The 50,910-nt window shown below is 43.8% G+C and overlaps 1 long non-coding RNA gene across 1 annotated transcript; it reads right to left on the bottom strand.

Moving 5' to 3' along the window:
* Positions 1 to 17,218: 17,218 nt before the first annotated feature.
* Positions 17,219 to 33,769, bottom strand: LOC108800226. Its single transcript, XR_001942082.1, has 3 exons — positions 33,625 to 33,769; positions 29,560 to 29,562; positions 17,219 to 17,230 (listed from the first exon to the last, which is right to left on the bottom strand). It is a non-coding gene; the product is annotated as an uncharacterized LOC108800226 (long non-coding RNA).
* Positions 33,770 to 50,910: the final 17,141 nt, after the last annotated feature.

The raw sequence follows: 50,910 nt of genomic DNA, 5'->3' as shown, positions 1-50,910 counted from the left end.
GGGTATACAGGGAGAGAGGGGGTATACAGGGAGAGAGGGGGTATACAGGGAGAGAGAGGGTATACAGAGAGGGAGAGAGGATATACAGGGAGAGAGAGGATATACATGGAGAGAGAGGGTGTACAGGGAGAGAGGGTATACAGGGAGAGAGAGGGTATACAGGGAGAGAGGGGGTATACAGGGAGGGAGAGAGGGTATACAGGGAGAGAGAGGGTATACAGGGAGAGATAAAACACCCCCGAAACCTTTAAACTTTCTAGATTAAAAGCTTTGCTAAAAAAATACAAACATTCTGTATAGAAAAAGTACCAAAAATAGTGCAAAATGTAGTGTTTATTGAATGCAAAAATGTAAAAAAAAATCTATGAATTCTAAATCATTATTATTATTTTAAAAAATGACCTCTCTGGTAAAAATGTTGTAAGAAAATGCAAAAATGCTTTTACTCGTTGAAAAAATGAATACATTTTTATACAAATGTTTTACATTAAAAAAAATGGAATAGAACATGCCAAATAAAAAACATTTAAAAATGTAGAAATGATCTATGAAGAGCGACTGGAACATTTGATTTATATCTGAGGATCAGCCACTGTCCTAGTCCATAAAAATGTTTTATGCTCTAGTTATTGTTTTAATGTCAACTTAGTGGACTATTAATTGTTTTGTAACCCCCGAGGGAACACTGTTGTCATAAAACAAAATTAAATTTGGTTATAAAAGCTTTTTTCAATCCCTACCTTTTGTTAGTAATGAGACATTTAAATCCTTCGGGGGATTTTTTTTTGTGGGGAAAAGAAAAAAAAACAAAAACCTTATGGAAAACGCAAATATACTTTTAGCAAGGACACATTCTGAGCAATGTAGTTTTACCTAAAAGTATTTTATGATAAAACTTTCACATTTCTGCTTGCTGTTGTGCATCCGTCGTTGCTGTACGATATAACTTTTGAGATAAAGTAATTTAGCCAGAAAAGTCTCTTGTTTATTAAACCTTCTGGCCAAAAGTTCCTGACCATCAGACCAATAGGAGCTTGTTAGACATCCCATTTCAAATCCATAGGCGTTATTATAGAGGCTGCCCCCCTTTTTTTATTATATTATTATTATACAGGATTTATACAGCGCCAACAGTTTGCGCAACGCTTTACAATATAAGGAAGACATTGCAATCACAATACAATTCAAGACAAGATGGTAAGGAGGGCCCTGCCCCTGAGGGCTTACAATCTAAAAGGGAGGGGCAAGTGATACATGAGGGGGTAGCTGTGTGGGGATGAATTGTTTGAGAAAGTGATGGTTGAGTGGTTAGTTTGAGGTGGGATAGGCTTCCCTGAAGAGATGAGTCTTAAGGGATTGCCTAAAGGCAGTCAGAGTGGGAGATAGTCGGACAGGTTGGGGTAAAGAGTTCCAGAGGATGGGAGAAACTCTAGAGAAGTCCTGCAGGCGAGCATGGGAGGAGTTGACGAGGGAGCTCGAAAGCAGGAGGTCTTTGGAAGAGCGGAGGGGACGGTTAGGGTGATACTTTGAGACGAGGTTGGAGATATAGCTGGGGGCAGAGTTGTGGATGGCGTTGTAAGTCGTTGTTAATATTTTGAACTTTATCCTTTGTGCAAGTGGAAGCCAGTGGAGGGATTGGCAGAGGTGGGTAGGGGATGGAAGCCAGTGCAGGGATTGGCAGAAGGGGGTTGCAGACACTGAGTGGTTGATCAGGTGGATGAGTCTAGCAGCAGCATTCATGATAGGCTGAAGGAGGAATAGCCTGTGTAGAGGTCGGCCAATGAGGAGAGAGTTGCAATAGTCAGGAAGAGAGATAACAAGGGAGTGTATGAGTAAGGCGGCAGGATTTGGATAGTGATTGGATGTGGGGATGAAAGTTGAGGTCCGAGTCAAGGATGACACCTAGCACCTTGGCATGGGGGGAGGGTTTGATAGTTGTGTTATCAATCTCAAGGGAAAAGTTGGGGGAAGGTGCACGGGAGGGAGCAAATATCATGAGCTCAGTTTTTGAAAGGTAAAATTTTAAGAAGTGTTGTGACATCCAGACTGATATGTCAGTTAGTAGATTAGGACAGGGCACTGAGGAGGTGAGTTGTGGAGTAGAAAGATTTTTCAGCTATAACAGCCTCCACTCTTCTGAGAATGCTTCCACAAGATTTTGGAGTGTGTCTCAGTAAGTTGTGCCCATTCAGCCAAAACAGTATTTGTGAGGTCAGGTACCGATGTGGGAGTAGAAGACCAATTCCAATTCATCCCATAGGTGTCCAATAGGGTTGAGGTCAGGGTTCTGCAGACCACTTGAGTTCTTCCACACCAAACTCATCAAGCCATGTCTTTATGGAGCTGGCTTTGTACACAGGGGCACAGTCATGGTGGAACAGAAAAGGATCTTCACCAAACTGTTTTCACAAGGTTGGAAGCACACAGTTATCTAAATTTTCTCTGTATGCTGTGATGTACCCTTCGCTGAAAGCATCTCCACTCAATCATTTGGAGGAATCTCCACATACTTTTAACCATATAGGTAGGTGCATTGGTCAGGTGTCAACAAACCTTTGGCCATACAGTGTAGGTCATAACGAAAGCTCCTTTAAAACAGAGTCTTACAGTACGTTTGGACCTACACTCAAATGTTAAATATTTGCTCATTATGCATACTGGATCTGCTTTCTACTGTGCTTTACATATCTTCCCTTCACAGCTTCTTTTTGGCACTCCAGAGGGAAGAAAATGAAGGGGGAGCATGCTACTCTGTCCCCTTATAGTGTAATGATTTAAGACACATGAATGGATCCAGATGCGTGCTCTTGCAATGATATAATTTATCCCGACGTGACGGAGTCATCCATCTGTTTATCGCCTGGTCAGAGGAAGGATGTATTGGGACGTTAATGCTAAACCTTTACGTGGTTTTCCTATTTATTGCTGATTGCATTAAAAATCGAGCAAAGCCTCCGTCTCTCTCCAGCCTATTTCAGGCAGCAGATGTTAAAGTCAGCTCAGAGTCAAGTCTGCCTGGAAGTGCATTCGTCCTTCTGTGCTGGCTGCCCGCTAACGACGCACGTGGCACGCAAGTCACATTTAGTAATGTGCTGCCGGATGCAATTATACTGGATTAGCAGAAATAAAATGAAGAAAAAAAAGAAGTAAATTAAAACACTGAAACAAAAAATAAATAAATAAAATAAATTAAGGGCGCAGATAAATTTGGCGGGAAACAAAAAGGACAAACCTGCGGCAAACGTTGCAATTAAAAGGAAAACAAAGACTTGTACAATTCACAAAGGGGAGAAACGTGTGTAACGCGAACTGGAAATAACACACGGTTCTGGCATTCATCATGTGCGGCTGGATGTCCTGCTCGCTGGCTACACATGTCTGCCGGTGTCCTCATTTTCACGATAGGCCATGTGAATTCAAACTGGGAATTTTACTGGCCAAGTGCTTCATATCAATCCACCCCCCCGCCCCGTAGCTCCCAGAATGGGATGTTTCACAGCATAGGTTCATGTAACCTGAAGCTGTAGTCATATCCAGAAGACAAGCCTGGCTTTACTGCAAATATATTTAAGCCTAACTGAACTTGTTTAAACCAGCTAAATACATTCCAGCTGCTTTAAAACAAACGTGCAAAGTCTTACAGTTGTTTTTTATCGAAAGCAGCCACAATTTTTAGATTGTAAGCCCTCTCGGGCTGGGCCCTCCTTACCATCTTGTCTTGAATTGTATTGTGATTGTAATGTCTTCCTTGTATTGTAAAGCGCTGCACAAACTGTTGGCGCTATATAAATCCTGTATAATAATAATAACCTGAAAAGCCTGTCCCCTACCAGCAGCTGCAGAAAAGGAACTTTTGTCCTTATGTGGAAGCAGTGTTCTCTCAGCAGAGGTCCAACACCCCCCCTGTTGAGTCAGAGCTAGAGCCCTCCAATCAGCATGCAGAGCCTCATTAGAAGCAGCTCATGAGGATCCCCCCACGTGCCAAAGTACCCCAGCTCGAGAACGACTGTCAAAGATGTTTCTGGACATCATGTTGCCCTAGCCACATCTAAATAATGATGCCCCTTTGTACAACCATTGCATTTATTTCTGTACAGACCACCAAACAAGAGGAAGGAGAGATGCTTTTGTCTTGAAAGTTAATAAGTCTTCTGACTCCTCTAAACATCTCTATAGTTCATCTGCTGAATACAGCCACACATTTTCAGAAGGAAACCAAATAAAGGGGAACTGATCATGAATCGTTCTTTTTATACACTTTTTAACATGAGGACAGAGTATGTTTACTATAACTACAACTATGAATGAACAGGAGGTGATGTAGATCACTTCCCATTCATTCATTATTGAGGATATAGTAACCATACCTTATCCTCAATTATCTACAAACACTCAGCGATCACTGAGTGTTTGCTTTCGATCTACTCTCTGACACGCTGTCAAAGGAGGCTGAGCGAGCAGAGCAGGGAGGAGAGCCCTGCCTCCTGTGACAGCGTGGGCTGTCTCCGTCCCCACACCCAGGGCCGGCCTTAGGGGTGTGCGAGCAGTGCGGCCGCACAGGGCGCCATGGCAACATCTTCCCGCAGAGCTCGGCCGGCTGTCACTTTCTCTCCTCCTCACTGGAACAGAGCAGCGCCCAGCGGGGAGGATAGAAATCACGGCTGCACTGAGAAAACGGCAGGAAAACGGCAGGAAAATGGCACTTTCGGCATTTAGCCAAAAGTGCCATTTTCGCCCGGCATCCCCCCTTCAACTTTACGCCCTGGTTGTTACGCCACTGATATATACATTATGTTGGCATCATAAGTAATGATAAAGCTTATTGACATATTGGCCAAACTAGTGGTGTCCCTAGGGTCTTTGCCTTTTTTGGGGTGCCGGTGGTGGTGCACGCAGTCAGAGCAGCAGGAGGTGGATTGTGTCTACCCACAAGACCCCTAATTACTGTTATATCCCTGGGCAACTGGGTCCGGTGGCTGGATGGAGAGATGTGTAAGGGCCATACACTCTCCCCGCCCAGGTCTTAGCAGCCAGGGACGCTCTGGCCGGCACCCCACCCAGCTTCTGGCAACCAGTGATGTCACTGGTTGCCAGGAGCTGGGCGGGTCGCCGGCCAGAGTGTCCCAGTTTGCTAAAAGCTGTGCACGGAGATATGTATGGTCCGTACACATCTCCTCGCCCAGCTCTTAGCAACCTGGGACTCTCTGGCCAGAAAGGGGGCGGCAGGCACACTGCAAACATTGTGCAGCAGAACGGCCATGTCGCACTGCCTGCCACCACTACATGACCCAAAGAAATGCCGCCTGAGGCAACAATCAGGCTGCCTCATTAAAGGGATGGCCCTGGGCCAACCCATAGGTGAAATGGGAACATTGGCCCATCCATAAAAGATAAACAAATACTAGGCCTGAAGTGGATACGCACATAGGTATGAATGGATCCTGAACGTAAAAGGTACTTCGTTTACCATTCTGAACATGTTTTATGCAGACATCTCAACTCTCCCGGATGTTCCTGAAGTCTCCCTCTATTAGATAGCGGCTCCCGGACACCCGGGAGAGAAACTTTTTCTCCCGGAAAGGTTTACTCTGCTCTATCAAGCAGAGTAAACCTTTCCCTGCTATCTGTTTGTTTGTTTTTTTGACATCAGGGCTGCCGGCAGTCAGAGAAAAAAAAACAGCATAGGAATGAATAGCTAGATTGCTATTGGCTATTATAATTTGCAATAGCCGATAGCAGACTAGTTATTGCACCCGCCCTCTGCTGCTGTCAATCAGCAGAGGAGGACCTGATGGAGAAGTTCAGGTCCACCTCTGCTGATTGACAGCATCAGTGGGCGGGTGAAATAACTAGTCTGCTATCGGCTATTGCAAATTATAATAGCCAATAGCAATCTAGCTATTCCTTCCTATGCAGTTTTTTTTTCTCTGACTGCCGGCGGCCCTGATGTCAGAAAAAAAAACAGATAGCAGGGAAAGGTTTACTCTGCTCGGTAGAGCAGAGTAAACCTTTCCGGGAGAAAAAGTTTCTCTCCCTGGTGTCCGGGAGCCGCTATCTAATAGCGGGAGAATTCGGGAACATCCGGGAGAGTTGAGATGTCTGCATGAAACATGTTCAGAATGCACACACCCCGGCCCTCTGCCTCCCCCATTTACCTAAATCACGGGGTTCTTCTCCCCGCAGGCCTGTTTGAACTCAGCACAGCTGTGTGAGGCTTCACTTTGACAGGATCTGTGATCGGAGAAACTACAAGTTCCGTCTTCACCACAACAGAGTGACTTGTAGCGGAATACAAGTGTGGTGATGTCATGGCCTTTGTGTACTACATTGACCTTTGCTCCCATCCATGTTACTGCATAACCTTATCTCGGTATGGATATGGATAGGAGCAACAGTCTGCAGGAGCCAGAGCATTGCACCCGTGATCTTCTGATGAAGAAGTGTACATTTACTTCATTTTTTTTTGCAAAAAGTGGATTTTCCCTTTAAGCTCGGCTGAGGCGGCAGTCCATGGATTGATTTCATTTTCTGCCCGGAGCTCCTCTTTAAGCATGGCGTTGTCCTCCTAGTAGTAGTATGGCTGGTGTTAATGAGCACATTTATAGATGGAAGTGCCGTCAGTGTGATGTAAATGAAGGCGCTGTTGATCTTGGTGTCGCGGACGACACTTTGATTAAGTACATTAGGTCCGAGGTGAGAGTCACATCGGCACCGGATTCTGCCGGCTGCATATCGATCAGTCGAGCCGCTCTGTTATTGACGGCTTGATTTGTATCTTGCATCAAGAATCATCCTGATTACACGTCGTCTTCTGAGAGCTCTCAATGTGCGCAGCTCACTTTGTCCTTTTTATTGAATTCTTCTGGTAACGAATCACAAACCTGGTAATTAATGAGAAACCCTTCTCTTTGTGTGTTTTGTACTCCTAGACGCTGGAGCAATTTGCAGACACTTTCAAGATCAACTTGGTCTTTCTCAGAGAGGTTAACCTAGGGAGAAGCTTACCAGGCCGATAAAGTAGCTATACAGTGGGTGTGGCTAATTAAAAAAGGGGTGTGGCTAAATTGATTAAAGCGACTCACGCCACTGTATAAATGCAGCAACGCCTGTACAAAGATTTCTCCCATGCAGGCAATTGTAATAACCAACATTTCTGAAGTATTGGGTTTACTGATACTTCTTCCTTTTAAAGGCTCCAGATTCGGACTTTGCCAGCAACTGTATAGAGACACAATCAGTACCAGACTAACACTGCAGAGACGCAATCAGTAACATAGTTATACAGCCAGAAACACATCTACAAACCTTTAGTTCCGTAGTGACAGAGCCAGAAATGCAGATACTGTATACAATGGGGGGGAATTTATCAAAACTGTAGCAGAAGCCTATGACAACCAATCAGCTGCTCTCTTCAATTTGTTCAGTTAAGATTTGAAAATGAAAGAGAGAACCTGATTGGTTGCCGTGCACAGCTGCTCCAGATTCTGCCTGCTCCAGTTTTGATAAATCCCCCTCATTGTGCTTTGAACTAACACAGCTCAAAACGCGTCCACAGAGATGCAATCAGTTCCGCAGTGACACCACCAGAAACATGTCTACAAAGTTACAATCAGTTCCACAGTGACACAGAGATATAATCGATAGATATGTGCGATTAGTTTCATTCCGAATAAAAATGTGGACGAATTTTCAGAAATTCGGACACATCCGAATTTTTGAGTCCCAATGCATTTAAATGTGCCTGAATCCTAATTTTTGTTTCCGAATTTCAGGACCCCATTCGAATTTTGTTCAAAAACTAAACTGAATCGGACATGTGACTTTTCTGGTCAATCAGAGGTATTTTTCGGTTTAATGATACAATGGGTCTGAACACGAATTTTCGTTACGGCAACATGGGAGCCATATACAGTATATACATATAGTACTAAAGCTGGGGCTCCTAGACCCGAATGGTATTCCAGATCCAATTTCCGAATTGCATTCAGGAGCTCTATTCGAATCCGAAACCCCGAACCAAATTGAATTTTCGGATCTGAATCCCGAAATACGAAATATCCGAACCAAACCAAATTTTTCCGCAGCTTACTCATTAAAATATTGAACATGAAGGTTGTATAAATTACATAAACCATAGTCCACCAGACCTCAGACTTCCACACAAGGGACCAGCAAGTGCAGTAGGCAGGTCATGCTGAAACACAGTCAAAGCAATCTATCTATCTATCTATCTATCTATCTATCTATCTATCTATCTATCTATCTATCTATCTATCTATCTATCTATCTATCCCTTTCCTTTCTACTACTATACTTTTTTTTCCACCACATCAGTGGATGATTCAGGATGCATGTACCGTCTTGCTACCATTTGAAGAAGGTGACCGGAATGGCGAGACATGACAAGGCGGGGGGTACGCAACACAATCCCTCTGGTGTTCCTGCTGGAGCACACACTGCATGCGGTAACAGACTTGGCACTTGAGTCACGCCAGCAGGAGGAAGAGGAGGACTTCTTGGTGTCTCTAGGCCTGCAGGATCCTTTACAACTGACTCCATCCGTGTGAGGCATGAGCAGGCAGAGAAGGCACACAATATGAGGATGCTGGTGGTGAGCAGGATGAGGACATGGGGCAGGCTTCTACTGGTATGTTTTAACCCTCCCAAACCCTGGAAGTTGTATGTGGGATAAAATCGTGTTTCTCTGCCGCCAGAAATGTGTGGCAAATAGGCTCATTCATGCTGCGGCACCTGAACAAGGACCCCAGGGTTCAGGCAACACCCTTTTGGATCTCCAATACAAGGGGGAAAAAATCAAACCTCATCCTGCCATATCAGAGGGAGCAAAAAATTAGGCACTTGGAAGAGGTGCTGTGAAGGAACCTCTTATCCACCTTTCCAGAGAGTGACAGCATCCCCTTTCATGGGCTGCAAGCCTCAGATCCTCATGTTGGTGAAAGGAGAAGCAGTGGTGGCAGTGGTTGCTTTAAAGGAGAATTATGAGGCGAGTGATTTTCACTCAGCCTCATCATCTGAGCCGACCTGTGGCAATGAAACTGTCACAGGTCGGCTCAGTAGATCGGGAAGTGAGCGAACACATACCGTCGTTTGCTCACTTCTCGATCTATCCCTGCAGAGAGCCGTGATTGTCACTCATGGCTCCCTGCAGGGATTCCCCCCCTCCCCTGTCCGATCCTCCAGCGCTGACTGGCGAAACGGACATGGGAGGGGGCGGGCACAGCTGGCTCTGCCTCTGGATAGGTAGAGCCAGCTGTCAATCCTGCAGCTGGGTGGATCCAGACAGTATTGTCGGGATCCGTCTCGGCTGCGGCGTCTCAGTATACCGCGAGCTGTAGCTCGCGGTATACTGAGCTATGGGTTACGTGAGAACGCTAGTTTGTGTCCTCCTGTTACCCTTAGGATAACTATGGGGAAAAGCCCTGACCCCATAGTTCTCCTTTAAAGTAATTCTTTAGAATAGATAATTGCACAATTAATTATTGTGTACGGAGTCAGTACATTATTTAGCTGTCTTTTTCTATAAAGTAAATACACTTTATATATTCAATGTAAATAAAGTAGAATTTTTTAAACATTGTTGAATTATCTGTACCATGCAGTCTGTGCAGTATGCCTTTTAACAGGGAAAAAATACTCTTTATGTTCATTTTGTTCATGCTCCAAGCTGCATAAGGTAAGCGTTAATCAAAGGATGCATAGATAGTATTTCAACAATTTCTTGTAGGCCGCATTTTGAAAATGACAGACAACATGCCGTTTTACAATGCAAAAATCTAGATTTAAATGTATTTATTTAACAAAGTTGTTTTTCAGTATTTCAAATGACAGAGGCTTCCCAGATTTTTTTACTTAAATTATGCCTATGCGGTGTGTATTATATTCCTTCCATTTCAATGTGAAAATTATAAACTTTAAATTCTTATTGGTCCTCCAAAGCTAAATGAGGGATGTGGTTTAGCCAATCAGACCTACAGGAAATTGTAGAAGTAATGTCTATGCAGTTCTCTTGGTGTAAAGAATACACTTTATTGTGTATGTTTGGCTTGAACAGTGGCATGCTCTGTGTCAGTTTTAAAATGTGTCCTGCTCCAACTCCTGCAATGCTATGTTTGTAGTCTGTACAATATTTCTTACTTTTTTGTGACATATATATATTTTTGGGATGAAAACTGCTTGCTGTGTGTCCTTTTCAAAATACAGCCTACTCCAACTGGTTCAATACTGACTATAGAGTCTGCACAATATTTCTGGCCTTTGTTTTGGAAATAATACACTCTAAATTATATTTCTTGGAAAAACCTCCCTCATCTCTTCCTTTTACATGGCAGTCTAGTAAAACTCTCTTTTATTTGACAAGTTTTTCAAAATCACAAGTATTGGTATAGAACATGGGGCAGCAATCCCCCAGTTTAAAGGCAGTGGACGCAACCACCTTATAAAAACATAACATAGACATTAAAGGAGAACTATGAGGTGAGTGCTTTTCACTCACCTCATTGTTCTAGCCGACCTGTGACAATGAGACTGTCACAGGTCGGCTCAGTAGATCGGGAGGTGAGCGAACACATAATGGCGTTCTCTCACCTCTCGATCCTGTCACGGCTCTCTGCCGTGACAGGGGAGGGGCTGGATTCCCCCCTCCCTGCTTCGATCCGCCAGCGCTGGGGGAGGGGGCGGATACAGATAGGGAAGGAAAGGTCTCCCGTTTTATCCGTGATGTTTAAGCGGAATATCCTCGTATTTTAGGGGTCCCCCCAGTGGGATATCCGATCCAGATCCACAGATGTTAAACACGTTTGTTTCCTCAAGGTAAGTCCACAGTTCCGTCTTTAATATCCACGCTCGATCACGCTTCAGGGAAGGAAAGGTCTCCCGTTTTAGACCTGCCATCCCTTGAGAACGTCTGTGTGACGAAACGCGTCGGGGGCGGGCCTATTTTCACGTCATTTGATCCAGTCTAACAGGCATCACGCCTAAAGTGACCAGCCGGCCTTTTTTAAATATAGTTTAGCGCGTTTTTTAAACTTGTATGCTGTATTACTATAATAAACCTGGGTTTTACTACGCTATGAGCGTATGTTTTATTTTTATTATATGATCGGATATCCCACTGGGGGGACCCCTAAAATACGAGGATATTCCGCTTAAACATCACGGATAAAACGGGAGACCTTCCCTTCCCTGAAGCGTGATCGAGCGTGGATATTAAAGACGGAACTGTGGACTTACCTTGAGGAAACAAACGTGTTTAACATCTGTGGATCTGGTGAGTGCATTCCCTTGAGGGGACTTTTGCGGCATTTTTTCCACATTTTTTCTACACTTTGCTCTTTATTTTTGTCTTCATTTTTTTCTTTATTTTTTCTTCGTTTTTTTTGGATTTTCGTTGGACACATTATTGCACCGAATTTTCACTCTCGAAGTGTCTTATATTTATGGATTTTTAAAGACTTTTAAAGAAAACTACAAAAGATTTGGACTATTCACACATACATCGGAAAAAGTTTAATTTATTTTATTCAAAGGGTACACATTGTTTGTCCATTCACTATTTATTAACTAGAATCACTTACACATGATACATATATTCACAGTTTATTACATTTTATTAGATAAGTTTATATATTGTTTGTTTTGATGTGTTATGAACTTTATTTGTTCACACAACCGATTCACATTGAATATTTTAAGACACACCCCTTCACTGAATGTTTTATTAATTAATAATAATAATTTTTCAGCACTTGTTAAACCCTGACTTGAACATCGGAGTTCTTATATGCACTTCTGAAGGACGGTTAGCGCTGCACGTTTTTGAAATACAAAATGTGTAGATAGTCTGTGAAATATTTCTGGCTGTTGTCTCTGACATAAGACACTCTTATTTCTATTTCACAATAAAACGTGCCCCATCTCTCTTCCTTACATTGCAGTGAAGTAAAACTGTTTACACAATGTGCATTGAGTCTGTCCAATATTTCTGTCTGCTGTCTCTGAAATAATGCACTCTACATTTTATTCCTGGATAAAAACTGCCTCATCTATCCCTCTTGGATTGCAGCCCATGTATATGTCTTGTCTCTGAAATTTTGGCACTGTAATCTGGAATGTGGGGTTGTGGTTTTGAAGCGTGTTTGTTTGTGTTGACATTTAATCAAACCTAGTAGGCAATACATTGTGGTACTGAGCAGAAAGAATATTACAATCTATGCTATGAAACTGTTTTTCTGCTGTTTGGCAATTGGTATGAAGTTAGGGACTTTTGCTTTATTTTTTTTTCGAAGTGTAAACCTTCGGATAGCTTTTAGATTGGTTATGTCTGCTACTTTCACTACTCAATTCTGGCCTATTACTGCTAGCTAAAAAATCAAGTGCGGCACCACAACCTTTTTTTCCCCCCAAGTTGCAATGAATCAGATTGGAGTGCTTATGTGATGCCAGAATTCCATGTTGCTGATGCTGTCCATGAGCACCGTACTGTTCCATTTCACCGCATACAGCTTCAAGGATTGCTGCATCATTCTTCTTCTCATGTCGCCCTCAAAGTTGCATAAAACAGAGGGCCCTCTTACCACTGAATGGTATTTCTTAAAATTGTTTTATGAACATTAAAGTTTGGAATTTATGATGAGTCCGACAAACAGCCCGTGAATCGAACCAAGGCACATTGGCTCATTACTAGTTTGCATAACATAGCTAATGCAAATTCCTGCTCTTGTGATTGGCTTATTGGTTTTTGCATAGGTTCCATGCGTGCGCTCGCGAAATCGCAAAAAACTACCATACCTAAAATTGGCCATTGGTGACGCTTTAAAAGCTTTTGCCACTAATCAGTTTAGTGTAAACAGTGATTGATGGTCCTAGAATTATTACTCTCACTCCCACGTTCGCAGCGATATGTAACATGTGTGGCATAATAGTTGTTTTCGCACGGAGGCGAACCCGACTCGTATTTACGTTTATAAGTGCATGCACGCGGAGGCAGGGGACTTACTTTTTGGGGGGTGTTTTTAGGTTTGTTTTTTAAGTCAGTGACTATATATTTTTTTAACTTTTTTGTTTTTTACACTAAACTTTATTGCTAAGACATAGGGGGCTAACAATCCCCCTATGCGATTACAAATATACAATGACAGATCCTCTTTATGGAGACATCAGGGGTCTCTTAGAACCCTAATGTCACCTTGGGACCCCCAAAGAAGCTGATGAAGCAGTGATCTCTCTATAGCAGAGAAATGACAACTAAAGGCGGAAGTGATGCAATACACTTCACTTCCGCCTTTAGAGATCGGAGGAGAGATCAGCAAGTTCAGCAAGTAGGAGAATGCTGATCTCTCCTCCATGTACAGCTGAGGCTGAAAAGCCGCTGTGCTGGTCCTAGGCCCGCAGGGGGGGCAGCAGATCCCCGGATAACCGGCAGCAGGAGCAGAGGGGGGCGCGTCAGTAGAGAGAAGGGGCGCACTGTGTGTTGTCATACAAGCGATGGACCGGCCGCTTGTGTGTAACAGCCGGTAATGGGTGTTTACATTCCTGGTGGGAGCACTGATTTCAGATCCAGTGACATCATCACTCTGTCCTTCACTATGCAATTCAGGCAGATCATGGCTGGTGGAAGGGGCTGGCAGGATATTGTGATGTTTTCAGAAAGCCATGTACAGCTGCTCCCCCCCCCCCCCCCCCACCAGCCATGGTCTACCTGCATTGCACAGAGAAGCATAGAGACCCAGTGATGATGCCACTAGATCTGAAACAAGGTATGTGATAAAAACAGAAAGGTTTTTTTATTGTAAATAATATTGGAGAAAATGGAGAAATTAATGCAGCCACCTCATCTAAGGACAGGTAAGCTGCAGTAAATTACATGTTTGTTTTTTGGATGTAGATATGCTTTAAGCATTTCATCCGCGTTTCATTTTTTCACGGCAAGGTTGATGCAATTTTCCATTTGCTATCGGCCCGCCGTGTCCCGTGTGTGGTTTTGATCTCGCTGAAATATGTGAAACGCCTTTTGTATATAGGGCAGAGCTTTATCAGCGGAGAGGCAGAGCCGCCCAGCCGAGCGTTACGCTTTAAATTGTGAATGAACGGCGAGATGGAAAAGCGGTGTCGCCGGAGAACGCTGTGTGAATGAAGCTGAATTATTAACGATGAAATAATCATTATATAACAGAGAGAGCGTTCACCTTGAGAGCGGGAGGGTGATTACGGGGAGCGCGGAGGAGCAGCTGGGTAAATTCAAACAAATAATATTACCACAAATCACCAGGAGAAGAAAGGAGACGACAATGTACAGCTCCCCTGGACCCGGAGGGCCACGCATTATTCTTATTCGCCGAGAACCAATCGGGCCCGTCAGCTGCGCGCCATTCAATGGGAGTCGGGGAAGAAATAAATTCGAATCTCTCTGAAAGCACAAATGGAAATTTCGCAGCTGCTACAAAATCTAGAAGACAAAACGGATTTTCAGCTCTTCGCGTTATTAGCTGGAAATACACAGCTGTCTTCACAAATATAATCGCTTCTTCCTTTTCTTCACATTTTTAAAAGACTAACCTTCTGCATTTTAAAGCTAAAAAATAAAAAGTAGCCAAGTAATAGTAAAACATTTTTTTAATAAAGGGGCTATTGCTGCAATACGCACCTTCAATCCAGTGCTGCACCTCCCCTCCCCCATCCGAACATCTTTGCCACCGCTTGGAGCTTTCCTCTTTGAATAGAGTAGGTGAGAGGTTACAACAGGGGTGGGCAAACTCCAGCCCTCCAGCTGTGGTGCACCTACAAATCCTATCATTCATCTGCCTCTGGGAATCATGCCTGTGGCTGAAAGAATCTGGCAAGAACCTGGCATAAGCCACGACTCATTCTCCCAAAAAAATGTCAGTGCGTCGATAGAGTGTTCGGGTTTCGCTGGAAGAAAAGGCGGCAACCCTAGATGGCACTAGCCACAAAGAGCCTGGAGTGCGGAGCACCCAATTGATATATATATATGCATATACAGCATACCGTAAGAACACATACTGTTGTAAGAACACATACTGTATATACATTTATATTCATGCACAACTGCCTATATGTTAGGAGCTTATGGCAAGGTGGCACAGTAGCCACATTGTGGGCTATGGGCCCCAAAGGCCAGGAAAGCAGGAAGCAACACCATAACACAACGCACAGAGGAAAGCGCCCTACTAACCAGACTAAAAATGCCCTAAAATGTGTTTCTCTGACAAATATAACTTGAAGTGCTAATGAACTGAGCCTTGTAGTACATAGTGCACACACTGTACCCTCCCTATGATGTTACATCATGCATCCTTTTCAAGAAGTTTTAGACCCAGGAGGGGACTGAGAACTTCCCACGATGATCCCATCTCTTCCACACAGAGCGGAAGGCCTGAAAAGGACAGGCATGAATACTTCCACAATCCTATTTAAACCCTCCAGCCTTGAGGATTCCACTTCAATCGAGCAGGAAGATTTGTTCATGCTTTTAAAATTAACAAAGGGAATATAATGTTTTCTACAAACAAGTTTGATTGCACTCTAGAAATGAACTTTGATAGACTAGAATCTATCTATCTATCTATCTATCTATCTATCTATCTATCTATCTATCTATCTATCTATCTATCTATCTATGTTCCTTTTTCTATCTGTCTTTCCTTACTTTCGTCCTTCCTCTTTTTTCTTCATCCCTTCTTTCCATCCTTTGTTTCTCCATATTTTCCTTCCTTTGTTCCATCCTTTCCTCCACTCTCCACCACTCTCCCTTTCTTCCTTCCTCCCTCTCTTCCTTCATTCATGCTTTTCTCCCTCTCTTCCTTCCACCCTCTCTTTCTTCATTCTTCTCTTCCTTCCTTCCATCCCTCCTTCCTCTCTTCCTTCCTTTTTTTCTACCTCCACTCCACTCCTTCCTTCCATCCATTCTTTCTCAGACCTTAGGGGGTTAACTAAAGGTAATATCCCCCTTCCATCTTTCATTTTCATTTTTATTTTTCCACGAGTTGCAATATAAATGAACCCTCTAGATAGTAATTCAGAGTTCCAGCCAGAGAAATGAGAGAAAAAACTGCCGCCTGTTAGCAAATCTCTTATCTCAGCAAGAAACCTTCAGAGTTCTGACGTCTTACTGATCCCAGGAAGACGTCTAACGAGTTGCTAATTACTGATAGAGGCAGCACAAGTGAAATTTAATTATACTTCAGTTTACTTTAGTTTGCCAATAAAATTAATGAATTTCTACTCCAAGTGTAGAAAATGTGTCTTTGAGAAAAATAAAGTGATAAACACATTAATGCGTACAATTTATTATATCATCGTCACATACACATTGCACATTCATATCAGTCCCTGCCCACATGGAGCTGACAATCTAATTTCTCTTATCTCACATGCACACACATACTAGGGCCGGTTTAGACATGAGCTGATTCACCTACCAGCATGAGGAAACCCACACAAGCACAGGGAGAACATGCAAACTCCATGCAGATAGTGCCTAGGTCATCAACCAAACCAAAGACCCCAGTGCTTTACAGCGAATATGCTAACCACTGAGCCACTGGGCAGTTTGGGATTTTTTGGAGGTGGACCAATAATGCATTATAAACACCAATATTTACATTTTTTTGTGTTTTATAAATCTATTCAAATTGCTTTATGTACCGTGTTTCCACGAAAGTAATACACTGTCTTATATTTTTTTTGGCTCAAAAAAACACACTAGGTCTTATTTTCGGGGTAGGTCTTACTTCTTTTTTTTTTTTCATGTACAACAATCCAAAATTAAATAATCCAAAATGGCAAAGTCAAGAATAGGGTGATCAGGGCAATCGGGTGCTGTACCTTTCCAAGAGCAATTTGGTAACCAATCGCTGGCCAGAAAGAGCGAAGTGCGCTTTCACTATGAATTCCTCACAGGCGGAGTGCATTTGGTATCACTCCGCCTGTGACAGGAGCCGGCGCTATAGAGGAAACATCAGTTATGTGGCTCTGCTCTTCAAGTTCCCCCTTATGCCACCACCGGCGCTGGGAATGGCCACAACTAGGCCTTATTTTCGGGGTAGGTCTTATATTTTAGCAATTCCCAAAAATAGTACTAGGTCTTATTTTCAGGGTAGGTCTTATTTTCGGGGGAAACAGCACTTGGGGTTGGTAGTTATATTGCGATTATGCAAGTACACGCAATTTTAAGGCTTGACATGTTTGGTGTCTGTTTACCCGAGTATCACTTGTTCTGCCTGATGAAGGGGACCCTGTGAGACCCCCGATACATTACATTGAGTGTATCACGTTATGCTGCTCATACGTCAATAAATAGATGTATTTGATTTGCTCTTGAAGTGCCGGTATCTATATTTCTACGTGTTTACCCAACTCGACCCCATCTTTTATATTTTACCCAACAATTGGGTAGTAATAAACATTTCCTAGCATATTGTAGTACTACACATATTGCAGCGGTGGACGCCGGCAGTGAGCGGAGGGGACGTTCACCCGGCGTGATGAGGTATGCCACCGGGTCTCCTCCTCTCTCCTGACACTGTCGGGCTCTCGGGCTGTCAGTCATTTTGGTGTCGCCTCTCCAATGGTGTCACCCGGGTGCGGGCCGCACCTCCTTTGTGACGCCACTGTTGGTCTTGTCCCTCCCCCAGCCTTTGTCCTGGGCAGGGCAGGGAAAGAGAAGCAGCAGACTGAGCTGATTCCTCTGTCTCTCTGCATGCCCCCTGACAACACTGCAGCAAAACGTATTGCCTCCTCGTGCTTCTTCTTCCTCTCAGAGTCTGGGCTCTTCTCTACAGCGGATTGCATGAGGCTGATTCAGGTATTTACACTAGATGCGTTTAAACATATACTTAGGGGTCTGTTTACTCGGATGAACCTGAAAATCAACTAAATTCATTTGATTCGGCGATTTGGCCGAATCCGAAATAACAATTTTTTTTATATGCCCGAATATACTAAAACGATATTTGGGCATATAAAAATTAATTATCAGAACGCGTGTTCTGCGCATGCCCGCTGCCATCTTGGAGGCCGGGAGCATAACGTCACAGGATGCCATATCATGTGAAGTTATTCATAGAACGAGTGGCCGCCAAATCGGCTGCCAGCGTGTTCTGCGCATGCACGCTGCCATTTTGGACTATATATTGGTATACATCAAGATGGCGGCGCCCACATATTTGGGTGCCACCATCTTGGTGTATACCAGGATATAGTCCAAAATGCAGTTTCTTTGTGCGGTTTCGGATTCGGAGGCTTGTTGCCTCCGAATCCGTAACAGCATTAAACATTTGTTTCCATTGACGAAACAGAGGAAAAATGTTTTCATGTTTGTCCAAAACAATTTTTTTGGCCCTGCACATGTTTACTGTTTATCATTGTTTTTACCCAAGATGCACATAACTTTCACACATTTTCCTTTAATATTTCAATGGTAAAAAATGGGTGAATTTGGGGTGAATGTTGTGTGAAACTTTTTGAGCAAAAGACCCCTTAACTCTTTCACTGCCTGAGCCGTTTTTGAGTCTTTTTGCACATGATATAATTCAGATTTTAGGCCCTAAAACCACTTAAAACCCCCGAGAGGTATATATTTCCTGAAAGCAGAGACCCTGTAGAATAAAATGGTGGCAGTTGCAAATTTATACGTCGCATGATATTAGTGCGACTCTTTATAAAACCCCAAATATCTGTAAAAAATTTCACTTAACTTAATTTTGGTGTACAAAAAACATTGTAAAAGATGGGATTGCGCCGAGTAAAGAGATACCCAACATGCCAAGCTTAAAAACTATGGCAGAGTGGGCCGCCGCAGCTGTAAATGAGCTTAGAATATTGTTCCCATATATGGTAATCTGGTGGAGGGCCCTGGTGCTTCGCTGATGGTTATCAAGGGGCAACTTGCCCTAATTGGAGACACAACTTAAGGTGCCCATACACCTTACAATTATCGTACGATAATCGTATGCGATCGCGTTTTCGTCTGATAATCCCAAGGTTCATGGGCAGTGTACAACCGCAAATACTGTACAATCGTACAACTTTTGACTTTCAAGCAGGTTTGAAAACTTTGCTCGATCTTACAATTTTACGCAAAGTTGGTGGCGTTTCCGTATGTCAAAAATCGTACGATCTACACTGTTCATGCACAAACGAAAATACGTGCGGCCGATTACAGCAATTCGTCTAGGTGCTTTTCTTTAATTACGGCTAATTGAACCTTGCGATAATCGGGGCGGGATGGGGCCGCTGTACGACAATCGTAATGTGTATGGCCAACTTTACATGAAATTAAAGGAGATTCTGAACCAAGCAACCTATGAAAAGGCATAGCTCTACCAAACTGAAACAAATGTCCATGGACATACAAATAACAAATGACATGTTAAAAAAAAAGTGACACCCCTGCTAGCCGCCCACCACATTTTAGGTCACGTTCTGCTTGTTTTCTCAGCTTCAGAGAAATGTCACTTCGTCTCGCCTCGTTGATTAACTAACTTAGCTTAACATCATTCACTTGACATTTGTCATTTCGTTAACAGCTACGGAAGTCAATGTAACATTTTACTAATTAGCTGCAGAGTTCAGTGTAAGCGGCGCTTCTTCCAAAAATTAGAACCCAATTTCATTGTCACTTAAATTTTGATGAGCAGATTAAAAAAATCATTTACTCGGGAAATGTAATTAAAGTAATAAAAACGATATTTTATTTCCATCTTTATTAACTTACAAAGAATGATATGAATTGTCTGTTTGCGTGCAAACCGAAGTTGCTTTATTATTTTTCGGAGAGGAACGACATTATACAAGTACAACAAGTGCTTCTTTAAAGTGTAGCTAAACCCAAAGTAACAACAAAATGATACATTGCAGCTTACCAGCTATTAGATGTGATGGATGCATTTGTTTTATGGCCCAGTCACACCATATTCAGTGCGTTCCGGCAGGGTCCGAGCCAGGAAAACACAGGATCACATAGATCAGGCCGGGCCACGTTCTGGGGCGGGTGGGGGCCTGGTGGTGCATTCATGTCAATGGCACCGCAGGCACGCTCCCCTCCCACAGTCCGATCGCCCACACCGGAACACGAGGTACAGGAATGCCCACTGTTTCAATTTTTTCCAATCGCACTGCACCGGAACGGAGGGCATTCCTGTCCCTCGTGTTCCGGTTGGGGGGGGGGGCGTGTCTGTGGTGCCATGGACATGAATGGCACCGCCACGCCCCATCCCGCCCCAGAAAGCAGCCTGGCTTGATCTATGCGATCCAGTGCGTTCCGGGCTTGGACCATGCCAGAACGCACTGGATATGGTGTGACTGGGCCCCTAAAGCAGAACTCTGAGAAAATTGTTCTAAACCCTTGCAATGAGGCTACTCCCTCACTGCAATGGTTAAGTCCTCCTTTTTGTCTAGGGTCAAAAATAACAAAATTATACTCACCCGAAGCTCCGAGTGGCTTGCTCTTAGACCGGTCCCTTCTGACTGTCTCCCGCTCCACTGCAGTGATGGTACGTCCCTTGGCGTCCTCGCATCCTATACAACTGTATAGAATGTCATGACTCATGGACCTTAGACTGCTGCAGCCGAGGGGGAGCGAGGGTCCAGGGACCAGTCTAAGAGCAAGCCGGCTCAGAGGATTGGGTGAGTATAACTTTGTTCATTTTGAACCTAGACAAAAATCAGCACTTAACCCTTGCAGTGCAGGGGTAGCCCCAATACAAGGATGAAGAATAATTTTCCCCAGAGTTCTGCTTTAATTTTTCAGTCTTTTATTTTCATCTGATAACCCTGCCAGTAACACACTTCCTGTCCCAGGTGACAACGCTCATTCCTCCACTGTGTCTAAGGAGGGAACTGTGGTTGTCGCCCAGGCTGAACTTCATACGTTTTCATCTTCATTACACAGGGGATGAGGATATTAATGGTTTACAGAAGAAATATAAAGTTCTTTGTGCTTTCAGTTCATCTCACAAAAAGTGACAAGGACACGGCTAGCAGGATCACAGGTATGTTCTGTATTTGCTAAAAATGGTCTAAGCCTGAATAAAGAAAACGAATGCAGCCACCATATTCAAGGAGTGGTAAGCAGTAATATATAGACTTTTTGTACTTGGGTTTAGATAATGTATCCTTTAAAGCCTAACTCCAGTGTGCTTGCTATGATTTCAGAGTACCCCCATTTGCTGTAAACCTTCTAACTTTGCTTTAGATACTTTAAAAACCGCTTATTAGCAATGGTCATATGACTGCTGTCCACCATTTCTGCCTCCTCAGTGTCGGCCGATAGAAAGCGATATGGCATGTCCATGTCATAGAGCAGAGATGTGTGCTGTAGTTCCAGGACTACATTTGCCAAGAAGCAATTCACCTGCCTAAGTGGTAGGGGTGGGGGGTTGTGGTAGCAGCACCAATCAGCATCATTGTGGGCATTACTGGGCGATCTGGTTGGGACTACCTAATGCAGTAATGCGGGCTCATTATGTTGCAGCCCCAGCAAGGCCACAGACCTCTGCTCTATCTTTTATTTAAAAGTCCCATCAAAATGCAGTCCTTGCCCACCCTGTCTCTAATAGTGAACTTTAAAATCAGGAACTTTGGCCAATGATGATGTAAAAAACTCAGGAGCAGATGCTAAAAAATGCTAATAGCCAAGATTTCAGAGTCTCTGTTGTGACATTTGAAGATAAATTTCTCCACAATGCCTATAGCTACAGAGGTGAATGTGTGCTTGTTTCAAAGTTCTTTTTACTTCTTGTACTAAATATATAAATACTTTAGTGTGCATTGGTTCACTTTTTTTTTTTACTTCATGTTTTTTTATGTTATCAGGCTTTATATTATGCATTGTGGCCAGACATAGCTTTTCATAGTGCTTCTGGGTGGGTGTGCAGCTGAAACCTCCCTCACAGAGGACCATGCTTGGAACCTTGGAACACTTATCTTGAATTTTCCAAGGCTACGCTTTGACCAAGATAAAAGCCAGGATGAAAATTAGTCTCAGGTAGTCAGTCTTCTGAGTCAGTTTATATGCTTGACTGTTGGGTACCTCTAAAATCAATTTTATTTTTGCCGATCCAAATAATTGCTGCTTTTACTATGATGGCAATGCTTTTTTTTACCATTACAGCATTGCATTAATCTTCTATCCCTGCCAGTCTCCCGTGTTGTATTCACTAGAATGAGTGCATAGCGTAACACCTGGCTCTCAGCCTTCCATTACCTCTTTCCTACCCTTGTGACTTAGATCAGCCTGATGCATTCATTCTGCTAAATATAAGACTTGATGTTCCGCCAGCATTGTCGCAACCCTGACAGGTAGTTGTAGAACATCAGGATTCCAGAGCCAAAGTCTGATTATGCTAAGAATGTTTGCTTTCAACATCAGCTCAATAAAGACCTAATTCCTGCTAACAATATGCCGGTACACACTCGCATTTCATGAGAGCATGGGAGATCTTGAGCTCCGGCCAAGGCAGATATGAAAAAGAAAAAAAGCATCTGAATGTTGAGATCGCACACAGATGGGAAACTCCAGGCTCTTTCCTCCCAAGGCCTCTCATCCTGACCAGCTGGATTTTAGGCTCTTTTTTTTATACTTACCTTTTCCAGATGTCTTTAGGTTGGTCACATGGTGCGTAGGGCCCTCCTCTACTATGGATGTTCTTTAATGATGCAGAGGGTGGCGCTCATGTATAGACGTCAGAGCTGCTTTCTGCATTGTTTGTGAGTGTAGGTAGCTGAGGTGGTGATGAGCACATGACACTGCACTCACAAGATCTCCTCAGACTTCTGAGTTGAATGACGCTGGGCATCATTCCACCTGGAAGACCAAGGGCATCTAGTGGTGTAAAGGGATTACTACAAAACTCAATGATGGAAAGTATTTTTTTTTTGCTTTAAACACTCCCTGCCTGGGGCATCATCTTTTTTAAATTTTGCCCAAAATCATATTTTAAAAGGACCTTGTCACAAACTCCTCTGACTCAAGTGGTGTCTATTGGTTCCAGAGCAATGGTCTAATGAACAGGTTTTCCCTGGCCCAGAACTAGTATGGGTCACATGAGTCATGAGATGGCTGCTGCCATTAGAGTCTTATCACACAGATGTTTTGCTATGTAAAAGATTTATTTTCAAGGAAAATACGACTTTGTATAAGAACATGCTATAACATATGTAACTCTCTGCTGTATCACTTACATTCAAGTTTTCAGAACTGTATCTGATTGGTGGCTTGTAAAACTTCTCAGTACTAGCACATGAAACCCAACTCCAGGCCAGGTGAATCCCCCTCCATGTGTGTTCTCCACAACACTGGAGCACCCCTAAATCTGTATGCATTTGTTTAGTAGAGGTCCATGGTTTGGTTGCATGACGTCATGCGTTCCCTTTCTCCTCTATCTATGGTAGTGGGCAAGTCCTAAATGTTACAGACTTCCCATGTCTCCAATCTCTGGAGCCTTTGCCCGTGAATCTACTGCAAGTGCATGATGACACGCCCCCAAGGGGCAAGTTCTTGACACCCTGCTCTCCCAGGAAGAGAGTTGATTAACTCTGTGGATGTTCAGCTTTAAGACTGAGAAATACATATGTTTAGAGGCTCGTTTGTTTGTTGCTGAACTGTTTGTTTTTTCCTATAATTCTCCATTAAGAACACATCAAGAATAACACAGCTACATCCATTCTAAGCCAGATATAGCACAAGTTCAGCATTGCGGTTAGTCGGTTAGTCTTAGAGATGACTCATTGGGAGATCTTAATCCTTATTCTCTGACCATGGCATTAGAATTGTTGCCGTCTCTCTCTGCTACCATATCTTGTAAGTGTAAAGAAAAAAAACCTTTTTTGCGTGTTTGCTATTTCCAAAATAAATTCTATCAGCCTTTCAATAAAACTGACTGTCTGCAAACTATAAAGCTTTGAAGTGCAAGAAAGCTTCCATGGAACCCTATCATTTATTGGACCACCCGTGTGGTATACTTTTCATGAACATTGTTGCCAGCCAAGCCGCTGTACAGAATAAAATGAGAAATAAAACATGAGGCTGGATGTACCTTTCCTGCCTTTTGAATTTATAATTCTCTTTATTTCTTAGCTCTAGTGTAAGTCTTATGACTTAAAGCTGAACTCCAGTAAAAAAATATGTGGGGGGGGCTAAAGCACCAGCCAAATAGGTCACCTCTAATGAAGAAACTCCGATGTCCTTATGGCTGCTGGTCACTGTAAAAAATATATGTATTATAGATATATGTAAATATGTATGGAAGAGGTGCTAAATGTTGTTATTTTTGATATCCCAAATTGGGAATAGCTTTTCTCCTTTTCAGAGTTTAAAGGCTCTGATAAGACCGCTGCCACACAGACTGGAATCTCCCAAGCAAGAGGAGGGAGTCTTGAGTGAATTTGATCAAGGACAGACGGGGAGCCACCACAGCTTAGAGAGTCCAAAGTGATTATTTGTTTAAAAAAGGTCAACATTAAAAAAATCCAATGCATTTCCGGGTCCACAAGGTCACGGTAAAAAAACATCCAGTGATGTCGGATACTCTCCACATCTTCCGACTCTGCAGGGATGAGAGATCTGGCTGCAATTGTGAAGAGACTGAGCCGCTCCCCCTCCCCTATCTGTTCTAGCCTCCATTGACAAAACCCCTTTCATATTTTCCAAGAATACAAGGTGTTCTGTGAAGGGTCAGCAGTGATTCTGTCGTTCATCCACTCCTCGTCTATTCACAAGCTCATGGACAAGGGTGATCCTGTCATTCATCCACCCCTCAGCCATTCACAATCCCATGGACAACGGTGATCTTGTCATTCATCCATCACTCGCCCATTCACAAGCCAATGGGTAGAGATGATCCAGTTATTCATCCACCCCTCACCCATTTACAAGCCCATTGTTAAGGGTGATTGGGTCATTCATCCACTCCTCACCCATTCACAACCCCATGGACAAGGGTATAAGGGTGATTCTATAATTCATCCACCCCCTCGATCATTCACTCATTCATAAATTTGTCAGTGGGTGAGGAAAATGGGCCATGGGCTTGTGACTGGGTGAGGAGTGGATGAATGACCCAATCACCCTTGTCCATGGGTTTGTGAAAGGGTGAGGAGTGGATCAATGACAAGATCACCGTTGTCCATGGGCTTGTGAATGGGGGAGGAGTGGATGAATGACAGGATCATCGTTGTCCATGGGCTTGTGAATGGGGGAGGAGTGGATAAATGACAGGATCACCCTTGTCCATTCACAGAACACCTTGTTCTGTATTCTAGAAAAATAATACAAGAAATTTGTCAGTGGGCGAGGAAAAAGGAAGGGGAGGGGCGAACAGCGCAATCCCTTTAAAGTTGCAGATCACCGTTGTCCATGGGCTTGTGAATGGGGAGGAGTGGATGAATGACAGGATCACCGTTGTCCTTGGGCTTGTGAATGGGGGAGGAGTGGATGAATGACAGGACCCTCGTTGTCCATGGGCTTGTGAATAGGGGAGGAGTGGATGAATGACAGGATCACTGTTGTCCATGGGCTTGTGAATGGGGGAGGAGTGGATAAATGACAGGATCACCCTTGTCCATTCACAGAACACCTTGTTCTGTATTCTGGAAAAATAATACAAGAAATTTGTCAGTGGGCAAGGAAAAAGGAAGGGGAGGGGCGAACAGCGCAATCCCTTTAGGCTCCATTCACACTGCGCGATTCGCAAATCGCACGTTTGAGCGCAAATGCTTGCTAGAATCGCGGCAAAATCCGCTCCAAAAAGGGTCCTGCTGTAGCGACGCACGACCCGCGACAGCAGGACCCTTTGCCCCATTGCCAAGCATTGGAGAGCGATATCGCGCGGTAAATAGCCGCGATATCGCGGGAATTACCGCACGATAAATCGCTCAGTGTGAACGGGGCCTTAAAGTTGCAACTGCATCTCTCACCCCTACAGTGCCCGTAGATGTGGAGAGTATACAGCCCCATTAAACTGATGTTTTTATAGTAATTTGCAGCCAGCAGGACATAGGAGATTCTTCAACAGAGGTAATTTATATATGGCTTGGAGTTCAGGGTTAATGTGCAGGTCAGAGCAAAAGAAAGTAAAAATCTATTCTGTATTCATGGTGCCATGTAACAGTCATACTGTTCTCTGTCTGATGGTTTGGAACTTGGACTCTGTTTACAATCAGTTTGCCTGTTACTAATATGACCACCAGTCTGATGGCAGTCAGCTGCTTGCTCTGTCCACCTGTCTGACAACACCGCTCTAGCATCTGCCATTCCTATCTGCCAGCTGTCACTCTTGGTGACACAGTGGGTCCATTGAACGCTGTGCCATGCAACACTTTTGCCAGTGACAGCTGTCTAAGAGGATAATTCTCATAAATTTGGGGAGATCTCTTCTCCCTTCCTGTTGTGTCTTTGGGACAGGAAGTGGTGGGTGAATTTTTTCAAAGGAACACAAACAGATTTGGAGAGATTTCTTCTCACTTCCTACTGTGTTTTTAGGACAGGAAGTGGAGGGTGAATCACCTCAAAGCAACACAACACACACAAAAAAATGACAGAAGTTTTAGACTTTCCTTACTCTACTGATTTATTATTTTTTTGTTTTCTTTGGCTTCAGATAAACTCAGAGATCAGGGGGGTGCGGAGGATGTAACTACTCCTAAGCCCCTAAGCCCTAAACCAAACCAAACAAAACAAAACAAAAAAAACCCGTACGGTCACAATGTTCAATGCTCCCCCTAAATTAACAGTTGTACGTTCCCATTACAATGAGACATCATTTCATTATTCATCACATCCCTTTTCCTTTATGCAAATTCCATGAGTACAGTGAAATTATTATTCACTTTCATCATTTTACATTTTTTTGGCATAAAAGCTTTTTATTTTTTACCTGCGCTTATTGTTTTTTTTTTGTATAATATTTCTTTATTATTTCTGGATATAACAATATAAACATCATGTTAAGACACTGTCATGGGAAGAAAACCAGTCCAAATCAACAATAACATAAAAAACCCAAGAAAAATATTCATAGAACATCCACCATAAATTTTCCATTAGTGTTAAAACCATTCTTCCCCTTAAGGGTCTCAGCAAGAAAGAAGAGAAAAAAATAAATAAAAAAACTAAGAACCCAAATCCCCTCCCGAGCCCTAAACCAAACAAAACCAAACAAAAAAGCCAGTGAGGTCACAAGGTTCAAAGGTCCCCCTAAATTAACAGCTGTACGTTCCCATTACAATGAGACATCATTTCATTATTCATCACATCCCTTTTCCTTATCATGCAAATTCCATGAGTACGGGGAAATTATGATTCACTTTCAGCATTTTAATTTTTTTTTGGCATAAAAGCTTCTTTTTTTTTTTAACCTGCGTTTAAAAGGTTTATTGTTTCTTTTTTTTAAGTTATATTTTTTATAAAGTTTTATTGATCACACTAAATGCTGAATTCCAGGCAGCCGCTAAATGAAGGTGATCAGAATGGCTCATCTATGACTATTGAATTTTATTGAAATCATCCTCATTATCCTGTTTCACCTTAAAGGATAAGCGCCACTTTGTGATAAACATAAAAATGAAATGTTATGTTTATTCACTGTCTTCAGTAACCATAAAAAAAGAGTATTACCTGGGGATCCCCAAACTCTCATTATGCACCAGGGCTCTGTGGGATTTATTGATGCCTCTGATCTCTCTTAATTTGGTCTTCCGAAAATGGACATACAATGAATTTATCAAAACTTGGAGAAGAGAAAATCTGGAGCACATTTGCATTGCAACCAATCAGCTTCTATTTCTTAATTTCATATGTTAACTGAAAGACATGTGCACCGGCAAAAAAATGTTTTAATTTCGTTTTGATTTGGATTTTGCGTTATTTCGTTTTTTGGGATTCGGGTCCGAAAGTCAATTCGTTTCGGGATTCGGAGGAAATTCATTAGCGGTAGTCTGTACGAATTGTCGTTTCCGTTTCGTTCATTTAGTTGCAGCAAAGTGACATTTACATTTTTTTTTTGTCTTTTGTCTAATGTCACTTTACTGCAACGAAAATTTGTCCACAAACGCTAACGGATTTCATCAGAAATGCAGTTTTCTGAAATTCGGATTCGTTTTCATTCGCCATTTCTGTTATTCGGAAATTGAGATACATCCGAATCCCCAAATAACGAAAATGCGTCCGAAAAACAAATTTTTCCCAAATGAATCGCACATGTATTTTAAAGGAGAACTATGAGATGAGTGATTTCCACTCACCTCATAGTTCTAGCCGACCTGTGACAATGAGACTATCACAGGTCGGCTCAGTAGATCGGGAGGTGAGCGAACACATACCAGGTTCGCTCACCTCTCGATCCTGTCACGGCACTCTGTCGTGACAGGGGGAGGGGCTGGTTTCCCCTCTCCGATCTGCCAGCGCTGACTGGCGGAATGGACAGGGGAGAGGGCGGGTACAGCTGGCTCTGCCTCTAGATAGGCAGAGCCAGCTGTCACTCACACAGCTGGGCAGATTCCGTCATCTACGCCGGGATCCGCTCCGGCTGCGGCGTCTCAGTATACCGCGAGCTGTAGCTCGCGGTATACTGAGCTTAGGGTGACGGGAGGACGCTAGTTTGTGTCCTCCCGTTACCCTAAGGAGAACTATGGGGAAAAACACTGACCCCATAGTTCTCCTTTAACTGAGCTAACTGAGGAGAGATGCTGATTGGTTGCCATGGGCAACTGCTCCAGATTTTGTCTGCTTCAGTTTTGATCAATTCCCCCCAGTGTGTTTATATGACTATAGTCTGTGAGCTGCGTTGAGCATAGAATATTAGCTTTGCTTGATAGCATTTTTGCATTCATGATACTCAGCTTGCAGAGCACGATGGTTTTCCCAATACGATGTCACAGTGCTGCTTGCATGCTTGTAGCCAGGCTGTGTATAACCGACTATAACAGACACTCCCATCTTTGCAGGGAGAGAGGGTGGTCCCTCCTCTGAGTCATCCAGCAGCCTGTGTAATCTGGTTGTTCCTGCTGGTCATGTCTATTTCGAAGCACAGCTGTAAAAAAAAATAATAAAAAATGGGCCTGAATTTTAGACGGGCATTCCGATCAGGTCAGGTTTTCAGGCAGAGTTGATCAGAAGCCCAGTGGTGTTAGTTTATGGGCAACCAGATCTAAACGGATGTGCGTCCATTTACATCTGATTACCCAAGACTCCGCCCAGGTCCAGAAAACCAAACGGAATGGAGTTCCATTTTGGTGGACCTCATCATGGGGCATTGGGGGCAATCTGATGTAAACAGACACATGTCCATCTACATCCGACACCCCACAGATCTAACATGGATCCAGTGCGTTCATATTTTTCCTCCATCGCAAAATGGAGATAAAAACTGGATGGACACGAAGGTGACAACGGTGACATCCATGATGAACGGCTCTGGTCAGGACTTACAGGCACCCGTGTGAAAGGGGCCTGAAGGTGGCACTCTAACTTACAGGGTTATTCACAGAAGGGTGAAGAGTTTGGAGAAGGCAGGAGAAGGGAACATTCTAGGACAACATAGCTGATTTGGAAAGTGAGCTGAATTAGAGGATTTTTCCAAAACAGCTATTTTGTCCTAGATTGTTCACTTCTCCTCCTTCTCCAAACTCTTCACTCTTCTGTGAATAACCCTGTTGGAGTTGGTCACCTGCTGTTTACAAAGTCATTGGATGCACACAAAGTGGATTTATGTCCTTTGTGGCTGTTGAGGTTTATACTTAGACTCGGCTTAGCCCTCGTTCACACCTGAACGTTTTGTAGGGCGTTCTACGCTCGACGAACGCTCTACAAAACGCTCAAAAATATAAATCCCATTGTATTCAATAGTCTCGTTCCCACCTTGGCGTATTTCCGCCCGTCCCTAAGGCCTCGTTCACACCTGACCGTTTTGTAGAGCGTTCTACGCTCGACGAACGCTCTACAAAACGCTCAAAAATATAAATCCCATTGTATTCAATAGTCTCGTTCCCACCTTGGCGTATTTCCGCCCGTCCCTAACGCCCTACAAAACGGCCCACGCCTGAAAAGGTCCCGGGACTACTTTGGGCCGTTTTGTAGGGCGTTTTCCATTGGGATACAGCCAAGTAGCCTTTGGAATCGCGGTAAAAAAAACGCGTGACGGTCGCGCGTCAGACGCGCATATTACAATACGCCTAGGTGTGAATGGGGCCTTACGCGCTACAAAACGGCCCACGCCTGGAAATACATGTACTACTTTGGGCCGTTTTGTTGCGCGTTTCCATTGGGATACAGCCAAGTAGCCTTCGGAAACGCGCGTTTGTCGCGCGACTTTTTTACTGCGAATCGCGGTAAAAAAATGCACGACGGTCGCGCGACAGACGCGCAAATGCAATACGCCTAGGTGTGAACGAGACCTTAGAGTTCAGCAACCCCTCATTCACCCTTCTGTGTCTCTCTCTCTATATTGTAGATGTGACCAACTAGGACTTTAACCTCTTGCCGTCCGCCCGTAGTAAAAAAACGGACAGACGGCACTGCAGCATCTGCGGGTTGCCGTTGCAGCTTTTGAAGTATTCATCTTCACAGTTCCCGGCAGTTGTTCTATCCCAAGCGATCCTACGAGAATTTTGTAACAAAGGGAAAGATAATACTTCCTAAATAAAGTGTTCGGAGTCTAAGAAGGAACAACTGCTGAGCCTGAGAAAACGAGAGGTCAGTTACTGAGAGTCATTAGATAGAGACGGAGGGATCAAAAGTCGCTTCTCCTGGGACAGAAAAGGAAGTGTGGTCTTAGGCTGTCCATATAGTACTTGAATTTCGTCCGGGTCCTGCTGGCTTGGCCAAAATTTGAGCAATGTGTCTCCTTGCCGGCACCACCCATCTCAACAAAAGTCAATTATTCAATTGTTCCTTCGAGTTTAGTCGAAGGAACCAGATGGAAAATTGGTAATGTCATGTGCACCACCAGCACCCGGCCCCCCCCAGACTCAGGGGATGAAAAGTAGGGATGGACCGATAACGGTTTTTCGGTATCTAGTGCGAGTAGCGATATTTATCTTTCAGTACTCGCCCGAAACCGAGCACTGATACCGGTACTTCTACTTGCATGGAGCCGCCATCCTGGGCAATCAAGAGCATCATCTTAATTGCCCCGGTAATTAAGCCCCAGCCAATCAGCATGGAGCCAGCCAAACAGCATGGAGCCGGTGTTCTATTGAAAGTTCCAACTTGTTGACCTCTCCACCCATTGGGGCGGAGCTCTTTTAATCATGAAGGCTCAGTATCACATGAGGGTGTTACCTGGGGTGGTCTGCATGCAAATACAGCCTGTCTAGGAACACTCACTGCTCCAGACTGACTTCTACCCATCAAAGCATTTTGATATTTGCATAACTCCTGCATTGCATAGATAAGCACAGAGACCCAGTGATGACATAATGTAATCTAAAATAAAGTATCCACCCATCATGCCATTTGAAATATGCATAACTCCTCCCAAGATCCCGCCCACTGCTTTGCATCAGGGCTCTTGAGAGAAGTACTGAGGCAGGGTGCTGTGAAGTGCGCATGCCCAGGAAATCCTTGCGGAACTGTCTAACTATTGCCACAGCGCCTGCGCGGCTGACAACTTCTATAACCTACTAGTTATTTTTGTCCTAGGTTATAGAAGCCGATAGCCAAGCAGGAGCAGTGGTTGTTGCCTCATTGGATTCTATAACCTAGTCAAAGGTTATAATATGTTACAGCGCCTACACGGCTATATGATCCTTTCTACAGCCACAGTTACCACTGCGCCTGCGCGGCTATTGGCTTCTATAACCTAGGACAACTATAAGATTGTAGTAGGTCATAGAATCCGATGAGCCGCTAGCCGCGCAGTGGCAATAGTTAGACAGTTCGACAAGGATTTTCTGCCCATGCGCACTAGCTCCATCTGCTCTACATCTCCTACTGGCAGTCAGGAGTTATGCAAATTATGTCATCACTGGGTCTCTGTGCTTATCTATGCAATTCAGGAGTTATGCAAATATCAAAATGCTTTGATGGGTAGAAGTCAGTCTGGAGCAGTGAGTGTTCCTAGACAGGCTGTATTTGCATGCAGACCACCCCAGGTAACACCCTCGTGTGATACTGAGCCTTCATGATTAAAAGAGCTCCGCCCCAAGGGGTGGACCAGGGACTGTCAGGCTGGGGAGGAAAGAGCTAGATGATGCTTCCAGGAAACCAGACAGGCTCTATGTGAGAAGCTTCCAGCATGCAGCGGTCTCAATGTTTTCATTGCTGAAGCCTCTACAACTATCCAGTGACCAGCAGGCTCAGCATCTCCATAGCTTGTGTTCCGCATGGTGCGCTCTCAAGTAACAAATTAGCCAATATAGTTGTCACTCATCACCTGGACGGCTCCAGCAGCACATTGTATTCTCTCTCTCCTCTCCCCTCTCCTAGGGTTGCCACCTTTTCATCAAGCGAAACCCGAACACTCTAGCGATGTGCTGACATTTTTTGGGGGGAGAATGAGTTGCGGCTTATTCATATGTAAATCGCATCGCCACTTCATATGTAAATATCACTGCCGAGACTATTTTCAGTGGGGGGCCGGTAGCCCCAATCTTAATTTTGGCTGCCCTAAGTCAATATATGTCATAATGAAAACAGGAAGTTCAGCTTTGTTATTCTTGGTGCTCGGACGGCTGGAGGAATACGCCAGTCAAATGGGGAAATGTTTCATTTAAAGCTGATCTCCACGCAGATAGAAAAAGACAGAAATGAATGCAGTGTGAAATGTATTTTTATTAAATACAAGCAGTGTAAGCACCTGAATGGGACCTGGTATCAGCCTCTTGCAGCCCATTGTACAGCAGGGCTCAGGCTGGGGAAGAGAGAAGCAGTACAAGGAGCTAATCAGCTCATGGATTACAAGAAGCATGATGATAGGAGGAAAGAGCAGAGTGACAGAAAGATTCTAATTCTGATTCTCCTCTCACTGTCCACTTACAGGCTGGGGAAGGGACAAGACCTGTAAGTATAAAGGTGACGATACACTGTACAATCTCACTGTACAATCTCTTTACCAAAGTAGGTCATATAGGCACACTCATAAACAATCCATTCAATTTGTATCAAATCGAGCAGGTCCCTGTACTACATAATTCATGGTAGATCTAAAGGAAATTGTACAATCAGATTGTAAAGCGTATGGACTGCTTGAAAGAACTGATCAGAAATCAGATCTCCTTCCCTGCCAGACTGAGCTGTAGCGTGTGGCAGAGCTGTGGAAATATCATGACAGGATGGACAGGAATTCACATCCTTTGGTAGAACATCTGCAGTGATTGATGTCATGTGTGCATTTAGCCCGTTTGCCGGCAATTTATCTTGAAGGAGAAAGGATAGTGGGTTTTGGTCAGATTTCTTTTTGAAATTGAACTCAAGGTGGATATAAAAGCCACAAACCAATGCAGCTCTGCAATCATCAAATGTATATTGTAAATGCAAGCTGTGTAAGTACCTGACTCTGACCCGGTATCAGCCTATTGCGGCCCCTGCACAGCAAGGCTGAAGTGTGAGAGGAAGAGGCAATCAGGCATAAGAAGAGACAGAAGAGTGACAGAGAGATGGGCTTAGCGCAGTGCTGCTTCTCCTTTCACTGTCCAGTCACTGGTTGGGGGCACGTCCGGGATCACCTGGGCTTAGAAAGTGGGTTGAATCATGCTGAACATCAGACTGGGGACATCTAGTGGCAGGTAAAAGTACTGCAGGAGAAAACTCTGCATTGAAGGTAAATATTGCAAAGAAAGCTGGTTTTGTTATTTTATATTTTAATGATTGATGATGTATACACTGTTTTTTTGGAGGGGGGAGGGGCTTATGAATGATCTAAATCACATCCTTTAGTTTACAAATCAACATTTATTCTCTTTGAAGTCCAGTAAGAACTTTATACTTACATTGTTACACTGCTACAGACTTGGCCAGCTGTGCTCTGGGGGTGGCAGATGTGCGGCCTGGGTCTAGACTTCGGCTGTATCTGTCTCCGACGGTCCTGATACCATTGCCATGTTTGTGCTAAATAATTTACAATGGCCATCATCTCCTCCATTACACATGTATGTTACGTGTTCATAATTGTGTCACGATCTGGATCAGTAGCTGAAACAGCAGGCAAAGTCGTAGTCAAACAGGCCGGTTCGGTACACAAGCAGACGGTAGTAGTGGAGGAGCAGGCAGAAGCGTAGTCAGAGAACAAGTCGAGGTCAGTAGCCAAAGGTATCAGGTATGAAGTGGAAGACGATGAGCGTAGTCGGTGAATCAGCAGCCAAAAGGTCGGTACACGGGTAGCAGTATGATCAGATTGTATCACAGGAGGCGCAAGGAAGCAAGATATTGGCAGGAGCACAATAATCTGGTAAACAGGAAGTGCAGAGGAATGGCTTAAATAGGAAGTTCAAGGGAGGAGCAAGGAGTTCAGAGGTCAGCAGAAACTAGGTGGAGGATTACACAGGAGATCAGGCAAGGAGCTATCCAAGGTTCTAAGGTGGCTCAGCAGGTAGAACTACTGCCAGCTACAGCAGAGGCCCTCGGTTCAGATCTGGTTCCTGACACTATGACAGCTTTAGTTCTTGGTAGACATGTGCGATTCGTTTCGGGAAAAAATTGTATTTTGGACGAATTTTCGTTATTCAGAGATTCAGATGTATCCAAACTTCCGAATAACAGAAATGACGAACGAAAACGAATACGAATTTCTGAAAACGAAATTTCGGACGATATTCGTTAGCGGCAGTCTGTACGAATTTTCGTTTGTTGGACGAATTACGTTGCAGCAAAGTGACATTTAAAAAAAAAGTCACTTTGCTGCAACAAAACGAAAACAAAAATCCGTACAGAATACTGCTAACGAATTTCGTCCGAATCCCGAAACGAATTGACTTTCGGACCCAAATCCCGAAAAACAAAATAATGCAAAATCCGAATTGAAACAAATGTTTTGTCGGTGCACATGTCTAGTTTTCGGGGTCCAGAAATGAGCTCTAGTTGTAGTGAATGAGGTAGATACGGTTACAGATCACATTTTAGCAAAAGCCAAAACTTTTATTTTTTATTTTAGATGAATACAAGTAATGAAAAATCTCCCCCCCCCCCCCCAATTCTCTTTAGGCCCAATTCACACCTAGGCGTATTGTAATATGCGCGGCTGTCGCGCGACCGTCGCGCGTTTTTGTACGGCGATTCGCGGTAAAAAAGTTGCGTGACCGTCGCGCGATTCCGAAGGCTACTTGGCTGTATCCCAATGGAAAGCGCCCTACAAAACGGCCCAAAGTAGTCCCGGGACCTTTTTAGGCGTGGGCCGTTTTGTAGGGCGTTAGGGACGGGCGGAAATACGGCAAGGTGGGAACGAGGGCATTGACTACAATGCAATTTATATTTTTGACCGTTTTGTAGAGCGTTCGTCGAGCGTAGAACGCCCTACAAAACGGTCAGGTGTGAACGAGGCCTTATTGTATTTTGCCATCTGTGTCTGGGTATACTGTATCTCCCTTCACTTTCTGTCCTATAGACACAAGAGAAAGTAAAAGGAAATATCTATACTGTGAGGAAAATCCCCTCTTTGTTGTCACTGGAACAGGTGTCCTCGCAGTAGGATTTCCCCTCTATTCCTGTCTTGGTGACAACTTACATCAGAACTCCAAACATAAGATAAAAATGAACAGCCTGTTAAAAGATGAAATAACAAAGCCAACTTTTGCTGCAGCGCTTGCCTTAAATCCAGAGATTTACCCGCTAGATGTCCTCAGGCTGATGGCCAGCATCATTCAGTCCACTTCCTCAGAACCAAAGTCATCCTGGACCCAACGCCAGCCTGTGATCGGACAGTGAAGGGAGAAGCGGCACAGTGATGAGCTCATTTCTCTGTCACTTTGCTCTCTCTTCTTAGCAGTATGATTTTTGTCAGCGTGCCAGAGGCTGTTCCCTGTTAAAAGGGTACTTGCAAGTAGGAGCGGCTTTGCCCATTCGGAGCAACTGTCATTTATTAAAGAGACACTGTCACTTTTTCCTCATACACGGCAGCTATCTTTTTTTAAAGAGACCCTGTCACATTGCCCATTGAGAGCAACTGTCTTATTTAAAGAGACACTTTCACTTTTTTCCCATACAGAGCAACCATCTTTTTAAAAAAGAGACACTGTCCCTTTTTTCCCATACAGAGCGACTGTCTTTTTTAAAAAGAGACACTGTCACTTTTTTCCCATACAGAGCGACTGTCTTTTTTTTTAAAGAGACACTGTCACTTTTTTCTCATACAGAGCAACTGTCTTTTTTTTAAAGAGACACTGTCACATTGCCCATTGAGAGCAACTGTATTTGTTAAAGAGACCCTGTAACTTTTCCCATTCAAAACAACTGTCTCATTTAAAGAGACCCTGTCACTTTTTTTCCTCATACAGAGCAACTGTTTTTTTTTAAAGAGACCCGGTCACTTTTTCCTCATACAGGGCAATTGTCTTTTTTGAAAAGAGACCCTGTCACATTGCCCATTCAGAGCAACTGTCAAGAAAGCCATTGATAACCATGTCAATGCTAAAAAGGCAATCATTGGTTTGGTAGAAGAAAAAAAAAGAAAAGCCACGTCACACAGCAAAAGGGAATTTTAAAACTTTTATTAGCTAATGTTACCAAGCGCAGGGCGAAATTATGGAATTATGGTTTTTGCCAAGTCCCCACAGACTGAACAAACCATTATGTGTATATTCTTCACATTATAAAAAGAGTTCTCAGACCATCGATGTTACTGGTTTTCCAATTGTTTGGCACATGATCATATGAGACCTCACGTGTTCTTTAGCTGAAAGTCTGTAATTATTCTTTTACAAGGAATTCCCCAAAATCACTTTTTTTTCTGGTTAATTGATTCCATACCCGTGGGGTTTTTTTTTGTTTCTCTGGTATCTGTTTCACCTTGTGGTCTGCAGCAGACCGTGGTATACGAAATGAATCATCCTAAAATAGGAAGGTGATGTCACGTCTTGCTTGTTTCACGGGGCAGCTTGGTTGCCATCTAAATATTGAACGTGTGGGCGAGCTTGGTGAGCTTTTACCGCTTTGGCTGGAGATGGCGGTGATGATGTCATCCAGAAATAGAACATCCTTCATCGCTGCCCGGCAGCTGGGGGTCTGGGCTTCTAGGGGCAAAAACCTGCACCATTATCCTACATCCAGTCACTGGAAATGAAAGTGTTTAAACATCAGCCTCATTTACACTTCAGCGCAGTGGCGTCACTAGGGGGTGCGGCCTGCACCCGGGTGACACCATTGGAGTTTGGTGTCACCCCCTCTGAAAAGCCGGGCACTCGGTCAGGGACAGAGAGCACGACAGTTGCAAGAGAGAGATACCTTATTGCGCTGGGTGAACGTCTACTCCTCTCTATCTCACCCAAAAAGTCGCTCCTGGACCCAGTGTCGTCACAAGGGGGGGTGCAGCCCGCACCCGGGTGGCACCATTGGAGGGTTGACACCAAAATAACTGACAGTCATTTTGGTGTCACCCCCTCTGAAATGTTGGACATTTCAGAGGTGGTTGTCTCGGTCATGGACTGCAGGTATCATCAACATGGCCATCATCGTGCACGCGCGTGGTAACGTCACGCACATGCGCGATGATGTTACGGCGTGGTGTCACCCGGTACCCGCTCTAAAATCTAACCCATTCAGCCCCCCCCCTTTTATTTTTTTAGTTAATACCTTTTGGAGTGTTTTACATCCACCCATGTCTGTTGCCCAGGTCCCTTGCTCTCCCCATTTTCGGGTTCACGGACTGGTCCTTGCCTGTGCCCGCTGATATCATCACCTGCAGACTATCTTTTGGATACTGAGAGAACCCTGACGAAGGGCAGCCAAGGAAAAAGGACCCCACCCCCTGCGCATGGAAGAGAGAAGTCTCAGGACTCTTCATGTGACTCCACATTTAGGTTATTAAAAGGTTATTAATTTTTTTTACTAGGGCTGTGGAAATGAAAGATTAATTTCTCGATTAATCGTTAAACTTTGTGATCGATTAATGCAGCAGGGGATTGGCCAAGTCCAACTTTTTGTGTCAAACATTAAGATTAAGATTAACATTAAGATTTGCATATGACTTGCTTATACACCGATCAGCCATAACATTATGACCACTCCCCTAATATTGAGCAGTGCCCCCTTTTGCCACCAAAACAGCCCTGACCCGTCAAGCCATGGACTCCACTAGACCTCTGAAGGTATGCTGTGGTACCATCAGTAGCAGATCCATTAAGTCCTGTGAGTTGTGAGGTGAGGCCTCCATGGATCAGACATGTTTTTCCAGAACATTCCACAGATGCTCCATTGGATTGAGATCTGGAGAATTTGGAGGCTAAGTCAACACCTCCAACTCATTGTTGTGTTCCCCAAACCATTCTTGGACCATTGTTGTAGTGTGGCAGAGCACATTATCCTGCTGAAAGAGGCCACTGCCATCAGGGAATAACGTCTCCATGAAGTGGTGTACTTGGTCATGAACAATGTTTAGGTCGGTGGTCTGTGTCAAAGTAACATCCACATGAATAGCAGGACCCAAAGTTTCCCAGCAGAACATTGCCCAAAGCATCACACTGCCTCCGCCGGTGTTCTATCAAAGTTTGTGACTGCGTTAGAATGTGTGATCGGTGACGTGGTCACACATTTTAATGCAATCCCGCCCAGTTTTTCGGCGGTATAATGTGTGACCAGTCACATGGTCACACATTTTAACGCAATCCCACCCAGTTTTTCGGCGGTGGAATATGTGGCCGGCAAAAGGAGAAGAATTCCAACGCTTTGTTAGCTGTTCCAGGGCAGATCGGCATCGCAGATCGTATGTGCAGGAGAACCGATCTGCCCTGGAAGCTGATTGGTCCTGAAATGTCACTTCTATCCGACTTTGTGACTGCGATCTCACATTCCACAGATAGAAGTGACATTTCAGGACCGATCAGCTGTTCCAGGGTGGATCGGTTCTATGGCACATACGATCGGCGATGCCGATCTGCCTTGGAACAGCTCACAAAGCGTTGGAATTCTTCTCCTTTTGCCGGCCACATATTCCACCGCCGAAAAAGTGGGCGGGATTGCGTTAAAATGTGTGACCAGTCACACATTGCAACCCAGTCATAATCTTTGATAGAACACTGGCTTGCCAGTGGCCATAATGTGGCTGATGATAACATTGGTGTGATGATTTTCAGTGAAGGTAAAGTATTGTTTCCATTGTGCGCTCCGTTTGGATTGGCCCGGCCGAGTTCACATTTACTGTTACAGCTTACTGCTTCTAAACTAAGACGTAACGTTCAATTTCGATCTTCGATTTTTTTTTTTTTCCACTTTAAATGAAAGGCTTTATTAGGAAGGACGCCCACTTCTCTGCTCTCAGGTAGAACATGTAAAATGACTTTATGTCAATGAACATTCCTCGGTCTCTCGGACAAAGCCAGTGTGCGTCAGCAATGATTTGAAATCCCATGCAGCGCTTTCTGTGAATTACATTAAAAGGAAACGATCTAATTTTGGGACTTGGGAATGAGCGCTATATTGTAATATGAAATAAAAGCCGGTTTTATTAAAGAGAAAAGTGTCTACTGATTATAGGTTCTCGCGCCGGCTAGTTCCGTGACTGTGTTCCGCAATTGTCCTATTATGACAAGAGTTTGGGAAATGTCAGGCTTTGCAAAACTGCAGATAAGCCATCTTGTACATTAACAGACGTGTTTAATCTTCCATTGGTTGCTCTTACTTTCTGTCCTACATTTGCTGTTCTTATATCCACATAATTGTTCTGAGTGACTCAGAAAGTTTCCTGGTTTAGTTCTCAAGTGTTTGACACATATCAGCCCCTGCTATAGCTTCTCACATGACCTTCTGCAAAATTACAGAACGTATTGAAGTTATTGGATCAGCATGACAGGAAGGAAGCTATCATCATCTGAAGGAGTCCGCTGATAACCTATTTCTTCCAGTACAGGATTCGTTTACCGTGTATGTTATCCCAAAATGTCACTTTTCATATATGTGTTTGTTTTTCCATGTAGTTCTCTTTTCATGTCTTTCATGGCTGCCAAATACCTGGTGATCCTGCCGGTTGCCAGATCCCGCTTTTGCAATCTAGCCATGCTACGCACGGAAGCAGATCTATGATAGCGTGGTCAGGTTGCATACTAGAACATGGCGTGCCTGTGTCTCCTGTAGTCAGTATCAGGGACGTGTGATCAGGGGAGGCAGGTGAGGCAAAGTCTCACCTAGTATTATGGAGGAATAGTCTTCAAGTTTGAAGATGACAGCTTTTTCTCCATTCAAATCGGCTTGTTACAGGTTACACAGCAGGGAAATCCTCCCCACTGTGTAACCTGTCATGGACAGAGCGCTGCTTGTTAATTACAGGTGGCGTTGCATCCGGCTTTTGATAGCTAAGTTAGGTTACAGAGCAGCGGGCTTCCCCATTGCTTGTTTAAGCCAACTTGGTGAGACAAGAGCTGTCACAGCCTCTACTCTGTGTTAGAGGCTTGAGCTCTGTGGGTGGTTTGGACCAATGGCAAAGCGCCATTGGTCCAAGCTGTCCAATAAAAAAAAAAAACCACTGAAGACATCGATCTCAATACCTCACCAGTGATGAGCAAGTAAGGGACAGGGAGGCTCCTCCCTCCCTCCTTCACACGAGGGTGGCAACCAGGTTAAGGGGTGGGGCTTTGGTGGGATGGGGTGGAGCTTTGATTGGATGGGGCAGAGCTTCGGTGGGCTGGGGTGGGGCGGGGGGGAATGCCTCACCCAGCACGGAAAGTACCGCACGTCACTGGTTAGTATGGCCACCATGTGCCCCCCCCAGCTATAGGAGTGCCACATACACACAGATGGGGAATGTGCTTCACCGCTGTGTATGATGCAATACATTGCCTGTCCGCTTGCTCTAGGGACACATTCCCACCCGTCCACCTGAATGGAATGGAGGCTGCGTGGTCACATGACTGCCAAATAAAAAATAGCTGTAAGGTACCAACTGTTTCTTTTTCTGATAGTAAAAGCCATTGTGCTTCACACTTTGCTGTCCTATGGCTGGGTTTAAGAGTCCTCTGTTCACACATACTTTCAATGACTTGCCCTTACAATGTGCGCGCCAATAAATAATGCAAAGCTGCAAAAGCTGAACTCCATTTCGGGGCATGTAAAATTATGAAAGGAGTACAATACCTACAGACAATGCTAATGATTGTATCGGGAAATATACCCCGAGAGGAAGCTGCGGTAACAAAGGTATCACAGACAATGATGTTACAAGCCCATTGTCTACACCATCGTCTGGAGGCAGCAGTCATTCATAGACTGGAAGGCGATGTCATCTCTCGTTACCTTTTTTTTTTTTTAAGATAAGAATGAGAAAGTCTCGAGAAAGAATCATTCTCATAGCCGGAGCTCGGGAAACATTTTCCGATAGATAAAATCTCACGTACCATATAACTATACCACCTTGGCAGCCCACCGCGTCTTCTCTGACATTTCAAAGGAGGAAGTGGCTTTTAACAGACAAAAATACTTTTTTTTGTGTCATTTGTAGAAAAGCTCGCGGCTGAAACCGAGATCTCACACAGCAGATTAATATTTCAGACAAAACCAGTGTTTAGCAAGGAACATCTCGCATGCTGTTAGTTATTCTTTAAAAGAACACTTCATTTAAGCATGAAAAATGTCATTGATTGGCTCTTGTTTTCATCTGGGGTTTCATCTTTTTCAGCTGTCCCACTTACAAAATCCCTATAGACTCTGGCATCCTCAATACTAATTAGCTCTGAATGTGAGCTTGCAAAAAAATGAAAGTCTAGGGGTCTATTTATAAGCAATTCACAGAACCATTGGCCCTGTGAATTTGTGCGAACATTCGTTCTGTGTGGAGGGAGGCAAAAATCAATGATCTTGGTATATTTTCTTTTCCGGTCGAATGTACTGTCATGTAATGCTACGTTATTGCCACTAGATGGAGATGAAGAGCATAGGTAATAAGTATTGGATAGTTGTAGTGTGATACAAAGGCATTTTAGACAATCGTGCATGTGGACATCCCTCCAAATGATTGAGTTTAGGTATTAGGTATTTAGTTGAAGGGTACTATCAATGCTACAGCATACAAAGACAATTTAGACAACAGTTTGGGGAAGGTCCTTTTCTTTTTACATGGCTGCGCCCCTGTGCACAAAGACAGCTCCAAACACTGTGGCGTTATAAATGAAAGAATCAGCAAAAGGAACTAGCTTATATGTAACAGTATTTTTTTCGTTTTGGAGAGAATGGGGAAAGATTTGAGCCTTTGTTAGGTTTTTATTCCTGCCTGTGTCCACACATAGGAGACTTCCATCTTCCTAACACTGTAGTTGTACTTATACCGCCTCACCAAGGCACCTCTATATAGTGCGGTCCTAACCGCGTCATTGGTGATCACCTGTGCAGCACCATGGCAACTAGGGATGCACCAATACCGATACTAGTCGACCGCACTATATAGAGGTGCCCTGGTGAGGCTGTGCGGCTTTCACATGTTCTGCAGAAGACGTGTATCTAAACCTCTGTTTTTAACCTTAGCGCTGTTTTTTTTTTTGCATGCTGGCTTGTGAGTGGGCTTGGAAAACGTTTTGCTGTTGTACTGTATAAAGCCCTTCCATGTGCACCTTGCTGAAAAGCTGGTGACTAACTGATGAGTGCGTTTGCCATTTGTTTTGCAAGTCAAATCTAATTCCTGGGGACTTGACAACTCGATGCAGAACAACGTTCGGCTATTCACTAGGGAAGGACTTCGACTCAGCCTATCCAACATCTTAATTCACATAGGGGCCGAACGGCAATGAGTGAATAGCCGAATGCCGCTCGGTTTTCTGTTCAATACCTCCGTGGTACCGAGCAGAAAAGGCAAATCAGTGGGGGGAAAGGTTAAAAAATATTTTAAAAATGTAAATAAATAGTTACATTGAAAAAGAAAAAAATAATTTTAAAAAATAATTGGGCGGAGCTAGCAGTGACAGTTGTTGTTATTGTTTAATAACAGTTCAGTGTCCCCAGGTCATTTGGGGACGCTGAGCAGTCATTACAACTGGGCGGAGCCAGCCTTGAGCTCACGGCTGGCTCCGCCCATCTGTCATTTGCGGGGCAAAAGGTCGGCTTTCAGTTTTCGTTTTTTTCCTGACATCAGGGCTGTCGGCCACTGTCAGTCAGAAGAAAAAAAACGGCATAGGAACTAATAACTAGATTGCTATTGGCTATTCAAATTTGCAATAACCAATAGCAGACTAGCTATTGCTCCCACCCACTGCTGCTGTCCCCCCACCTCCTCTGCCCTGCGGAGAGGAGGGGGGGAGTTGACAGAGGGCACCTCCCTGAAATGAGAAGGGCACCTCCCTGATATCACTTATTTCAGGTTGGGATCTCTGAGACACACACACACATACATACACACACAGACACACACACATATACACACACACACACACACATATTCACACATACGCACATATACACACACACATACCCCGTGCCAGTCATTTACCCTTATAAGTACACATACAGGTTAAACAAGTGTTTAAACTAACATTGTCCTTAAGGCAGCTGGTGTGACATAACTATACGTATTAGCCACGTGAACACGGCTAATACGTCGCAGCCAAGCTGCCAACTACAACCTGGAGGGTAAAATTAAAAGGAAATGTCAAAATGCAATAATAGTATGTAAATTAAAATGCTTTTTATCCCCGTGTGTGTGAGGTGTTTATCTGAATGTGCTGTTTGGCTGATAAAATACTGTAAGCCTTGGCTTGTAGCAATAAAAGGGACGTCCACTTCAGGCAATGCCCTCCTACTAGACGTGCATGGCAACATAGCAGCCACTATTATAGGGTATCTCTGGTCAAAAACTAAAACTAAATCTGTATTTCTATATTGAATTTCCATCAGTTTTATCCCTCTCCTAATAACCATATCCACCTAGAAGTTTCTAAACTTACTTATTGAAGATGCCCATAGTATGGACTTCCTCAATGCACTGACACAATTTCAATCAGCCCTGTGAATATGAACTTCCTGATGTCACCATTCTCACAGAGCCTGCCTTCTGAACTACAACTCAACATCTGAACAATGTAACATTATCATTGCTTGCTGGAGGCAATGCATGATGGGATATGTATTATTTAGAAATGGAGATTGCATCACATCAAGTAGCAGGGAAAGAGATACAAAGTACACTGGGAGTCCAGGAAGTTGGTGGAAGTGATGGACAGATGGACGGGAACACTCACTATATAAAAGGGATTTTTCAAGTAAGCTTTGATTGTATTATCAGAAACAACTCTAGTATGTATTCCTATTACAATGCTGATGTTATTACAGGAGAGGATATGCTGGGACTTTACAACTCCTTTAAGAGGAACTCCTTGCAGTAAAAAACTTAACCCTTGCAATGGGGCTACCCTCGAAAATAACAGACATACTCACCGGAACCTTGGCTGCTTGACCAGTCCCTGCAGCCTCCCCTCCCTCCCTTCCGGTGATGGAATGTCCCTCATTGGCCTCACTTCCAATACACTGTATTGGATGTGATTAGTCCCTGGTTCTTAGACCACCGGAGTGAAGGGGGAGAGAGGCTGCAGGGACCAGTCTAGCAGCTGAGGTTCGGGTGAGTATGTCTTTGTTATTTTAGACCCTAGAGGAAAATGAGCACTTAACCCTTGAAGTGATTAGAGCTGCTCTAAAGCTCACCGTACAGGTTACTTTAAATTTTCCAAAACTATGTAGTTTGAGAACATAAATAAACTATCCAATCAATCTGTATCTAGTCAGGCAGGCCTTGCACCACATAGTTGTTGGTGGATCTAAAGGAGGTTGTAAGGTCAGATTGTAATGTGTATGATGAGCTTTAAAGGATTAGCAGTCGGGATGCACCGATATATCGGCCACCGAAACATATCGGCTGAAAACGGCACTTTTGGCATAATGCTGAAAGAGCCATTTTCTGGCCGATACATCGGTGCATCCATCCTTTCTCTCCTCCCCGCTGCTCTGTGTCCCAGCGGGGAGGACAGAAACTGTCACAGGCGGCCGAGCGCTGCGGGAGGAGAGCAATGTGAGCGGCCGGCGTCTCTCCTCCCCACACCGCTCAGCCTCCTGCCACAGATCAAGAGAGCGGCAGTGTGGGCGGAGACAGCCAGTTTTGTCATAGGATTCTGAGCTCCTCCCGCTACGCTCACTCAGCCTCCTGTGACAGCTGTCAGGATGGAGAGCGGTACAAGCACTCGGTGGTCAGTGATCGCTGAGTGTTTTTACATAATTGAGGACATAGTATGGTTTCTATATCCTCCATTATGAATGAATGAGAAGTGATCTACATCCCCTCCTGTTAATTTATGATTGTGGATATAGTAACCATACTCTGTCCTCATGTTATGAATGAACAGGAACACTCAGTATAGAGGATTCTTGTTTATTCTCATTTATAACAGGGGCTGCAGAAATAGAGCAGTCTCCTTTTCTTTTTTAAAATGGAAATATCAGGGGGTCTGGTTAGACCCCTAATATTTCTCCAAAGCACCTTAAAGTACAGTAAAAAATTATTACAAAATTAATAAATAAATAAAAATTTATATTGAAAATGTAAAAGTTTATAAAAAAATTAATACAAATAAAATATTAAAATCATTTGAAAAAGTTATAATAAAAAACACTTTTGGTTTTGGTTTCGACCTGACATTTTTTAAAATTTCGGTTTTGAAATTTTCATTTCGGTGCATCTCTAATTAGCAGCTTTCATTAGTGTAGCTCACACAACTTACTATTACGTATTGTGACGTTGGGGAGGTTAGCACAAATGGCGAGCGCTTAAGGACCAGTCATGAAGCCGTTTTCACAGAACAAAGGACAGTCTTTTATTAATTCCAAAGGCAGAAAAAGGAAATCCAACATAAATAACTTGCTGTAGCATATGACAGTTACGGGCTCACCAATCCTTGAGTTGTCCCAAACACTCACGGTGTCCCAGTCTTTTAATAAGTCTCTCTTGCAGCACTGCTGCTCCGGCCCCAATCTTCAGGGCCACTGTCTGGTTCCTCCAGACAACCGCAATAACATGCCTATCCTTCCAATATGTTTCACGAACCTGCAGCTCCCTGCTGCACTGGCCTCAACACTGACCCCTGGGTGGAGTTCTCCCGACTCACAGGTGGGGCCCCTGAACAAATCCCAGCACCCTCTTCATGAGGGCTGTACACAGGTGCATAATCACTATTAAAAGGCATGGAACCATGGAATGGAGATTTGGAGGCCACATAACACAGTGGTATTGCCACGCAATGCCACAGTATCTTATCCTGACTCAGGGTCTATACTTCCTCTGCCTCTACTGCCACTTCTTGATCACACCCCACCAGTCATCATGGAGGCAGCTCTGACGTGAGAAAACAAAGCCCCATCTCTACTAGCATGACCACCTTCACACAGAGAAACAGTGCGGAAAAGACATGATAATGGGGAAAGGTTCAACTGCAGGGAGACCACAGGCAATACTGAGACTAGTCCTAGGCCCTAAGCTTGCCTTTTTTTAGGCACAGACTCCATGTGATAGGTTCTTTTTAAAGTGAACATGTGGCACTTGTAGCCAGACTATGGACCTTAAACCCCTTAGTACATCACTGGCAGCAGACCTGTTTAAACAGAAAGTCGCAGGGACTCTGTGTACAATTGTAAAGCTGACTGTCGCAATTCTGGTGGCTCAGCTGCCATCAGATCACTTCTACGGGCCGGTAAAGTTTATTTATGCCTGTGTGCGTGTGTTTGTACTTTTGTGTACAAACCCTAATGCAATAGGCTGCGCCGCTTATGCCCCAGACACCCCCCTGGAGTATGAATCCCGCCTCCCATTCTGTCCTTTATTATAATCCACCACTGCACATATGGCAAAAAAAATAGGTCAATGTTACCAAATCACAAGCATGGAAGACTCGTTGGTGTGAAGAGCTCCTCATGAAAACATGAATTTGAAATGTTGCAAGACGTAGCATCCAGTGTCAACTAACTGAAAAAGATGCCACTTACACTATACGTGCAAAAGTTTGTGGACCCCTAACCATCACACCTATATGAGGTAGATTGACCTCTCATTTTAAATCTATGAGAATTAATGTGGAGTTGGCCTCCCATTTGTGGTTTGACCACCCTGTTGGGAATGCTTTCCACAAGATCTGTGGGAATCTGGGCCCTTTCAGCTAAAGGAACATTTGTGAGGTCAGGTACTGATGTTGGATGAGAAGACCTGGCTCGCAATAAATGTGTTCAGTGAAGGCTACTTGAGTTCCTCCACACCAAACCCATCAAGCCATGTCTTTATGGAGTTGGCTTTGTACACAGGGACACAGTCATGCTGGAACAGAGAAGGGCCTTTACCAAACTGTTACCATAAGTTTGTATGAGCACAATTGTCTAAAATGTCTTCTAACGCAGAAGCATTAACAGTACCCTTCAATGAAATAAAGAGAACTCAATCATTTGGAGAGGAGTCCACATAGGTTTGGCCATATACAGGCAGTCCCCACTAAACACAAGTTGTTAGAATTACAGCCCCAAATAACATACGCCATTACAGAACATAGTACAGGCAGTCCCCGGGTTACGAACATGATAGGAACTGTAGGTTTGTTCTTAATGAGATCCTAATAGGTTGGACTTGATGGACTAATGTCTTTATTCAACCTCAAATACTATGTAACTATGTAACTATGTATGCAAGTTGGAACAGGTACATTTTTTAAGTGTAATCCCTATGGATAGCATAGGGAAGGGTTTACCTCCTGTAAAGTTTGTTTTGCTGTGTGTACCCCTGTTCAGAAAATGTCACCTCACTTTCTGTCCGTGACAATTGGATTTTTGAAAATGTTGGGCTGTTGTGGAGCTTGGTAGCATTACAACTACCCCTGCTGTACAGTAATAGCCTCTGTGTGTAAGTAGGAGTCGTATGTAAGTCGGGTGTATGTAACTCTGGGACTGCCTGTACTATGTTCTGTAATGGCGTATGTTATTTGGGGCTGTAATTCTAACAACTTGTGTTTAGTGGGGTCTAATATAACCCCATAAAAAGTATGTATAGAATGAACTTTAGAGAAATAGAATGTTCACTTCAAGGCAGAGTCCCGACACTAAGAGCTGGGGCTATGAGTGATCTCCATCCTGGGGTAACCTGCAGCTATAAAGACCTGAAGCCTCACGTCACCCAAAACAAGGAAATAGGTTGTATATAGTCAATCCTTTTTCCCTCTGTAGCTATAAATGGCTGCAAGAATTACCGGTTCAGTGACATTGTGTAGTTGTGACATTGTGTACTTCATTCCATCACACATTATTATATTGTTCCCGCAGACCAGCTGCTAGAACTAATATTTCCTGGTATAAGTCTGTTTATACATTCACCGATTTGTGACAGATTGGCTTTAAAGTGGAGCTAGCATCAGACATACAGTATGCTTTCATGCTAAGTGCATGACAAACTTACAGTTATTTATTACCCTTTCACAGAGATCAGGGTACACCTTCTGACAATTTCTTTATCTGATTAACTCCAGAAAGATGGATCCATCTTTGTTCAGGCATCACCATCTACTTCATGTGTTGAGATGCCGGCTCAGAGATGACAGAATCATGCAAATCCTGGTCCCTGTGCAGTTCTGTAAAAGTCAAGCTTGGGTGGTGGTGGTTCACTCTCATGGGATATATTGGAGAGGCTCCAGTTTCCCTTTACTCCAGGGGTAAGGCCTATTACTGGCAGCCATGTGACCTAACTCTTCCGGTAAGAGTCTCCTCTGGGAAGCACCATGTGAGTGATGGATGCTCCTCTGGAATTTTGCATGATCCGATGCAATGAGAGAAACAAAGCAGTTATATGATGGCAAATACAGCCTACTCCCACTTGAATAATGGACAATTAAAGTGTTTGTAAACCAACAAACAAAGAACATACAGCAGCAAACCTCGTGTTCTTGTTTGCATGTTGTGCTTGCTTCTGCATCCTTCATTTTCATTTAAAAACGGCAGTTGAAATGGTCAAAAACATCCAACTTACAACACTGGCTTGCTGGGCTTCCATGTCAGCTCAGCGTTGTCACCGTGTCATACGCACATCCCAGCTAAGACTGCATGCCTCCAATGCCCCCTAACCCCCACCCCTCTGCTCCCCTCTCTTCCCTTCTTCATACTGGTAAATGAACATCTGTTGGGCACTGTGCTCTGTTCCTTGTGGTCATATTAAAGTCAAAAGGTTTTTAAGCTGTTTTAAATGCTTATTAAATCACTTGCAATGGACGCTGCTTCTTGATGTTTGAAAGTTTTAGTTTCCTGTAGAATCAGCTGGTCCTGATATCCTGTTTTAGGGTGACTCCTTTCCTTTGCAGGGTCCTATAAGGGTCCCTTTATGGAACCTATAACATAAAAAAAACACCGGGGTGCCTGTCCTGGTGCAATAAACCTTTTTATTGATAAAAAGGGGTATACAAATTATACTCACAAAAGAAGCAAAGGTTAAAGGCATCAATGGACTGATAGTCCTCAGTGACTATTTCTGCTGTAGAGGTGAATAGGAGAAAAAGAAAGACAACCCAGAAGCTTTGCTTGTCTGCAGAGACACGCAACCACTGCCAAACGCGTTTTCAGGGACAGTCCCCCTTCCCCTATGGAGCCACCCTTGTGTGTGCTAGTAAGCTGTGTGTGTCTTCACAACCACACAGGCACAGCAAGGCAAGACACATCCTTGCTCCCTGCCTTCTTCCTTCCTCACTTCTCTATGCTAGTAGATGGAAGGCTGCTGAAGTGTGCTCTGTCCCTTGTGATCTTGTACTGGACAAGAAGTTCAGGGAAGCCAAGCTGAAAGACTTGGAGATATCCAGACACATGATGACTGTAAGTGTTTGGGCAAAAATGTAAAGAAATGCTTTGCTGGGCGATGTATATTTGTTTGATCTGGATTAATTGTTAAGAACAAAGTTTGAGAGTTGAAGCTACTACTTTAAACCAGAGTTGCCCCTAACAGTACTTCGTTTTCATCACACGATGTGCTCCGTCCGGCAGGTTGATTGACACCCAGCATCACTCAACCCAAAAGACTGAGGAGACTCTGTGGTGGGGCGTCATGGGCCCACCCCTTGACCCTTCATTGACAGTATAAATGGTGCAGAAGTTGATGATGACTTTGCCATGTCAGCATCTTGCTTTCTGCTTTCCTCCCACCACCGGGAGTTAATCAGAAGAAGAAAGGGACCCTGTGGATTACGTGACTGGCCTGACGTCAGGTGGTTTAATTTTCCTGCACCTACTAACTCTGGGTGGACTTGCCCTTTAGGGCCCGCTTTAAAAGTAAAACTTTTCCAAGCCTACTTTCTTTACGTCTGAGATGTAAAGAGACACGAATTGAAAATGTCTTTGAAACCCTGGCTGCTCTATCTCACACAGGAGCTGTCTTACGACTCTCTACTGAGAATAACGAGGGGAACGGTACTTATAAAATATTCATTGCATTTTGTGTAATCCTTTAAGACTAAAATCCAAGCAGATAAGTGCGCGGTGGAGGAGGTAGGACATGAAAAGAGAGCGGCACCGAGGAAAGCAAAAGTGACAATTAAAAGTCATCCGAACAAAAACATTCTTGTTTATCATCACGATGCAAGGAGCGAAGTGATGTTCAAACGCAACCAATCACATAGAAGCTTTTCAGGGTAATGAGAAGAATAGCTAGAAAATAGAAACTACAAGCTGGCCTATATAAAGGAGCTTCTAGTAATAAAAAGATAAATATGTAAGAAAATATGTGCAGTTTATTATTATTTAAGCCCCATTCC

This window comes from Nanorana parkeri, unplaced genomic scaffold, assembly GCF_000935625.1.
Source record: "Nanorana parkeri isolate BGI_ZX_2015 unplaced genomic scaffold, ASM93562v1 scaffold43, whole genome shotgun sequence".
NCBI classification, from domain to species: domain Eukaryota; kingdom Metazoa; phylum Chordata; class Amphibia; order Anura; family Dicroglossidae; genus Nanorana; species Nanorana parkeri.
The sequence above is the reverse complement of the archived record's forward strand: the minus strand, read 5'-3'. Positions and strand labels throughout refer to the sequence as shown.